General features: G+C 47.0%; 1 protein-coding gene and 2 long non-coding RNA genes across 10 annotated transcripts in view; 1 reads left to right on the top strand and 2 right to left on the bottom strand.

Annotated features, from left to right (window-relative positions):
* The window catches only part of Zbtb7c (zinc finger and BTB domain containing 7C), a 329,246-nt gene extending 319,790 nt beyond the window's left edge, over positions 1-9,456 (bottom strand). For 3 of the 6 annotated variants that reach the window (XM_063277570.1, XM_063277571.1, XM_063277572.1), the window contains exon 1: positions 9,238-9,455. The gene's annotated coding sequence lies outside the window, so the exon portion shown is untranslated. Of the gene's footprint in view, positions 1-9,237 lie in introns of all 6 variants that reach the window. The other 3 variants (XM_039097091.2, XM_039097092.2, NM_001127375.1) reach the window with 2 other exon arrangements.
* Positions 9,457-13,015: 3,559 nt separating this feature from the next.
* On the bottom strand, positions 13,016-23,759 carry LOC134483052 (uncharacterized). Its single transcript, XR_010059890.1, has 2 exons — positions 23,522-23,759; positions 13,016-13,267 (listed from the first exon to the last, which is right to left on the bottom strand). It is a non-coding gene; the product is annotated as an uncharacterized LOC134483052 (long non-coding RNA).
* LOC120098205 (uncharacterized) lies at positions 23,660-32,488 on the top strand. 3 transcript variants are annotated; one of them, XR_005496297.2, is made up of 4 exons: positions 23,660-23,814; positions 30,452-30,542; positions 31,660-31,855; positions 32,274-32,488. It is a non-coding gene; the product is annotated as an uncharacterized LOC120098205 (long non-coding RNA). The 3 variants fall into 3 exon arrangements; XR_005496296.2 differs by having other exon boundaries at positions 23,661-23,814; positions 30,452-30,534; XR_005496298.2 differs by lacking the exon at positions 30,452-30,542 and having other exon boundaries at positions 23,696-23,814.
* The last annotated feature ends 39,601 nt before the right edge of the window (positions 32,489-72,089 follow it).

Genomic DNA, 72,089 nt, shown 5'->3' with positions numbered 1-72,089 from the left:
CCTCCTCACCGGTGCCCTAGTCTTTCTATGCTATCCAGAGTGTCGGCCACGTGTCTGGGCACTACTGAGCACTGGAAACAGATCTAGTGACCCATGTTAAAATGGTAACATTTTGGCTATAATGGGCTAAATAAAATACATCAGAATTCAGCTCACCCACTTTTTCTTTTCTTTTCTTTTCTTTTTTTTTCTTTTTTTTCTTTCTTTTTTTTTTTTTACTTTAAAAAATGTAGCTACCGGGAAGTTTTAATGTATATAGAGGGTGCGTCATAAATTCCCATTAGGCTCCACTGCTTCTCGATTTGGCCCAAGGTCAACAAAACTGACCTGCTCCTGCCTGTCAATTAAAGACAAGTGGACTTCTCTGTGAAGACCAGTGGGTGCCCACGGGCATAGGAAGGTTAAGCTCCTGGCTTGAGTGAGTGTATTTCTTCTCCAAGCAGGGTGGGGAGGCAGGGAGGGGTAGTAGTACCCTTTGAGTAATGTCAACTCTGCCCATGTGTAAAGCAGTTACACCCAACAGTCTTCATTCTTTTTATTTTTAACTTTTTATTGATTCGTCATACACCCCAGCCCCATTCATCTCTCTATCTGTTCACATCTGCCCTGAGTCCTTGCAACCTCCCCTGGTCCAAATAAAACATATAACACACACACACCACTACCACCACCCACTCCATCACCACCACCACCAACAACAACAACAGAAACAACAACAACAAAATCATAAACCCGTCTCTTCATGGAAGCTGTAGTGTGTCACAGTGTGTCCCTATGATAACTGTGTTCATTGCAATGAGTCATTGGTCTGGTTCGAGATCTCTGGCTTCCATGACACCATCAATACTGCATCTTCACTGGACCTCCTCCTGGTTATCCTGTTGTTGCTCTGTGCCTGGCGGACCCTGCAGCTTCGGAACAGTAGGACTGGCCCTTTTGTGCATCTCAACCGTTTGCAGCTGATACAGATTTTGGGGTGGGCCAATTCGGAAGCCTGGACCTGGGCCTGGATCTGAGCCAGCCCATCAGTTCTTCTTTATCCACACCACCAGCTCTCCCTCAGGGCTGGCTCACCTGCACCCATGCCTTCAGAGCCAACCCCACTGTGCTGCTCAGGCAAGGTTCAGGGCCCCGCTTTCCCAACTTCTGCAACCTGTGAATGGCTGGACCAGCTCTCCCACCGGCTCTTACACCCCTGGGGGACTGGCTCACCCATGCCTTTGCCACCAGGGCCAGCTCCACTGTGCTGCCCAGGCGAGATGCAGGGCTCACTCTCCTGAGTGCTACAGCCAGTGAGGGGGCAGAGCCAGATCTCCTGCTCTCTTGACCCCAGGATCAGCTTTCCTGGCTAATGCAGGTGGCAAGGCAGGGAAGAGGAGGGCACCATGCCCACACTCCCACCACTTCACTCCAGATGAGTTGTAGGGCTGGCTCGCCTATACCCCAGCCACCAGGGTCAGCTCTACTGCCCCAGACGAGGCGTGAAGCCTTTCTCTCTCACTACATACTTGTACACTGTGGTAGCTCCTGCTGCAGCCTGGTCACATGACTGGGGGACCTGGAGATGTCCTCTATCAGAGCCATGTAGCATGGTAGCAGTCGGGTGTCTATGGCCTGCCTGTGCGATGTACTGGAGGGCAGGTTTGTGGGTGGCATGGTAGTCAACAGGTCTCTGTCTGTCTTCTTCCTCCTGTGTTGCACTGCCTGGATTTGATTTGACATGATATGATTTGATTTTTATGAGTCCTAGGCATAAAACTGCCTTGGCCACCAAGCCAGACATCAAGCTCGGATGAACAAAGGACTGGCACCTGCTCTGCCCCGACTAATGTAAGAGCAACGCCACAAGGTGTCTCTTTGCCCATTGCCAGAGGGTTGGGGGCGTAAGCAAATGTTCTTATAGACTAGATTTTCTTCCTGAAGTAGGTGGCAGCTTGGGGGATAGGAGCAGAAGACAACAATGTCTTGGGTGTTTGGAGGCATGATACTTAGTATCATCTTCCCCTCCTGCCTCCCTCAGAAACAAAGTCACAAAATGACTAATGATGGCTTCCTACACTTGTGAGGCTATTCTATGAAGTAGCTCTCTCCCTCTGACATCTTCTTCTCTCTCTCTCTCTCTCTCTCTCTCTCTCTCTCTCTCTCTCTCTCTCTCTCTGTGTGTGTGTGTGTGTGTGTGTGTGTCTCAGTATCTCTCTGCCTTTCTCTGTCTCTCCATTTCTCCTTCTCTCTCTGTCTCTCCCTCTCTTTCTCTGTGTCTCTCTCCTCCTCTCTTTCTATCTGTCTGTCTCTCTGTCTCTCTGTGTCTCTGTCTCTCTGTGTCTCTGTCTGTCTCTGTCTATTTCTGTTTCTCTGTCTTTTTCTGTGTCTCTGTCTCTCTCCCTCTCTCTATTCTCTGTCTCTCTGTGTCTCTGTGTCTCTGTCTCTCTCCCTCTCTTTGTCTCTGTTTCTGTCTGTCTCTCTCTGTGTCTCTATCTCTCCCTCTCTATTCTCTGTCTCTCTGTCTCTGTCTCTCTCCCTTTCTTTGTCTCTCTGTCTGTCTCTGTCTCTCTCCCTCTCTATTCTCTGTCTCTCACCTATGTCTCTCTCTCACCCTCTCTTTGTCTCTGTCTGTCTGTCTCTCTCTCTCTTCCTCTCTCTCTCTCTCTTCCTCTCTCTCTCTCACTCTCTCTCTCTCACTCTCTCCCCCACGCTGTCAGCTGGCACTGGCACTGCCCTTATACAATAGAGAGTTAAATAATGTAACATGCAGTCACGACTGAAGAAGGTGGCAAAGTCATGGATGGACTCTGTGATGGTCACCTCCAAGTGCTGCCTAACTCAGCAGCCCCTAACTCTCAGCCTGTCTCCTTTTCTGTCAATCTTAGAGGGCAAGCAGGACTCACAAACCCAAAGACTAACTCTCTGGAGACTGGGATCTGAGCCCTAGCAATCACCCATAAAAAAAGGTCACTGCCCGGAAGCTCTGCCCTCCGCCCTGCCAATCCTCCCACTTCTGGTCTCCACAGAGTTGAGTGCTTCCAGGCTCTGACACAAGAGTTCACTCAAACCTCTCTGAACCCCACTGCAGTAAGTCATGTTACTGTTTTAGAAGTCAGCCTTCCTGCATGGTTCCTCTCTGCTCTTCCTCCAACCTCCCAGCCAAGCACACTCTGAAGAGACCTTGACTACCATGGCCCTCATCAGGATCTCCCCTGATTCTGTATTCTTCCATTCATCCAGCAAATGTGTGCCAGCCATGTCTGCAAGCCATGAACAGAACAGTGAGGGGGGAGGCCGCAGTCCCCACCCCTGAAAGAGTAATGGACGTCCCCAGCAGTGCCTTAAAACACTAATGGAATGACACAGGTTTATAGTTCTTAAATTCTCCCTGCCTCTCTTAGCTTTAGGTCAAAGAATGATGAGCTAATGGGAGTTGAAAAATCTCTTTTATAGCAGACAAATAAGGTATGGTACAGTCCTTGAAAGGAAGTTACGCATCCGTGGCAAATATGTTTCCAAACATTCTAGACTGTGTGTGCAATACCACAGACCCCTTGTCCTTAGCATGATGGTACAGAGAAAAGCATGAGGTGCCTCTCCAGTGTGCTGGAAAATAGAACCATTTTCTTTATTTCAAGTACAGAAGCTAAAGCCTCCCAAGGTCTTTTTAAAGTGTGAGAGACCTCTTTCTCCTCCAGTATCAGTAATTGACAGTGAGAATTCGAGTGTCAGGTTTCAGGAGAAAGCAACCTTCCTGGTTAGGGGAAGCTGGGGTGTATTTTTTAAGTCTGGGGAAGCTGCACATGCCTATGTTTTGGGTGTGCACTTCTGTTTCTATATGTTTATTTCTGGCTATAGAAAAAGACTGGAGCCCAGTGCGATGAATTTAGGGGGCTTCAGCAGTTTTAATTTCTCACTCTGGCAACCATTTCCAGGTTTTCCGTAATGACTGGGGTGCTCTGACAATCAGAACACATGCAGCACTAAATGGGATGTCAGTCCTCCTCTACGTTTCCTCGTGAATCCGTTTCTCATAAGAACTGTTTCCATGGGGGTTTGGAAGCCAACAGGGTGTGAAACACTAATGAAATGCTCTACTCCCATGGGGCCGAGGGGACCCCTTGGCCCTGGAGAGGAGCCCTCCCTGTGTCCATGCTGGCGGGCAGCTGTTTACAGCTGTTCTGAAGATGCTGCCAATGAATGATGCTGGTGGAAAAACACTCCTGACTCTCCAAGGGTGGCATTATGCTTGAACTCTTGCTCACCAGAGAGGGAGGGAGAGAGAGGTGGGAAAGGAGGGAGGGAGGGAGGAAGAGAGGGAGGGAGGGAGGGAGGGAGGGAGAGAGGGAGGGAGGGAGGGAGGGAGAGAGGGAGGGAGGGAGGAGGGAGGGAGGGAGGGAGGGAGGGAGAGAGAGAGAGAGAGAGAGAGAGAGAGAGAGAGAGAGAGAGAGAGAGAGATTGGACAGTTAGTTAGTTAGTTAGTTAGTTAGTTAGTTAGTTAGTTAGTTAGTTCAGTCCTGCCACCAAGAGATTTCTCTACCCAAGCCAACCTTAACAATGGTCTGTGCTTCTTGAATTCTATGTCCCCATCCTGCTGTATAACAGGACACCTATAACAAGCTTTATTTCTGACTCTGGGCTGAAGAGACCCTGGCTGTCTCTTTTTCACACATCCCAACAGCTCCAACAGGCACTTCCCCTCGACTACTTACTTGAGTGTGCCGGCACAGCTCTGATGTGGAGGAAGCGGTGCCAAACGTTTAAACAGGGGCTTGGCCTCCTGGAGCTAAGACTCCAGTGGGGAAGACAAGCAGTGAAGAAAAAGGACCAAAGTCCCACCACGGCAGCACTGGGTACGGTAAAGAATATACTATGACAGGATCGTTCGGCTGTGACCCAAATGACAAGGCAAAGCCAGCTGGGAGATGCACAGGGAAAGGCAATCTGGACAAAAAGAATAGCGAACGAGGATGGGAAGCTCTTTCAAGAAACAAGGAGTGGGTGTATGAAGTCCGGGGAGCGTGGGAGGTCAAGAGACCATGTTCTGAGTGGCCACAGGTTATGCGAGGCCCAGCTTGCCTCCTTGCAGGGGCCTCAGTGCCTGCCTACCAGCCTGATGACAGAAAAGGAGTTTATCCCCAGCTACTGACTCAGTGGAAGTGCTTCCAGCATGCCCGATGGTGTACATGATCAGGTCTCTTGGCCTCGGAGCTCTCAGAATGCTGGTTGGACAACCCACCCCTCTTCTCATCCACACTCTGCTGTACCTCCTTGCCCTCCCAACATGCCTTTCTTCACGCCACACTGTCGATTTGATCCCTATTCACCATGCTCGCCCTGTGGTATTGGTTAAGCAAACTGTTTCTACAGCCAGCCTTGAACTGGACACTGAGTATATAGAAAAGAGCTATGCAAAATCCCTGCCCTGGAAAGCCTCAACGTATGTGCCTGACCCTGGGGCCCTACACCATCTCTTCTTTCTATCTAGGGATCCTTCCTTAAGTCTTCACGTCTAAGTGAAGTCTGCCATGAGCCCCTAAGATGGCTCTTTCAGATCCATTCAGATACAGCAGAATTGTTTTCCTACCTCCCTTCCTCCCACCACCTACCTAACCCCCACCTCCCCTATCCTCCCCACCCCCCCACCCCCACCACCAGCCCAAGCAGAAAATCTAGAGTCTCAGGAATGAAGTTGTAAGCAGCATTGTGACCGGTACCATTGATCAAGGGCAAAGAAGACTTGGGGTTAGAGGCCACCAAGGGGGTGGGGGTGGGGCAGGTGAGGAAGGAGTGTAAGCCTCAGACCTCCTCTGACATCACACAGACATGCCTCTGGAGTGAGAGAGGGTCCTGTCTAATCTGGCACCTTCAGAATCTCCTGCAGAATAGTAGTTACTGCCAGTCTTTTTTAAAAGCCAACTACGCTCTATTCAGCAGTTCAGTCTGAGGTGCCCGCCTATGCAGGTTGGGGGGACAAGAAACCAAGATACTGACTCTAGGGAGTCCTTGGAGCTTAACTCCCCAAGGCAGTCAGGCTCTAAGAAGACTTTCGGGATCTTTTTCCCAGATCAGGGATCAATCTGACATGGTTGTGTGGCAGGCTTTTTTTTTTTTTTCAATGGGACACGGTCACCCTGGGGAGAAGTCAGTATCGAAGATGGTTCCAGACCCTTGAGTCTCTTCTTTCCTGGAAAGGAATGGGGGTTTATAAATAGACCAACTCCTTCAGGCCTGCACAGACATAGATCTCAACACCCCGAGCCCAGCCTTAGCCAGCTGGTTCCAAGTTCTCATGGCCTTCTTCAGGAGGGAGGGCTATAAGCCAACATCAGCTGGGGTAGAGAACGAGGTGCCCTGGTGACTGGCCTCCAATCAACTGTGTTCGGTACTAGGAAGGACAATGGCCCAAGGCATTGCTGGAGAGTCTCTCGCAGCAGGTGACCTCTGGGAAGCCCAAGCTGAATAGTAGTAGGCTAATGCACTAGCAGACCATTTCTCCTCAGTCTGCCTCAGTTTCCCCATCTATGTAGCCATTGGGGACGCTGATGAGTTACCGTGCAATGGAAGTGAATGACGTTACAAAAATATTTTATTCTTACTTTGGTCCCGGGTCTTGTTTTTTGCTTTCATTTTGGTTTTCCTGCGGAGTCCCGAATGTGGGTATGGGGACCTTGAACCTTGTCTGTGTGAGAGAGCTGAGAAATTATACACTGTGGCACTGTCAGCCTTGAATTCCTCATACGGTATGTCCTCGAGGGCACTGGAACTCAAGAGCGTGTTCCCTCTTGGGGTAATTTCTGACTAATACAGATTGACACAAACCACACCCAGTCTTACTCTGCCTTAGTAAGGCTCTGCCTGGCAATATACAATGTTACAGACTGAAGGCTAACCCTTGCCCTAGAATATTTTGGTTCGAAGGGGGGGAAAAAAATCCTCTTAACCATTATCATCCTGCCCTCCAACACACACCACATGCACTGGTAAGGAAAAAGTGGCTAAAATCTAAGTGGCCAACTCAAATCTCTTTTTTAATTAAGACACTTGTTTACTCAATAAAATACAGAGTAAAAAAAAAAAACATTTACTGAGAACCCATTCATTGACGCTTAATAGCTATGTCAAATACCCATAACAACATTCATTCCAACACCCCCAGATAATTGCTCATCTCTCTCATTTGGTATCCACAACAGCACTGAATGTGTGTCCAAGTGTAATTGATCCAAAATTGGGCTCCCTTTCAAAAATATCTGTAAAACTTAATTACCAGGAAAACAGTTTTGGCATCCTACAGAAAGTGGGTGCTTCAGCATGACAAGCTGGAGACTCATCTTGGCTAATCAAGCCGCATTATGTTGCCCAAGGAATCTGGGAGATTTGGGGCAATGAGGGTGTAGGAAAAGTTGGGATCGTGTCACACTGGACTTTGCGGTGGCTGTCCTGATTTTGTTGGGTCAAGGACAGGGGACAGGAAACTGAAGGTCTTTGATGGAAAGCATGAATGTACAAAGTAGCAGATAATGGCTCCCGGTCTGGCTCCCCATAACGGGCTCAGGGTCTGGGAGTAGCTTTTCTGTCCACAAGCCCACAAGACCTTGTCCCCTGGGGATTCTGTCCAAGCCTGGGCTGTTGCTGTCATTTCTAGTTTCCATGCTCCTTGACCACCGTGTTAGGTCATTCACTTCCTTGGTCTCCGGATGGTTCGTTATAGGATGAGTTCTCGTAATGCCTAGAGGTGCTTTCCCCAAATCTTGTGGCCTCCTTTAAAGCAGAGAGCCTTTCCCTGCTTTGTGGGTGCAGGAGGGGAATCCCGAGTGTGCCGAGGACCAAGGAGAATGAAGGACTGAATGTTTCTAACTCTCTGCGGTTTTGTACCTACTTGCAACACCCAAGTATCAGACCCTCTCTGGGAATAATGGTTTCTTTCAGCCTAAACCTGACCTACCCTGGTGGCTCTACCTGGCTGCCCTGAGAGTTACCCGGCCAACAAGGAACCAATCAACGCACAGAACCTCAGACTTTCTCAAAGCTGGACATAGCACATCCTCTTTTAAGTGTTTTTCTTACTCCAGTTCCGTTCTCCTCTCTGTCCCAGAAGCCCTAAAATCACAGCCCTAGCTTTGCAATGATAGCACAAGCCGCGGACCTCAGCAGCTTCGACCCGGAGCCATGGACGTGAGGCTTGATTCAGTGCGTGTCTCCACAGCTATGCAAACATGAAAGGTAAGGGGGCCTGGCGATTCCTTCGCGGCTGCCCCTGGCCTTCTTCCTGGCGAAACCAAGCCAACACCGCGAATAACAAAGCCTCATCGGGATCCGAGAGGCTTCGCTGTCAACCCAGCAAGAGACGCGCACAAGGCGAGCAAAGACGCGCACACGGCTTCAGCGTCTGTCGCTAGGAAGAGATCTCCACCACGAGTGTCACTAGGAAGAGATCTCCAGCCGCCCAGCGGGGATGAGAGGTCCCCGGGCGGGCTATGCTTCTCTTTATCTAGGCCCGGAGAAATTACGTGCGTGCGTGCATTTATCTCAACTTGCCCATGTACCCGCAGCTGAGATGCTCCTCTGAGCGTCCCCTGGGTCCCTGCCGCCAGGCAACCCTCCGGCCTCATTGAGAAGTGCGGGATCCCCTCCACCTTTAACAGCCCCTTTCTCAATGTCCAAGAAAAGACAGCGCAAGGTTCGGGTGCCCAAGTAATAAAACACCGTCACTGCCCAAAATGCTCTCCAGCCTTCCTTCCCGGCAGAAGTACAGCAAAAACTTTTGGCAGGAACCACCTGTGGCTGCCGAGAGGCTCGCCCCGCCCGGGCCCGGAGGCGCCGCGGAGCCCGGGGCCGCACGCGCCCGCAGAAGTTCCCTCAGAGCCCCGCGCGCCACTTCGCTCCAGGCCGCGGTGCCAGCCAGGAGGCGCGGCGCCCGCTCGCTGGCTCCCTCTCTGCTGGCTCTCCCCTCCCTCCCCCTCTCCCTCTTTGCCTCCGCCCGCCTCCTTTGGTTGCATGGCTGCCGCACACACTGAGCCCCTGAATAGCCACCGCAACCCCCCGCCTCCTGCCCAGCGATGGAGCGCGCCCCTGCCCCCGCCGGCGCCCCGGGACGCGCGGACCTCCCGCCTCCTAGCAACGGCCCTGCCGTCGCTCCGGGGCTCCGGGGGACACACAGCCACCTTCTCCGAGCCCCGCGACCTCCCGACCCGCCTAGGCAGCCGAGGTGCAGAAGCAGACCCCTGACAGCCCGCGCGCGGAGCTGCTCACCTCTGCGCGCCGCCGACCCCGCGCGCCTCCCGCACTTGGCTCCGGCCGCAGCGCTCGCGTCCTTCTTCGCCGCCGCTGTCCGTCCGTCCCTGCGCTCCCGAGCCGCGCTGGCCGCGCTGCTGTCAGAGTCTCGTGGCCCGGCTCCTCCAGCGGCTGTTCAGCCGAGCGACGGGCGCGCGGGCAGCTCCTCCCTCCCGGGGCCGCGCCTCCGCCCTCTGCACGCCCCGCCTCCCGCGCCGCGGCTGGCAGCCCCGCGCCCCGCGCCCAGCGCCCGCGCCCGCGGCTCGGGGGCCGCACGGGGCTAAAGGGCCCGGATGTGTGCGGTCGCCTCTCTCCGGCTCGCTCGCGCCCGCCCCCTCCCCACCCTGTCACACATGCACTTGCTGCGGCCCGGCCTCCTGCCTCGGCTAATTTTTATTTTGACAGTCGCTGGCGAGGGGGCGGCGCTGCCGGGGATGCCTAGGACCCCCGCGCGGGCGGCGAGCAGGAGCCAGAACCCTGCCTAGGGGTGGCGCGGGGGGGGGGGGGACCCGATAGAGCCACCCAGCGCTGGGGGCTCCGCGTCTTTATTCTTTCTTTTCTTTTTTCTCTTTGCCTCCTCCAGGATTTAAAGGGACAGCCCCGGCCGAGGCGACGGGCCAGGCGGCCGCGGTTTCTTCGGTCTCCAGACGCCCTCTGCGGCCCGGCTGGACGCGCTCACACCGGAGCGCTAGCCCGAAACTGCAGGGTGTTTTTAGGCGCACACCCGGCCCGGGGCAGCCGGGCTGCAGAACTTGTCTTAGTCGCTCGGCGCACGATTTTAACAGAGTCCGATTAGGATGGGAAATTAAACTACTCGACAACTGCTTTCCCACCCAAAAGCAGGGAGGAGTGAGAAGTTTCTCTATTGCTCCAGGAATTTCATCGAGCGCCCGAGACTCCTCTCAGATACCAGGGAATGTAGGCTTGCAGCACCGGAGAGCGCTCAAATCCCTGAGAGCAAGCCTGTCTTACAGGACGCTTGGGTGAGGCTCCCCAAAAACCTTCTCGGGCTGAAAACCCCAATGCGGTGAACCCTGCTTCCCCGCAAAAACCGTAACTCAGAAGGCGGCTTTCCGAAAGAACCAAGGGGCGGGTCCTGAGAGGTCTTGGCTCCTCCCCCTCCTGCCAGGTCCCGCCCCCGCGGCTACCAACCTGTTGTGTAGACAGGCTTTTTCTAAATAGACTCTTAGACTGGAGAACTCACCGGGAGTTACCGCACTCACGTGCTGTCTAGGACTAAGAGACTCTGAGGCAGAGGTCCTTGACCCCAACAAACCGAAACACTCCAATCAACTTTGCTTCCAACCCTTGTGCGACCCAGAGAGGATCCCTTGGCCTCTCCATCTGAGGCTGTATTGACCAGATGTCTGCTGGTCATTTCTGAGGCTCCTTCCTCAGGCTCAAGAAAGTCTACTTATCTCAAACTCTCAACTGTGAGGGACGCCCAATGGTGGCACAAGAGAGAATCATCGCTACTTTGCCTCAAATCTGGCCACCCATATCAACAGAAGGCAGAAGCCCTCGGACGCTGTCATACTCTTCTAGTGCTATAAACACTCCATGATATTTTCTAGGACATTCCCACAGTTTTGCTTGACGATTCTTCCTAGCTATTGAGATTTTTCTTCTTCGTTTCTATAATTTACATACTAAATGTATACCGAGACATTATATTGTGAGACATTGTGTGTGTATAAACTTGTGTATGTATGTGTTTATGTATACATGTATATATGTGCGTATATAATGTATGCATATATAAACATGTGTATTATGTATATTTATGTGTATATAACATATACAGATACACATATATAAGCATGTGTAGGTATGTATGAGTATATGCATACATATATGTTTGTATATAATATAAATACACATATATAAATATGTGTATGTATGAGTATATTGTATATATGTGTGTATTATATATAAACATATATATATTTATATATATATATACATATATAAACCTGTGTGTATGTGTATACATATATGTATATATAATATATACATATATAAACATGTGTATGTATGTGTATATGTATATAATATATATACATACATTTGTGTATGAATGGCAATGGGAAACACACCTGAAAGTGGCTAGAGAAAATCAAGAACAACACTGCGAGAGGCCATCTAGAACACAGGGCTTGGGTGCAGCTCTATGGCACTAATGAGCCTCTGAGACCTGGCTCTTCCTACTCAGAAATTGCTCTGACTCAAGTTTGGACAACCATATTCAAATTATACAAAGGCCCATGGGAGTCTAGAGAAACCTACCGGAGAAATGAATAGATTTTCTAGGCTCAGGATGTTCGTTTCCAAGTTAATGGAGCTTCCAGAATGGCAATAATAATAATAATAATAATAATAATAATAATAATAATAACAACAACAACAACAACAACAACAATAATACCCGTTCTTTAAGAAACCCTAGAAACCACTGCCCTCCCTACTAGGAGGCTGGCGGTTATGTGTCGCCTTGCTGAACTCGGTTGTCTGCATGGCTTCCTTTCATTTAACAGATCTTCAGCCTTGTGGAATAATGCTGAGCCAGCTAAATGCTGTCTTCTGAGCCAGAAATCTGACTGTGCCCCTGCCGAGTGTGGGGGTGCGTTCAGGAACTACCTGGAAGTTCAGCCCTTAAATGACAAGAATGCCAGTTCTGGGAAATAGGGCGGTCAGTGGAACGCTGTCCTATTTAGAAAAGTGAATGGTTCTGAATTGCGAAGTTTCTCCCCCCATCTGTGATGCAGAGTAAATGATTCACAGCCAAACAGTTTGATATGCCAAGAGCTGGGGACCAGCCACTCACTGTGCTCTCCAGAGAAAGCCTCAAGTTGACTACACCTAAGTACTGAAGGCCACCCTCTCTAAATGTACACACGCTTTCGATGGTAAGACTCTGCCACACTGGGTGTTAGCAAGTATTCCAGAGGAAGTTCCAGAATGTCCAACTCTCATACCTAACAGGTCTTCAGGATAAGAGAAATTGAATAAGCAAGGTGGGGTTTGTTTGGCCGATTTTTTTGTTTGTTTGTTTGGTTTGTTTCTTTTCACACAAGGGATTGAACCTAGAGGCTCACATGTGCTAGGAACATGCTTTAGCATGTGACATATGTTCCCAGTCCTTTCTCCATTTATTTTGTGACAGCCCTCCCAAGTTACTCAAGCTGGCCTTGAACTTACAGTTCTCTTGCCTTGACCTCCAACTTAGGCATGGTTACAAGCTGGTACCACCAGGCCATGCTCGATTTTGCTTTTATTATTAATTTGTTGTACTCATATTGTTGCAGATGGAATCCCAAGGCCCTTGTGCATGGCTAGGCAAGAATGTCATTTTTAAAGTCATTTTAAAAATCAGAAGTGAGTGTGGCCGCATGTGACGACAGAGATCCAGTGAACTTTGTGAAATTGATTTGTAGTGCACTTGCTTGTCTATAAATGCAACAGTCAACTTCACTTTGCATAATTAATAAGACCCCCACCCACCCACCAGACCCTGTCACTTATCAGCTAACCAAGGAAAGCTTAGAGCTTCCACTAGCAAATCTGTAGAAGGGGAGTGATCATGGGGCCTTTTCTATTTTGTGGAGATGCTGAGGTGGACAGATGAGACAAGATGTGGGCAAGACTTGCCCCAAGGGTCATATTCACAGAGCGGTAACTGTGCATAATCTGTGTGGAGTTCTGTATGAGCAGTCAGCGTTAGTGTAATAGAGCGCAAAGAAGTGTCTGAGACTTGGGCTTAACAGTTACCTCTTTCTCAAAGGTATTAAGAGATTCTTTTGAAAAGGGAGAGAGTTGACATTTACAGAACTACTTCCAGAATTAGAACTGGTAAAGGTACTTCTGTCATAGGATCCTCGTGACAGCTGTTGTGACCCTTGTATTTATGAAATCTCTCTGATGTCAACAACATCTGGGCAATGACTTGAAAAGCACTTGGGCCCAGGTTTCTGCTTGCAATTCAGGAGCTTTCCACTCTACAATGCTGCCCCTAGAGGAGAGAGAGAGGAGAGAGAGGAGAGAGAGGGGAGAGAGGGGAGAGAGAGAGAGAGATAGAGAGAGAGAGATAGAGAGAGAGAGAGATAGATTATGAATTCTACAAAACCAAGACCCAGGTTCTTCCCACCACCCTCACTGTATGTTTAATGGTCAGGAAAGTTAAAAGAGCACACCTGGTAATGCAGGTGAAAAGGACCAGAGGCTCCCTGGAGCTCACCAACCACTCTAGCCTGATTGAGCATCCCCATCTCAAAGGAGGAGAATGACATTCCTAAGGATGAAACCCAAGATTGTTCTCTGTCCTCAGCTTGCAACTACAACCACAAACTCGTGCACTCACACACACGCACACACATATAAACACACACACACACAGACACACCCACACACAGACACACACACAGACACACAGACATACACACAGACACACACAGACATACACACACACAGACACACACAGACACACAGACATACACACACACACACAGAGACACATACACAGACACACCCACACACAAACACACAGACACACACACACAAATGCACCTGGCCCCAAGGGCTAACATTTGCAATGAGTGCTTTATCCTGACACCCCCTGCATATACATATTATTATCACTTCCAAAAATCATCTGAGAGTAAGACAGGACACTCCTTTACTGAAAATTCTTAAGTAATTGTTTTCTCAGAGAAAAGACATCCTCTATCAAAATAATCAAAATCAGAACAGAGCCATCAATTACAACAGTATTATCTAATCTCAACATTTCATCAACTCTCATTGATGGGGAAATAAAAAGAAATAAATTCTAGTCCAGATCTAGTCCAGGAGTCCGTGTTACATTCAGTTGTCATAGTTCACAGGAGGATATTTTCTGTTAGTAAACGTAAGTGGTATATTTTTTGTTTCTTTTTTTAAAGATTTATTTATTATATTTAAGTACACTGTAGCTGTCTTCAGACACACCAGAAGAGGGCACCAGATCTCATTACAGATGGTTGTGAGCCACCATGTGGTTGCTGGGATTTGAACTCAGGACCTCTGGAAGAGCAGTCAGTGCTCTAACCACTGAGCCACCTCTCCAGTCCATATTTTTTGTTTCTTATATTAATCATCTATGCATAACCTGTGCATGTCCACTTTAATTTAGAATTAACAAAGATTCTTCTGACAAAACTGAACATAGACTCTCATAAGCTTTCTGGCAGACCGGCTTCTCATGCTTGGGTCCTCCCTTCCTCTTGCCCGGTTCTGATTTGCAAGAATCTTACTAGGTCAGTTTAGTGAGATCCCAGCACATTTGACATTTGACCTCAATATCTGTTCAAACCCTCCTATACTTTTGATCTCTGATTGTTCGTGTCTGTCTTTAACTAGAACCCTGTCTGGTAAGTTTATCAAGAAGCTGCCTACCCTTGGTTTGCCTCTTAGTGATTTTCCATCAACTCACTAACTGATCCCCGCCCCCCAAATCTACTCCTTGGCTGTAATTCCCCAATTCTTTTTTTTTAAAGATTTGTTTATTTTATGTATACAAGTACACTGTAGCTGTCTTCAGACACACCAGATCCCATTACAGATGGTTGTGAGCCATCATGTGGTCGCTGGGATTTGAACTCAGGACCTCTGGAAGAGCAGTCAGTGCTCTTAACCGCTGAGCCATCTCTCCAGCCCTCCCCAATTCTTTTTGTCCCATCTCTCCACCAGTTGCAATACTCTCCACTACAACAATCTTGAAGAATCCTCATTACCACTGTAATAAACACCAGAATGAATTTCTCTTTAAATTAAAGACTCGAAGAGGGAGGTAGAGACAAAAGGGTCACCATGACTTTGAAGCCATTCAATCCTACGTAGAAAGTTCCAGGCAACCACAGTGATATGGGCAAATCCAGTCTCAATCTCTAACCAAAAAAAAAAAAAAGAAAGAAAGAAAAGAAAAGAAAAGAAAAGAAAAAAAAAAACAGAGCCAAATACAAATATAAAAAATATCAAAATCTGTGTATAACCCAATGATAATTATTGATGTGTTTAATAGTCGATAATTATTGATGTGTTTAATAGTCATGTGTGATGTCCTCCAGGGGCCAGCTTCCCCTACAGAATACTAAGGGTTAATTCTACTTCAAGATCTTTCAAACGTTCCACTGTGTCCGGCTTGCTCTTACTTGTCCAAACTTGGCTATAACAGTTCATCCACTGTCACTAACCCTCCTCCAATTACTGTCTCCCTAGAGAAGATGCTACTGTGGAGAAGTGGTTTATGGGTAGATTGTGCTGCTATGTCCACCTGCTCTGTTTGCCATGCCAGACCCTATAGAGGCTGGTTAACAGCTTTAATAAAGGGCTGGGGTAGCTCAAGAGAATAGGAATGGAAGCCTAAACAAGTTCCAAGAGTGGCCAGGGAGTTGCTCTTGCAACGGGACATGTCTGTGTCTAGCTTCTGGGCTTTCAGGAGCCTTCTGTATTTCACGTGTGATTTATTAGCAGTCTGCTATGACTTTGCTAGCTCCAGGAAAGTGCTTTCTCATTACCCTCTCCCTCCCCTCCTTCAGTCAGTCACACCCTCTACAGTGACAGACTAGGGTGGCTGGGTGGTAGCCACTTGTCTTAGTCACTGTTCTGTGGCCTTGAAGTGACACCATGACCAAGGCAACTCATAAAAGGAAGTGTCTAACTGGGGGCTTGCTTAGGGTTCCAGAGGGTTAGCTTATTATTAACGCAGCAGGAAGCATGGCTGCATGCAGACACTGGCCGGAGCAGTAGCTGAGAACTATGTCATGATCCAAAGGCAGAGAGACAGACTCTGGGCTTGTGGTAGGCTTTTGAAACCTCAAAGCCCACCCCCAGTGACACACTTCCCCCAACAAGGCCACACCTCCTAATCCTTCCAATCCTCTCAAAGAGTTCTACTCCCTGGTGACCAAGCATTCAAATCTGTGAGACTGTGAGGCCATTCTTATTCAAACTACCACACTATTGACATTCCAAGGTATGGGGGAAGAGCTAAATCAGCTAGGGTGAGGTCACAGTGCAGTACCACCCCAAAGTCTGAGTTGCTGCTGTGCCTCTGACTCCTTTTTGATTTGCAGTAACTAATGAGTAACAGCTGTGTGTGTGTGTGCGTGTGTGTGTGTGTGTGTGTGTGTGTGTCTGTGTGTAGATGCAAATGCTTCACCACATACCTTCCAAGACCCATTCTCAGAGATGATTAGTCTTACGTATGATGGCTATTCTTGGCTGTCAATTTGACAACATCTGGAATGGACACCCAAACAGCTGGACACACCGGTGAGGGATTTTTCTCGACCGATTCGTTTGAAGTGGAGGGGCCCACTCTAAATCCTGGTCTTTTGAGGGGAGCAGATCCACCTTAAATCTGGACTACACCTTCTGGTGACAGCCTATATGAAAGGCATGGCAGAAGGGGGCACTTGTCCTCTGGCTGGCAAGTTCGTCCTATACTGGTTATGGCCTGCTTCTTCAGGATTCCGCCACATACTAGAGACTGGCTGGGAGATCCAGCCTCACAGGCTGAACAACTGTTGGGACTCATGGATTTTCTGTAGTGAGGCAGCCACAGTTGGAATAGTTGGACCATAACCTGTAAACCACTCTAATAAATCCCATTTATGTAGAAAGACTCCTTCTATCAATTCTGCTTCACCAGAGAGCCCTGACTAATACAGCTTATAGTCAGAGAAACAATCTGATAATTGTCTAGGTTATTTTTGCGGACTGTCGTTGCATTAACTGTATTCCTTAACCCTTCTACTGAGAGACCAATTTTTTTAAGTTCAGACTCCATTTTAGAGTACTTGACCTAAGTTTGAACACAGGTAAACCAATAGGCTGGTACCTAGAACTAGTTTCCAAGTTAAACCCACCCCCACCCCCAACAGAACCTGAGCCTAGCTCCAGTTTCTAGGCTAACTCCAACATGACCTGTGTCTCCAGGTTAATCCCCAACAAGTCCCGCCCCCTGCCTAACAACCACCAATGCAGAGGGAAGCAGAAGTTAAGTTTATGGTTTGCTCCCGCACCAGCCAATTATGCTAAAGGTCAGTAGCCCCGCCCCCAGTTAGATGCTTGCCAGGCTAGAGACGCTCACCCCTCGCTTGCCGCTTTCTATAAAGCTTGTTTGAGGCTCTTTTCCGCCAAAACCGTCCTAAGTGTCAGCGTTGGGCACAGTCCAAACTCGAGTTTAAATAAAGGCCCTGGTGTGCTTGCATCGGATCGGCTCCTGATTGGTCTTTTGGGGTTCACTAACACTTCCTGGGCACCACACTACTATTTTTATTGTCTCGCTACTCTTCGCAAGAGCATGGCATGAGAATGACCACTACACCTAACAGGGTTGTGCAATTAGGAATCTGTGATGAGCCTTCAAATGAGATCCCTCACTCTTCAAGTGGATGATGGAGGAAGAGGACGGCTTTTATTCAGGAAGTGAGGACGGCTTTTATTCAGGAAGTGCTAGCACAGGCAAGTGTGTGTTGCTGAATACCTGCCTTTTTAAGTGGGACAATTTTAGTTATGTTCTGAACAAAATGCGTGAGTGTGTGCAGCACAGCGAATGAATGCTAAAGATTTAGAGTAGGGTAGAGATAGGGACGCATCTGCGTACATTGTATGCCTACTTCACTATCATCCATTTGTGGTAAGGGTTCTTCCTCCATTGTGCCAGGCACCAACTCTGTCAGTTCCACTGCAATGTTTTTTTTTTTTCACTTTATTTCCTGTTCCCAGTTGTCAAATTCATCATTCTTCATTAGTTTCATATCTCTCTTTGACAAAGGATACAACTAAGTCACTGAGTCAGTGCTGCGGGCTCTTCAGAACCAGTTTGTATCAGACCACAGCACCCCCTTGCCTGTGCAGTTCCCAAATACTACAACAGATATTATGTCATCCGTCCCAAAGTCCAGGCTCCCAAAGAGACTTTCCTGAGTTGCATTCTATGGTGTTAGTAAAGACTGGAACTCAAGTCTTCCCCAGCACGTGGAGGAAGTGTGAGTGATCATTCTGCTTCCTGTCATTTTAAATAGAACATTTGTAATTACATGCATGAATACGGCTCAGCATGCACCCACTCTTCTCTTCCTCTGGCCGTGTTTACTATATTCTAATATATAACCTCCTCCAATACTGGTCAGACTCCTGTGCTCTGGATTGAATAGGATTACCGTCATGAGGAATGATAACGTGGAATTTATAAATGTGGCCTTATGTATAAGTATTTTGTCTTCCGTCAAGTTAACGTAAATTCATTCTGTATGAGATTAGGCCTCAGATCCAAAGAGTACATCCATTACAAGTTTAATATGTCTCCTTAACCCTCGTGCATTGGTGAGTTTACTCGGCAGCCAGTGACTAGAACTGGGAAGTGAATAGACGTTGAGGGCTCTGACCTAAGGGACAAGTTAATAGTTCCTCAGTGGACTCACAGTGTGACCTCATTAGGAGATGCTGAAAGGTAAGAGGAAGTAGATCTCTTAGATGATGGAACTTTCCCTGATCCTTTGCTACATCTCCTCTCTGCTTCCTGTCCACCTTGAGGTGTCACTGTGAGCTGTCACTGTGTCACTATAAGGTGTCACTGTGTCACTATAAGGTGTCACTGTGTCACTATAAGGTGTCACTATGTGGTATCACTGTGTCACTATAAGGTGCCACTAAGAGGTGTCACTGATATGTCACTGTGTCACTATGAGGTGCCGCTGTGTCACTATAAGGTATCACTATGAGTTGTCACTGTGAGGTGTTGCTGTGTCACTATGAGGTGTTTCTGTGTCACTATGGGATGTTGCTGTGTCACTATGAGGTGTCACTATGAGGTGTCACTGTGTAACTATGAGGTATCCCTGTGTCACTATGAAATGTCACTGTATCACTGTGTCACAATGTGATGTTCTTGTGTCACTATGAGGTGTCGCTGTGTCACACTGTGTCACTGTCACTGTGTCACTATGAGGTATCACTATGAGGTGTCATTACGGGATGTCGCTCTGTCCCTATGAGGTATCCTGTATCTCTGTGTCACCATGTCACTATGAGGTGTTGCTGTGTCACTATGAGGTGCCACTGTGTCACTTTGAGGTGTCATTGTGTCACTATAAGGTGTCACTATGAGGTGTCACTGTGTAACTATAAGGTGTCACTATGAGGTATACCTGTGTCACTATGAGATGTCACTGTATCACTGTGTCACAATGTGATGTTTTTGTGTCACTACAAGGTGTCACTGTGTCACTGTTGCTGTGTCACTATGAGGTGTCACTCTATCTCTGTGTCACTGTGTTACTATGAGGTGTGGCTGTGTCAGTATTAGATGTCACTATGAGGTATCCCTGTGTCACTATGAGGTATCACTATTAGGTGTCACTATGAAGTGTTACTGTGTCACTATGAGGTGTGTCACTATAAGGTGTCACTGTATCTGTGTTACTGTGTCATATGAGGTATCACTGTGTCACTATCAAGTGTCACAGTGTCACTATCTTCTTTCCCTGCTTCTCTCAGACACTTAGACGCAGTTGAGAAAAGGTGACCAACAGAGAAATTAGCACTTCAAGGAGCTGTGGCTGCAACAACGTGAGAATGCAGTCCTTATATTTTTGGAACTGATCTTGGGGAGAATTTTAAAAAGAAACAGGTTGGTTAAAAAAGCTTATGACAGTCAACAAGATGGTTCAGTGGGTAAAGGAGCTTGCTGCCAAACTCGACAGCCTGAGTTCAGTTCCCAGAAACCACATAATAGGACAGAACCAACTCCTCCAAGTCGTCCTCTGGTTTCCACACATGTGCCACGCACACACACACACACACACACACACACACACACACACACACGAGTAAATAAAATTTTAAATATTTTATAAGATTGATGCACCTTTTAAAAACTTTTTAAAGGAAAAGCCTGAGATGCTGTAGCAGAATTTAATCGCTGATTCTGGTGGGAGCTCAGAGGTCCAGAACGCTAAGAGGCACGTGGACAGTGAATGCTATACTCAGAAAGTTTCATACGAAACTGAAGACTATATTGGATATGGGAGTAAAGGTCACTCATGTTAAATCCTAGTGGGCTTTTTTATCTGTGTTTTTACATATCCTGAGACTTTGAGTGAGAGTGAATTTTAAAGTAATGGACTAATTTATTTGGCGGCGGCAGTTCCAAGAAGGTAATACATCCGGGCTGTAGCGGGGTTATTGATGGAGGCTTTTAGCCTGGTTTATAGTGAAAATTGGTAGAAGATCTAGGAAACGTACAGGCTTCTCCAAAAGAGCCTTCAAAGCAGGAAGTTGTGGTTTCTGAAGACATCAATGCCATTCTAAAGGAACAGGTCATTTGTACTGGACAATAGGACAGACATCTTGACAGCCTCTGGCAACTGGCCAGACCCTACCCATTGCAGGTTCAAGGGTAGGATGTGAGATACTTACTGAAAGAGAGTCCCAGAGAAGGAAAATGCCTCCAAGACACTCTGCACGCAAAGGGAAGCCCAGGAAAATGTTTTCCCAGTATTCATCTTGATGTGTTCTGATGCCCACTTAAAAGGCTAATGCGGCTGTCATCCAAGAGGTGGTGGCAGGTCCAGGTGTCATCCTTGTGATGCTACTTTTGCAAACACAGTGTGTAAGAATTACAAGCTCATAGAGGCTTTCACCGGATGTCAGAGAAAAGCCTGAGAGGCCAAGCAATGGTGGTAAAGTCTTAGTCTGAAGAGATATCCTTAGATAAAATAAAGAAAACCCTGAGGGAAAGCCCTAAGCTGCAGTGGAGACCCCAGCATGTTAGAGGAGCCAGCAACCTGGAAAATCTCAAGCAGCCACTGGTGCCAGCCCAGGTAGGAAGCCAGGAGAACTATGAATGGCAAGACAACAGAGGTAAGGCTGTCAGAGCTCTTGGGGACTCATACCATGCTACAAGCCACAGACGTGGAGCTAGCTACATGATTAATTTTCATTTTCCGTGTTTTGTGATTACTTTAGTCTAATTCTTCCTTGCTTTCCTCCTGTCGTTCCTTGTTTAAAATGGAAATTAAGTCTGTACCGTAGTACCACACCAGGGCTCACAGCTAAGGGTTACCTTGACTCTCTGGAGAGACTTTTAATGTCAGCCTTTGGACAATGTTTGCAACATTAAGACTATGGGTATTCATGAAGATGGACTAAGGGCATCCTGCATGAAGAGCTGGCGGGCGGGGCAAAATGTCATGGTCTGCCTCTGATTATGGAATCTCCCCCTGTAAGCTCGTATGCTCCCTGTTTGTTTCCTAGCTGGTAGGGATATTTTGGAAGGTAGTAGAAACCTGAGGAGACCGGGCCTACTGGAAGGAGGAAGTCGGCACCTGGAGGTGTTTGAATGTTGTACCTGGTGTCCAGTCCCCTTTGTGCTGATTCCTGGCTACCCCCGAGTGAACGACCTCCTCACATGCTCTCACCACCATGATGTTTGACTCACGTCAGGTCTAGGATGATGGACTAAGGTCTTTGAAACTAAGAAATAGAACTCCCCACCCCCACCCCTTTTGTATGTTGTTTCTGTCAGCTGCTTTTGTCAAATCCAGGAGAAAAGCAGCCAAAATATCGTTGTGTGTTAGTTCCTTCTTGCTGTGGCCAAATACCCGTTGAGCGGGGAGGGCGTATTTGGCTCACAGTGTGAGGAGGGACAATCCTCAGGGAAGGCATGATATCGGGAACGAGAGCAGCTGCTCACGCATTGACTACGTGGCTGGAGGGTAGGGAGCAGGCAGGAAGTAGGGTCGGGCTATCAAATCTCAAGGCCTTCCCTCAGACTACTCACAGGAGACCACGTACTCAAGCGCGTGCGCCTAAGAGGGGGAGGGGACACTTCGCATCCTAGCTATGCTTCGAAAGAAAAGGGAAATTTGAAGACACAGAGGAGAAGTTCATGGGAAGTTGGAGGCAGAGATCCAAGTGAAGGAATCCAAACTTCTACCAGCAATCCCTGGAAGCCACTGGAGAACCATTCTTAGCCACATCCCCCAGAAGGAACCAATGTATTGATATCGTGATTTTGAGCTTCCAGTCTCAATAACGATAAAGCCATGAATGACATCAAGTTCATGGTAATTTGACACGGTAACTCAAGAAAGCCAAAATACTTTCTGGGGAGTGCCAACAAGAAGCCAGCCTAGGGAGAAAATGAGGAATGATGCTTTTTTTTTTTAACTCTAGCTCAAGAGAAAAGAAACTTTGAAGTCATGACATCAATGGAGAGAAACAGAGACAATATTAGTGAGAAAGATCTGTAGGTACCAGGGGAGCCACTGCTCTGCAAGATGGTCGATCCCATGACAGAACAACCGAGAGAACATTAGAGCAGCCAAATATTGGCGCACATCACAGCCAAGCCTCTTGTTTTGTTTTGATCTAACTAGGTAGCCCTTGTTAACCTGGAACCCTCTGTATATATAACAGGCTGCTCTCAAATTTCCAGCAATCCTCTTTCCCCAGTCTTCCAGGTGCTGGGAATGCAGGGCTCCACCACGCTGATTCTGCAGCCTACTGTAAATACGAACTCAGGGCTACTCAGAACAAGTCTGTGATGCAGACACCACTCTCTCCACATTGTGTAGATGGAGGGCTGGGGCTTGCCCAATGTCACCAAGAGCAGGGGGCAGAGCTGAGGTCTGCAGCCAGGCAGGTCTGCACTCTTCTAGGGCTGCACTTTGAGAAGCTCTAAGCTTCTGGTTTCAGTTTACGTTTTAAGAGAACCGACACCGCTGACTTTTTCCTTATTCTCTCCAACCATTGCGTTCCGTGGTAACCGCTTGTGCCCTTCGCCCGTTCTCAGGTTAGCTGTTCACCTTGCTCCTTACTGTATCTAAGACTTTTCACTGTGAGGGTGTTAACCCTTTGTCACATATGTAGCAAAGATTCCTTTCAGCATTAACTTTAAACCATGGTCTTGGAATATTGGTGCTTTTGATACTCCAAATTACACAAACAACGCTCTAAGTGTTTGGACTTCTAATGCCTAGCATACATCAGATGTTTTAAAGCCCAAGCCCAGAACCAGAGAAATGGCTCAGCTGTTAAGTGCACATGTTACTCTTGCAAATGACCCAGGTTCCATTCCCAGCACCCATGTTGGACTTCTGGCCTCTTTGGGTACCTGCACCCATGTTTCCAGACTCATAAGTAAAAATAAATCTGTAAGAAAATAAATTCCCATTCACAAAACACAAGAATTTCCCTTTGCTTTCCCGCAAATACCCACTTTTAACCACTTGTTTGACAGCTGTCTAAGCCCTTTCCTGGTTGTCTCTGCCAAGACTCCTGTGAGTGCATGCTACTTCAATCTTCCTTTGCCTCTCGATGCTGGACTGAGACGTCACCCGTTCTATGACATCATCCATTCTATGACATCATCCATTCTGTGACGTCATCCATTCTATGACTGACACCCTCCCGGCTCTGAGAGGTCTAAATGCCATATTTTTCTCCAATGCCTTTCTTGTCTTGTTTGGTTTTCCACACTTAACCCAGAATGTATGTGGAATGTGGCTTAAGGTGAGGGTATTTCTGTTTTGTTTTTCCAAGCAGAGAGAGTTGGTGGGTGTTGGAAGGAAGCACACGCCAGAAAAGAGGGAAAGATGAGACACAAGCGTGCACAAAGGCCGGCGTTATGAAGTGAGTCCAGGGACCTAGAAGGCCAAGGTGTAGAGGGCCAAAGCGAGAAGAGCAACTGATCTCAAGGAAAGTGCTGGGTAGTTCCCACCTGCTGGCAGGGGACAGATGCAGGGGAGGGGCTTGGGGAGCAGAAAAGTAGAGGGGAATCTATTATGACTACAGAACTCTCCAGCCTGAGTGGCTTTTCTGCGGACAGAGACTGTGCATCATCTGGGTACAGCTGTTCTGGTCTTTTGTCCACAGTGTTTCATCCATTTGCACAGGTGGGGGATTTCCCTTTGTTTACCGAGGTAGAGAATGGATCCTGCAGGTCAGTGACTTGTCCAAGCGCAGCAGGAAATCTGACTCCCTTCCTGTGGCACTGATGGACGGATGGACAGATGGACAGCAGGGCTCTGGAGGCGGTGAGCCCACTGTTCCTGTGTGCCCGAGGTGGTGGTAGTGATGTGAGCATCCACTGGGCTGTCTTTAGCATCCTGGGCATCAGAGCTTCTTGGGTGGCCTCCTCCCAAGTAAACAATGATATGACACAATGTCTGAAAGACCAGAATATTTCCTGTCTCTTTTGGCCTGGTGCCTTGCCTGTTGCCACCCCAGCCTTTCCCTCCTCACCCCTACTCCAGTCCCCAATGCCAGGTTCTGTGGAGCACTCTGAGTTCACTGTCCCTGCCCTGGTTGGCAACAGCTGCATCGAGAGCTGAACTTCCTTCTGCCAAAGAAAACCCAGCAGGTGGCCCAGCTCCCTGGACTCCTTCCAACAGACTGGTCCAGCAGGACCTCCACCTGGAGCCTCTGCCCGACTCCAGGGTCTGGTTTTCCTGGTGTCCCTATTTGAAGGGTGCTGGATAAGACCCACTGCCACTAAAAAGGAAGTTGTGTTGCCATAAATCACGTCCCTTCCAAGTTGCTAATAAACCAGCATAAAAGAGACATCATGAAGGGGACCTGGAAGTTCCTAGACTGTAGACATGTCCTCATCCGTTAGGGTCCAGGTCATAGGCCATCTGCTGAATGCTCACCACAACATGTGTTATGTTGTTAACAATACAGCCCCCATTGTGTATACTTTCTGAACCAAGCCTGACTGATGGGTAGCCAATGCCTGGAAGTTATATCAAGAAGGATGCAGAGGTCACAGTGGGTGTAGAGTAGACCTTTGTGTCACACCAGAGAAGAAAGACTCAGGGAGGGCTTCACCACCAGCACAGTACAGTGAATCCTCCAAGCTGGACTACCAGACAGCACTATCTTCCTGCCAGCAACCTTCTGAGTAACCTAGGGAACGCTACTTCCTTATCTTTGTGTTTCTAGGAACCTACTGAGAGCTTGGCACATAGTAGGCGCATAAAATATCTTGTTGCCTGTATGCCTAAAGACTCCATAATTTTGCCTATTGAGCAAGAAGCAGATGCACTCCACGTGGCCAAGCCTCCTCTGGCTCTTCAGAGGAAGAGAACAGCATCCTTCTCTGTTTCCCATGGTCCCCACTATGGCCTTACTCCTGTGACTTCTTTGACAATGTATTCTTCTTAGTTTTTGTTTTGTTTTTACTATGCAGCCCAGTTGTCCTTGAACTCATGATCCTCCAGCCTTGGATTGGCGCTGCGGGCGTGCGCCACCACATCTGGATGACAGCGTCTTTGCATCTGCAAATTTAATGTCTCCAGGTTAGGGATGCCCTCATCTACTTTAACTTGCACCATCCCCAGACCACCAGCCCCTGTCGTGAATTCACAGCCTCGGTGTGAATTATCTGGTTAAAGGCATCAAGGTGTCATCTGTGATTCTCTAGTTGTCATTTACTCTCCTGTTTCTTAGAGACAATGTGTTTGGATTTGTTATTTCATAGCAAGTGGATCACCATGTGTCTTACTGAGGGTTACTATTGCTGTGATGAAACTTCAGGACCAAAGCAACTTGGGGAGGAAAGGGTCTATTTGGCTTATCCTTCCACATCAGTGAAGGAAGTCAGGAACTCAAACAGGGCAGGAACCTGGAGGCAGGACCTGATGCAGAGGTCATGGAGGAATGCTGCTGACTGGCTTGCTCTCATGGCTTGTTCAGCCTGATTTTATACAGAACCTGGGACCACTAGCCCAGGAGTGGCCCTACCTACGATGAGCTGGGCCCTCCTGCATCTATCACTAGTTAAGAAAATACCGACTTACCTATAGCCTGACCTAAGGGAGGCGTTTTTCTCAAAAGGATGCTCCCTGCTCTCTGATGACTCTAGCTTGTGTCAAGTTGACATAGAACCAGCCTGGACGCCATGTTACATAATCATGTCTGATTTCCTCTCATCAGAATCCAGAATTTGAATTTCTGAATATTCAAAGACTTCTAAGTTGGACTGTATGGCGCCATCTTAAAACCTGCCAAGGGGAGGACACAGAGCCTGAGTCATGGACCGCACTGATGTCTGCTTGCTCCACTGACAGACATTTACTCAGTGACAATGCTTACCAATCACGCTCCATGATGCCCCATCTTACCATGGCCTCACAGCCAGTAGAGCCAAGGACTGAGGGCTGTGAAGGAAATAAATTTCTCCCTTAAGTTGTTTTCAGACATCGTGTCATGGTGATGAGAAAACTTTCTTACACAGTAGTTCCCTGACCTTTGTGTGCTGTCTCAGGAGGGAGTAACCATCAACTCTAGTGAAAAGGAATATCTCGATCCTTTTGTCTGGAAGGAAGCAGGGGTCCTTCCACAAAACGGCCTCATTAAGTCTGATGGGCCTGATTCAAGCCTGACCGTCCAGAATCATGTGATCCGCAGCATTCCATACCCTCCCTCTGCTTCTCCTCTCCAACCTTTAAGTAGAACTAATTAGTTCAAGAGAGTGGAAAGGTTGGGTATTTTTTTTATTTTAAAAAATATTACTTATACGCTGGACACTGGTGGCTCATGCCTTTAATCCCAGCACTTGAAAGGCAGAGGCAGGTGGGTCTCTGAATCCAAGACCAATCTTGTCTACAGAGTGAGTTCTAGGACAGCCAGGGCTACACAGAGACCCTGTCTCAAAAAAACAAAAAACAAAAAACAAAAACAAACAACAACAACAAAAAACAAAGAAACAAAAATATTACTTATCATTGTGTTGTGTATACAACACAACACACACACACGTGTGTGTGTGTGTGTGTGTGAGAGAGAGAGAGAGAGAGATACTGAAGCTTCAACTGTCTAGCTGTGTGATCTTGAGCCATTAAGTAGCTCAGCTTCTCTGTTCCCTTACCTATAAAGCAGAGATAACAAATGAACTATATATATATATATATATATATATATACATACATACATATATATATATACATACATACATATATATATGTATATATGTACACTGTAACCTTCTTCAGACACACCAGAAGAGGGCATCTGATCTCCTCATAGATGGTTGTGAGCCACCATGTGGGTGCTGGGATTTGAACTCAGGACCTCTGGAAGAGCAGAGTCAGTGCTCTTAACCGCTGAGCCGTCTCTCCAGCCCTCCAAATGAATTTCTATTGGAGAGGCATGCAGATAACACAGGAGCTCGACAAATGTTGCTAGCATCTCACAGACGTAGGACTGTAAGAAGCCAGCATGGAAGGCGGAGAAATTCAAAGATGAGCAAGGGTGTGCTGCACAGTTAGTACCCACAGCTCCTTATTTATATTTCTCTTATTGGTCTTTTACATTGATTGGTCTCAGAGATACCCAACGCCATGTGTGACATGATGGGAGACCAGGTGTGTCCCACGACGTTGGCATGGCTCACTGTGGCAGCCCTTGGGGATGGCTCTTAAGGCCCCCTCCTTCCTAAGACATTGTGGCCCTCTATCTTAGTTAGGGTTTTACTGCTGTGCACAGACACCGTGACCAAGGCAACTCTTTTTTTTTTTATTAACTTGAGTATTTCTTATATACATTTCCAGTGTTATTCCCTTTTCCGGTATCTGGGCAAACATCCCCCTCCCCCCTCCCCTTCCTTATCGGGGTTCCCCTCCCCACCCTCCCCCCATTACCGCCCTCCCCCCAACAGTCTAGTTCACTGGGGGTTCAGTCTTAGCAGGACCCAGGGCTTCCCCTTCCACTGGTGCTCTTACTAGGATATTCATTGCTACCTATGAGGTCAGAGTCCATGGTCAGTCCATGTATAGTCTTTAGGTAGTGGCTTAGTCCCTGGAAGCTCTGGTTGCTTGGCATTGTTGTACATATGGGGTCTCGAGCCCCTTCAAGCTCTTCCAGTTCTTTCTCTGATTCCTTCAACGGGGGTCCTATTCTCAGTTCAATGGTTTGCTGCTGGCATTCGCCTCTGTATTTGCTGTATTCTGGCTGTGTCTCTCAGGAGCGATCTACATCCGGCTCCTGTCGGTCTGCACTTCTTTGCTTCATCCATCTTGTCTAATTGGGTGGCTGTATATGTATGGGCCACATGTGGGGCAGGCTCTGAATGGGTGTTGACCAAGGCAACTCTTATAAGGACAACATTTCATTGGGGCTGGCTTACAGGTTCAGAGGTTCAGTCCATTATCATCGAGGCGGAAACGTGGCAGCATCCAGGCAGGCATGGTGCAGGAGGAGCTGAGAGTTCTACATCTTCATCTGAAGGCTGCTAGCAGAATCCTGACTTCCAGACAGCTAGAACTAGGACATTAAAGCCCACACCCACGGTGACACACCTACTCCAACGAGGCCACACCTCCTAATGGTGCCACTCACTGGCCCAAGCACATACAAACCATCACACCCTCCATTTTGAACTAGAGAGCTTCAGTTTCTTACCTTAACCTCCTGCCCACTTACGATCTGCATGGACATGAGAACGTCGCTTGCTTTACTCGACTATAAGAGGAAGGCTATTGTAAAATTTGAGATGGAAATAACCTGAAAACTAAGTAAATACCCTAAACACTTAGGCATTCCCTGCTCTGAGAGAAGAAGGGTCAGGGAAACAGCACACAATCAGATCTTTTGCACCTTCTGTTCATGGCCTTCCCCACTCCCTGCTCCCCAGCATCTGGCCAGTGCTTCTGCCTTATACAATGAAGTGTTTGTTGAGACCAGGGGAGCGGTTGGAACCCTTGTGGGTGTCCGTCCTTGAGAGCTCTGACATTACCTCTCAGCACTTCTAGGACAAACATGAGTCACCGGGCCACCAGAAAGGTAATCGAGGAGAATTTACAAACTTGGTAAAGTTGCACCATCAAGTGCACGCCAGCGGAGAGTGGGGAGGCAGGAGAGAGATGAGACAGAGCCAAGGTCATGCGAGTGGGACACACTTGCTGCATGGCTCTCGAGCAGGCAGGGCAGTCCCTGGGTGGTCTGTGCAGGAGAACCATAGTTTCCCAGCTACCACATACTCCCCGAATTGCCCTCACCATCCCACACATTGTGGGATGTCGAGTGCACAGGTACTTACTCCCATCTCCCCCTGGCACTCTGACCCTTGTCCACTCTTACCCCTGGAAGCCTTCCTCCAGGCTCCTGATAGTTGTGCAAGGATCTTTCCCCGTGCCCCATCCATCTCCCACCACCAACCCGATCCGGGTCTCAGATGTCAGATGCCAAGACCTTACTGATTTTCCTGTCAGCCCTTGTCACAGTAGCACTGGTCGCCTTAGTGTAAACCAAGTTTGGTTGAGTTTGAACTTTGCATTCTATTAGCACTCTCTGAGCCCCAACTTGCTTCCAAGGTGCAGGCAGAAGGATCAGACGTTCAAGGTCTTTCATGGCTACTAAGGGAGATTGAGGTGAGGTCACATAAAATCCTATCTCCAAAAACAGGGGGTGGAAGAGAGAGAGAGAGAGAGAGGGAGAGAGAGAGAGAGAGAAACAGACAGACAGACAGACAGAGACAGAGAGAGACAGAGAGAGACAGAGAGACAGAGACAGACAGAGAGAGACAGAGAGACAGAGAGAGAGTGTGTTATAAAGAGAGAGAGCTGCAGCTAAGTTGATAAAAGGACACTAGAATCCATCATATTATTAGAATAAGAAGTTGTGGGGAGATAGCTGCATTTAAGAATAACATATAAAGAACTAATATGTTTCTAAGATTCATTAACAGTTAATTATGACATGGAATGGGGAAAATATGGTTAATTTGGTTATGTGATATTTTTACTTTTTGCAAGTTTTTTTTTAAAAATAAAATTTATAAAATAAAGAACAAGAAACTATTTTCTGGAGACGTAAGATCTAGAAGAGACATGGAGCTCCACTTACCGAAAGAGGTGCATTCAAGACTCACCGGAAAGTTGCAAACCTCAGCAGTTCTCTACCCCTGTGGAGCAAACCTCTCTAAACACTTAGCAGCCAACAGAAGCCACCGTTTATCTGCCCATGTCCCTTGCCTATGCTTGCTGGGCAGTTTCCCCGCCGGTCCCACCTTGGTCGATCATGAAGCTGTCTGTCTGATCACTGGCTGATCACTGGCTGGCCACTGGCTGTCTCAATGGACTGCTTGACCTGCAGTGTCTGCACTCGGGTGTGGTTGCTGGGACTGCAGATTAGGTTCTCTTTCTTGCAGGCATGCAGCCACAGAAGAGTTCCCAAAAGCAAAAGCCAAAGCCACAGGCATCCGGAGGGACAGACTCCACAGCCATTTCTATGGTTTGAATGTTTGTATTTTCAAATTTTCATGTTGAGACTTAAGCTTCGATGTAATAATTTTAAGACCCAACGGTGCCTTCAACCGTTTATTTGCCTATGACCAGTAGGGGGTTTTGTCTTGTTTTCTTTTCCCTGAGACAGGGTCAACTATGTAGCTTTGGCTGCCCAGGGTACACCAGGCTGACCTAGAACTCACAAAGATCTGGCTGCCTTTGCCTCCCAGTGCTGGGACTAAACACTGTGTCTGGCTAAATTGATGAAGGAAAGCAAAGGAAGGGGTTGGAAAATAAAACAGATAAGGAAAATGGACGAGAGTGCTGGAGTGTGTGTGTGTGTGTGTGTGTGTGTGTGTGTGTGTGTGTCTGTCTGTCTGTCTGTCTGTCTGTCTGTCTGACTGTGTGCCCATGTGTGTCTGTGTGTGTGCTTGTGTATGTGTCTGTGTGTGCCCATATGTGTCTCTGTGTGTGTGTGTGCTTGTGTGTCTCTGTGTTTGTGTCTGTGTATCTGTGTGTGCATTATATGTGTGTGTGTCTGTCTGTCTGTGTGCCTCTGTGTGTGTCTGTGTATATCTGTGTGTGTGTCTGTGTGTTTGTGTGTATACTGTATGTGATGTGTCTGTGTGTTTGTGTGTATACTGTATGTGAGTGCCTGTATGTGTGCCTTTGTGTGTGCCTGTGTGTGTCTCTGTGTTTGTGTCCGTGTATCTGTGTGTATTGTATGTGAGAGAGAGACACAGAGAAACAGAGAGAGACACACACAGAGACACACAAACAGGCACAGAGAGAGAGAGAGAGAGAGAGAGAGAGAGTCCCCAGAAGTGACAGACTGAGGTTTATCAACTTTAAAGATACAACATAACAGATGAAATAACATAACTTTAAATTTTATATGAAGGGAAAACACAACATTGTAAGTGTGTAAAGCTGAGAAAGGCTCTGTGTATCTCGGGAGCACCACGGGAAGCCTGAAGACAAAGAAAGCCTACAAAATTCTGAGATTGGGTCATTTCCAATCTAGAGCTCTGCAACAATGCAGGCGGTCGACAACAGTTGATTAGGAGAGTGAGGAAGATGTTTGCAGAGGTGGGGAATCTCAGACCATTTACCTCTCTCGTCTCTCCTCTAGAATCTTCTGGAGGACCATACCCTAGGACCTAGAGTTACGCGCCACCACTAAGGAAGCAGAAGAGCCCACAAGAACGGGGTATCTGGTAAGGGAGGGGGCAGGGCAGCATCCGGGCACCGGCTCAGAGGCTTCCAGGAGACGGCAGAACTCTGGAGAGCCTACTCAAGAGAATGACTTTGTGAAGAGGAAGACTAAGGTATTATCTTCGGGAGGAACAAAAGGTGGTGTGGAAAGAAAGAAGCTGTTGTGGTTCACCATGTGGCTCTAAGCAGAGCTTTTAAAGATATCTTATTTATAAGTGTTCTGCCTACATATACGCCTGCATGCAGTGCCCAGAAGAGGCTAGACAACACCTACAACTGGAGTTACAGACAAATGTGAACTGAACCTGGGCCCTCTTCAAGAACAGTGCTCTTAACTAAGTATCTCTTTATCCCCTAAGCAGGGCTTCCAGATAATCACAATAATCATGTGAGCCCTATAATAGCTTTTTTTTTTATTATGGTGCAACCAGGTTAGGAAGAGGAGGGAAGGGGGGCTCACCTGGGTGGAAGGACAGAGAAACTGTGGAGAATATAGTTTTGATTTTAATGATAAATTGAAAAAATTAATAGGTGACAATGGCAGCTTGGAAACCACCCAGAGACAAGAAGTAAGCTTCAAAATAATCCAAGTTGAAAATGGCCGTCCCTGAGGAGAGAGAAGTGCAGAGGAAGGCAGATGACTGGGATAACGTAGCAAAATGTGGAAAGTGAGATTTAACTCTCCAGGTTTCATTAGAATGAACTTTTAACAAAATTTAACAAATAATTAAATGATGGCAATCTTATAGTTTCTTATTACTCCACGGGGTTTGAAAATTTGCCAGTTTCTTATACATAAGTAAAAGGTTCCTGACGGTTAATGAGGCACGAGAGCAACTGCACAGGTCAGTATTGATAACCGGCGTGGTATTTTGAAATGTCACAGTTCTGTCATGTGTGCTCAATCTTCCAAATTGTTTGTGTTTATTTAGCTTAACAGGCTTCAAAGTAGAGAAAATTGTCATGTTGTACACACATGCACGTGCACATGCACACACACACACTCACACTCACACACGCATATACACACTCTCTCTCACACACACACTCATGCCCATACATACACACACACATACACATACTCTCACATACACTCACATACACATTCACACTCACACACACATATATACACACATATACACACACTCTCATACACTCTCTCATACACACACTCTCTCTTACACACACACATACACACACATACACACTCTCACACACATACACATACACACATACACATACACTCTCACACATACATACACACACATATACACACATACACACTCTCTTATACACATACACACACATACATACTCACACACACATATACACACATACACACACTCTCTTATACACATACACACACATACACACTCTCACACACACATTCTCTCTCTCACACACACACATATACACATTCACACACACATTCTCTCTCTCTCTCTCTCACACACACACACACTCAAACACATTCTCTCTCACACACACACACACACACACTCACATCTTGTCTCTCCTCCTCTTTCCCCACCTCTTTCTATCCTGTAGTTGTACTTAAGCCTCAGTGTAAGTGAGGATGTCCGAGGATAACTCGTGGGAGCCAGCTCTCTCCTTCCATCATGTAGGTCTGAAGGATCCAACCCAGGTTGTCAGACAAGGCAGCAGATGCCTTTATCCACCCTGTGTCTCACTGCTCCTGACACCTAAGATCTTAAATCTTAGTGGTTTGTTACATATTTTTACTTTCTCCTTTTAAAAAAAAGAAGATTAAGATAGTCTACTCAATGTTAATGTTTCCATGTAGACAAGCAGTCATCCGAGCCCCTTCTCCTTGGCATGTGTGATTTTGCTGAGGGTCTGTTTGTGTCAGGATCTCTCTCATCCCCTGTGGGTTTACTGGTTGTGCTGCTTTCTTCTGTGCTTAATTAATACAGTTTTCTAAAAAGCCTGGTTATCTGACAGAGAGAGAGCCCCTGATATTTGGTTCACAATTGCACACATACTCACACAAAGTAAAAGACTAAAAATAAACATTACAATTCTCAAAGATCTTAGCCATACCTAGTGGTAGTGTGCCTTTAAACTCAGCATTTAGGAAGTGGAGGCAGGAGGATTGGGTTTTTAAAGGTAGGCTTGGCTATGTAGTAAATTTAAGGCCACATGAAACCTCATCTAAAAAATAAATCTATTTTATAAAGTGAACAGAGCTAGAACAGAATGGTTGTGAGCCACCACGTGGGTACTAGGGTCAAACCCAGGTCCTCCGTAAGAACATTCTAGACCCTCAACTAAGGTTCTAAGTAAAGCTGAAGACAGACCCTTAGGTCTACATTATACTACAATATAATGGGTGGGGAAGAAAAGGAAAGGAGAAACCAGCAGATGACAAGAGTATATCTACTGTCTATGCCTTTCTAGCTCCCAATAATGACATGGAGACCTCTTATATTTAAGGAAACTTAGGCCTTATAGCTTAGGCTTTTTCTAACTAGCTCATACAACTTGATTAACCCCGTCTATACTAGTCCACGTTTGCCACGTGGCCTGTTACCTCTCACTATGTCCTGGTACATCCAACTTCCTCAATGTGTGGTTAGTGAATCCTGGGCCTCTCAGATTCTTCCAGTGGTTTCTATCTCTGCCTGGAAGTCCCACCTATCCTCTCCTGTCCTGCTATAGGTTGTTAGCTCTATATTAAACCAATCAGAAGGTAATGGAGAAGACTTTACAAAATACTAGACCAGGTGATGATCCAATAAAAGAAATAATAGCAAAGTCTGGACAGTATTGAGCTCTCTGCTGGTACAGAATATTTGACTAATACAAAGATAACCTTTACACAGTGTACAAGAAGATTAGACGATTATCCCAACCTCTCCCCTTTTTCCGTCCAAAAAAGAGGCTCCTTCTCTAACATCAATAAGCTATATACAATGAGAACAATTTATAAGAACTATCAGGTAAGAATTACATTCACAATGCCCAGAACACATATATTTGGCAACCTTGGAGAACATATTCCACTCTATGCTATCCTGGTGAGTCCAAAGTTCTATACGTAAACAATTTTCTATCACAACTTGCATTCATCAACCTAAAAACATCGTCCTAGATCTTAAAATGTCTTCTTTAATCCTAAGCAACTTAAGTTTATGCGTAAGACTATAACTATCTAGTGTTCAACCTATCAGAAACCTGAGAAGGATAAATATTACCTGAGCAAACAGAAGTGCAGAGCAAGCAGCTTCCAAAACCTATAGAAATGACAGAGACTCCTGGCTACCTGGTCAGTCACCCAAGATTGCTCTGCAGGGTTGGGACATCCATCTTCAGCCTACATGCCCAGAACATCTGATAAACTTATCTGTGAAGCAGAAACATTGAAGGATTGTCCTATCTTGTCTCTGCCAATCGACCTCCCAGTGTCCCGCTTGTCCACAGTTTGGACAACATAACGTCAGCAGCTGAGGCGAGGGCAGATCTGCCCAGTTTCAGCTTTGCCACATTTGAAGCACACCCCATATGGAAGTTCTCCGATGCCCCGTCGTCTTCTTTGAAGGAGCATGGGAATGCTGCCAGGAGCCGACGCGTCTCACTACCATGAAAAGCTTTTTGTTATTGAAACATCCTAAATGTCATATTCTGTAGATCTTTGAAGTGTTTGAAGAGTGAACAGGCATGCTTTATTGGCTTTATTACTTACTATCCACTTAACTTTGAAAACACCCACAGGAGGCTAAACCAAGCTTATTTTTGTAACAAACTAAACTAGTACCTAGCATGGACCCAAGTTTGATTGACTACTAACTTGTATTTCTTAATTATCCTAAACTGTTTGTAACAGTAGCTTTCAAGGAAGAGAACTTTACATTTTTAAAATGAGTTGCAAAGATACAATACCTTAAAGAGTTGAAAAAATATATAATATGATGTAGCAAGAAATAACCTTGAATTTGCATAAATGTACAAAAATCTATACCAAGGTAAAATACTTGAGACTTGTAGTTGCTTTTTAGATTAAAAGTAGATTCAGTGGTCTACCCTTTTATCCTATTATTTCCATATCTCCCCCCTCCCCTTAACTATCAGTTCTCACTCCTTTCCCCAACACTAGATAGGGGAGAAAGAAGGCTAGAAGAATGAAAAAGAGAGAAAAACAACCCTGAATCTAACCTCCTTTACTTTGTTTCCTCTCTAATGGAGACCATTAACAACTGTGGCTAACTCCCCCCCCCCCCCCCCGCAAATGACAACAAACACCAATCTCCCATCCAATGAGGAAAAAGACACCCACCAAACCTCTTGGCAATGGGGCATCATTCTCTTAAAGATTGCATCCTGCTCTCTGGGGTGACAGAATCTTTTGGGAGCCCTAAAGAAAAATGGGATATTGGCCAAGTCCTGGGAGAGCTAGCTGCATTACTTGTTGTCTAGTCTCTGTGTGAGGAGAAAGTGCAGGGCTTAACTGACATCCTGCCTGGAACAGTCCGTGAGGCTGGACCAATTAAGCTGGCGCTTTGAAGTTGTCCTGGAGGCAAATTTTTGAGGAAACAGCAACTAAGGCAGTCTGGGAGGCTGGATTATTGGGGCTATCTGTCTTGTCTTCATCGGTGTCTTTTGCTCTGAAACACAAACCTTTACAGGTAATATACATATATGCATTAACACATGATAATATACATATATGCATTAACACATGAATGGAATGCGCGGTGTGCACAAGTCAGCCAAACATGATTCCCTGCTCTATGTGTGAGCAGAAAAAGACTTCAAACTTTGTAAGTTCGTTTGGACTGTATAAAACCAAACCATAATATAAATTTCCATCCCTGCCACATGAAAGAATGGCATGTAATAAGTCTTGAGGACTCTGTAGCTAACAAGATTTATTGGCTATGCAAAGACCTCCATGTCTCAGCCAGTCTCAGAGCTGCTCCCATGTAGAAGGATCAGCATTCATGCCACCTGATTTGTTATCCTCGGTTTCTTCATTCATATCTGCAGCCAAGAGTTTTCAGGAGGTCTCTGTAGGCTTAGATTTTTTCAAAACCTTTTAATAAGGGTTCTTAAATGCTTTAGCCTCCCTTCTAGCCCGCCACCCACCAGAAGTAGTGGAAAGGAAAGGTTAATGGGGCGAAGAAGGATGTGGACCTGTTTAGAATGGTTCTTTGGAGTGAATCCAATTTTCATTGTCAGGATAGCGACAGGTCAGTTCACACAAATCAGCAATAGTAGCTCAATCCGCTTGCAAACACCATTTACAAATTGGTGAATGGCGGTTCAATTCAGAAGAAACCGTGAGGCTCTGCCCATCAGCCCGATTCTGTGCAGAAATGGCAAGAAACCACCTGAATATCACGAGAAGTTCTTTGAGGCATTTCTCTCTACAGAGTCACAACAAACAATGATCATCAAAGAAGGCAAGGAGAACCAATGCCACAACGTCGTCAGCCAAGACCAGTGTCAGCAAGGTCCAACAAAGACCAGCACAGAGTGACAAGGTAATCACTATCACAGCATCGTTCACTGTCTGTTGGGTTACACTTACACACTTTCGCTTGTCCTCTCAAGTGTCTGCTCTAGCAAAACATCACATGCCCCATTTCCAGGCAGCTTCCAGAAAAACACCACATGTCTGTTTTCAGCAAAATATCCTCCCACGTATCTGCTTCAGCAAAAGCATCCTCTCAGAAGTCAGATAACAAAATACAAAAACAACAAAACATCACCCGACACAACTGAGTCTCCAAAGAAACCAGGAATTTCCACCTCGGGTCTCCTCCTAGTCAGATCAATCTTATTAATTTAGAAGGCATGCACAGCTTTTCATTTCCTGTTGAAACCAAGGCATAACCTCTCCTGTATTGCAACACATTCTCTGACTTCCATTAACACAGCTTTGGAGTCTATGGGCTGGTTTAACTCAGCAATCCTTTCTAAAACAAAAATCCAGGTTTTTCAGCAGCTATGCCGCTGGTCTCATTGACATTTAGAAAATGTAAAGTCAATAAAACGTTATTTTAATCTATCTCTTGGAGATCCCATATTCCCTTTTTGTTCTATGAGCGTCTCATTTAAAGTATAGCTAGATCTTTTCACAGTTGTCTGACCTGTAGGATTGTAATATACGTGTGTATATATAACATGTTATATATACAATATATATTATACATGTTAAAGTATGTGTATATATAACATGTTTTCTATCATAATGTCTGAAAATTGTATTCTACTGGGTCTGTGTGCTGCAGCTTCATCAGCATCGATCTGTAAAGGCATCTTTAATATAGCTATTAATTCTAATAAATGTGCAATCTCAGAATCATCCTTTTCAGAACTCAATGCAAAAACCCATTGGAATCTTGAATATATATCAGTTGTACAATGTGTCAACGCATGTACATACTTTAATTCTCCAAACTCTACAAAATGAAACACATAGGCTATTGTACGACATCACTCTAAGGGATGGTATCATTAAACAGAACATGTATTTTTAACTCAGCATATTGTCCTTCATCTAGCAACTGATCCTTGACAAAATATAATATCTGTCCGATTGTGCCGGTTCACAGCTGAAGCCTTTTTTATCTAGCATCTCTATGAGCTGCCATTCTGCAATCACATCACAAGGTGGCACCATAGGCTTCAGATTAGATTTCTCTGATGATCCTTTATTTTGATGGTTCTTAAAGAGGATATATGAAATTTCAATCATTACTGAAAATATAATTATCTTGATAATTGAAAACTAAACAAGGTCCAGGTGCCCTCTGTCATAGTATTTTTCCATTTTTTAACATAGAAAATAATATTTTTAAAAACATTTGTAACTCTCTCCTTCCTTCAGAGACTTTATTATTTTTAAACGAATTATTTTTCCTATGATTCTTTATACTGTTTGTTTGTTTGCATTTGAGCCTGTTTAAGCATATTGTGCCCGACTTCTGTTGCCTATAGTTACTAGTGACTCAACTTAGCATGTGGCACTGGTAGCTAGCTCTCCCCCCTCAGCTCTGTCTAGCAGGCTGCCCTCAGTTCTGGGCTGGAGCTGCTGTTTGCCAGCCCACGCCAAGCCTGTCCTACCAGCCATGCTTCTATGCAGATGTAGGGTTTTGCCCATGGGCATCCAGTGGTCACTGACCAGCTGTGCTGATGGCCCTGCCACGGCTCTAGGAAGTTGTTGGGCCTGGGCTGTGGCAGGTGCTCTCAGGCTATCCTGCAGTCCTGCAGCCCACAGTGCTGGTGCTCCTTCTGAGCCATGGTAGAACAGATGGCTATCCTGCAGTCCTGCAGCCCACAGTGCTGGTGCTCTTTCTGAGCCATGGTAGACCAGATGACTCTGCTACAGTCTGGGAAGTGAGCTGAAGCTCTGGTATCTGGTGCCCCATTAGCTGCTTACAGGACCCACTCGAGTGCTAGGCTTACCTCAGTCAGTAGAGCATGAGATTCTTGAACTCAGGGTCACAGGTTTATGATGGGCGCCAAATATGTCTGGGCTGTCTGTGATCAGTTAGCTCCCAACAATGACATGGAAACCTTTTATTATTTAAAGAAAACCTAAGCGTTATAGCTTAGGCTTTTTTCTAACTAGCTTATATAAGAATAAAACCCATCTATACTAGTCCATGTTTGCCATGTGACCCATTACCTCTCGCTGTGTCCCAGTGTATACGTCTTCCTCAGTGTCTGGCTGACGAATCCCTCAACTCTCAATTCTTCCCACAATTCCTATCTCTGCTGGGAAGATCCACCTATTCTCCCCTGTTCTGCTATAGATCGTTGGTTAGCTCTATATTAACCAATCAGAATATAATGGAGAAGAATGTTTACAAAATACTAAACCGAGTGATGATCCAATAAAAATAACACTCCCGGGCTGGAGAGATGGCTCAGCGGTTAAGAGCACCCGACTGCTCTTCCAGAGGTCATGAGTTCAATTCCCAGCAACCACATGGTGGCTCACAACCATATGTAAAGAGATCTGATGCCCTCTTCTGGTGTATCTGAAGACAGCTACAGTGTACTTATATATAATAAATAAATAAATCTTTAACAAAAAAAAAAAGAATCTAAAATAACACTCCTAGTGTCTGGACAGCACTCAGCACTCTGCTTGTACAGACATCAACATTTGACTAATTACAAGGACAACCTTTATACCGTGCACAGACAGACTATCCTAAACAAGAGGACTTGTGTGACATTAATAGAAAGTTAGGGGGGCTGGGGATTTAGCTCAGTGGTAGAGCACTTACCTAGGAAGCGCAAGGCCCTGGGTTCGGTCCCCAGCTCCGAAAAAAAGAACCAAAAAAAAAAAAAAAGAAAGAAAGTTAGGACCCCAGGTGAACGCCAGAAGCTCCCATTGGGTACAGAGAATGAACCCAGATCTGTCTCCACTCTTTGTGACCTTTAGTCTCCAGCCCCAGTCCCTACGAGACCTACTCTGACCTTAGATTTCTATGGGACTCTGAGCCTGTTTTCTTGAGCTAGAGTGGGGACTTCCACCTTTCCTTCCCACCCAGCCCCAACCGGAAGAGTCTGCGAGCCACACCTACTGTTTAGATAACAGCCTCAAAGATAATCAAACATCTGCGGACCGAGAAAATGTCCCTTTAAGGAGTAGTCAGCAGCATCTTGTGTGCATTAAACATGGAGCCTTCATAAACGCACATCATGTTGATGCATACGCACACTTGTGTTTATATGTGTGCACGTTTATGTTTATGGGCATATGTTCAGGTTCACATGTACAACAGCACATATGAGGTCAGAGGACATCCCCAACTGTCAGTCCTTAACGTCCATTGCATTAAAAACAGGGACCCTCGTTAATCACGCTTCATAATCCAGGCTAGCTGGTCTTGAACGCTTCTTCCAGACCTCTTGTTCCCACACCTCTCTGTCAGGCTTTTATCTAGGCTCTAGGGGTCCAAACTCAGTTCCCTTGCACTTGTGGGACAGGTGGAAAGAGACTTGGTGCTTGACCTACTTGGACATCTAAGACCTAAAAACAGAATCTTCATATCTACCTGAACATCTCATTTAGTATCCTGGAGTTAATCCCAATCCAGGGACATTGCTACAGTTTACCCTACCTCCCATCACAAGGATCAGGGAAACAAATGCCAGTCCTTCCTCAGCTCTAACCACCAGAGACATGCTCCAAACCCTCCATTTGTCTCGCTATAGTGACATCCGTCTATCAGGAAAGTACTACAGATGAATCAAAACCGGCCTGGCTGGCCAGTGGCGATAGCTCCCCTCAAAGCTTAGACCATTCAGGATCCCATCCAGTGAAATCCACTTCTTTTCTGAGTTTTAAAAACATCTGGTGCCGAGCTGAGAGCCAACACTCCTGTGCTAAATGAAAGTGTGTGGCTGTCTGTTCAGGAGGCTGGGGCTCCTCTGAAGGGCACTGTCAGCATCTCCCCCTCCCTCAGCCCCTCAAAAAAAAAAAAACTGGCACAGGATGTCCGGCCTGGGCAGCTTCTTCTACCACAGCAGAGGATGCCAGTTGAAACATGGGCCCTTGCCAAGACTCCTGGACTGCATTCAGATCCAGGCCCAGGGAGCAAATGTCAGGACCGTGCCAAGTTCTACAGCTCTTGTGGGCTCTTGTCCTGCAAGGTTTCTGGCCTCTTCTCTGGAAAGAGAGCATCAATCTTCTCGTGTCCCTCCCAGCAGCAGAGCCCTGGAAGGTGGACTAGAATTTACTGGTTTGGTTGCAGACTGCCTTTACAGCTAAGTTGGCTCCAGATGCTGAATTTCTGAGCGTCAGGGCCTTCCACCAGCTGCTGCTCTCAGGGAAAGTATCCATCCCCCTGGATTTGCATGATGCCGCCCCTCTCCATTTCTTGGAATTCAAAAATATCTGGTTTTGTGGAGATAAAGAAATAAATAAGTACCCTGCCCAGGGTCTGAAGTTCTTCCCCCTGTCTTCCTGGAGGCCGGACTTGATAAACTGAAGGCAAACACTGGATAATGAAGGAAATTTCTCTGAAATACTGTATACTGTGTTAGTCATGTGCCCAGAGGTCTGCCTTCAGATGCCATTTGCCACCACAGCCTTCTGGGAAAAACGAGGGACCCAGCCTCCTTTCTATCTTGGGGGGGGGGGGGGAGGGGGGGTGACACCAGGCTAATGGAAGCCTCTGAGACAACTGTAGGGACACCAAAGCAGGGCTGTGTGAGAAAGGCAAGTTTACAAGTCCCTGAGGCCACATGGATAGAGAGTTAAGAAGATGGAGTACCTGAGGTCAAGTCTCTTTCCACTGCCGCTCCAGCCTCCACTGCTAGGATGGTTCCCTAGCCATTGCAATATGGTTTCCCCCACTCCTACCTAAACCACTCTCCTTATTTTCCTTCCCCCAAATTCCCATTAAATCTTCTCTCCCCCAGCTAGATATTTCTCAGATTCTCAAGTGCCCTGGATTTGGAAAACTCCAAGCCTGCTGGTTTTTCCCATTGTTTGCCAAAGGATGGTATCGCAAACGGCCCCTGGGCAGGATCAAAGAAGGCAGTCTTTCACAGCTCAGAGGAAGTGGTCTTATTTTCCATAAGAACCAATTCCTCCACCCCAACCCTCCCAGGGGAAAATCAAACATAAGTCTGAGATGAATTTTGGCAAAGAAGCCCGTCTTTCTCTTCTGGCCATGGGTGGGCGCAGAGTGAATCCAGGGTCACGCTGGCAGAGAAGCATGGGGGTTTCCTAGCTGCTCCCCACCTGGAAGCATCCATCTGAAACCCAAACCCACAACACCATCACCAGAACAGTATCGGAGAAACTCCTCCCAAATTTCACAGACCAGCCTCATAGGAATGAGACTCACCAACCTGCCCCATCTGTAACCTTGAGCAAGGGTGCCACGATGTGTGTCTCAGTGTTTGTATCTGATAAAAACAAGGGAACAAGTCAAACAAACAAACAAAACAAAAACAAGGGAACTAGACCAGTGAATCTGGGAGGGTCTCTGCTATGTGGTCTAGGTGGCAGATACTCTGTGTGTGTGTGTGTGTGTGTGTGTGTGTGTGTGTGTGTGTGTGTGTGTGTGTGTGTGTGTGTGTGCTTCTCATGTGATAGTTTTCTTGTCTAGTCCATACTTGGCCATTTTTATCTTGAATAGACAGCATAATTCTCTACAGCGGTACCCATTAAATGGAGAGCAACTACATTCTTTCTTTGAAAGGTGGCTTGGGTGAGACTAGGTTTCCCAAAGGGCAAGAAAACTGTCTTTGAGCACTGAGAATTTCCCTCAGAGATGCACATAAAATTTGTACCTGTTTTGTGTGTGTTATCCCTGAATTGTTTAAAATAGAAACTTTAGATCAAAGTCACCCTCGGGAGTGTATTCCAGGCTCACAAAGCCTGAACCCCTATGGTGACCTGCTGCCCAAGCCAGGCGCTTGTATAGGAAGCAGAAATCTACGTCCCAAGGGACACCAGAGCTGAAAATTCATCTTCCCATCCAACAAGACATCCCTCATCCATTCCTCTCCTGTTAAAATTCAAGTGCCCTTGAGGAGGGGATAAGCCATTTGACAAATGGAAGACAGAAGATTCTATGAGAAGCCAATTGCTATAGCCAGTTTAAGGTGGTTTGTGTTGGTTCTGGCTGGTAGTTAGCAAGAATAGCCAAGGCTCTCCTGAACCTCAATGGAGGCAGCAGTGAGTGGCAATGCTCTCCGGGCCAAGGAGGACATAGTTTGAGCAATGAATAGGTTCCCCTAAGAGCTGCACACACAACTAGAAACAAACACAGCTATGCTTGAGCTATCTAGCCACATGGCCAGAGGCAACGGCATAGCCATAGCGGTTAAAGGAGCAACAAGAGCGTACTCAGGGCAGGGCCTCATCTGATGGTTTCAAAGGAGAACTTGGGGTCTGTGTCACTGCAGGAGGCAGAACTGGGATAGGGTTCAGCAAAAGGAATGAGCATCCTGGTCTGGAGGAAGTCAGGTAGGAGCTGGGTGTGTAGCTGGGGGGAGTGGGAGCCTGATGCTGAAAGTCTACAAAAGGCTGGACATGGAGAAGTGGCTTTAGGGTCCCTTTCCAGGACTTATTGCTCTGCTTCCGGGGGCGTGGGCAATAGATAGCCACTCTCTGCGAGTCAGTCTCCACTGCAAGGAGCCTCCTCTAATGCTCATAGCTAGTGTGACACCCAGGCATCTGGCCCTGCTGCTGGCCCACTTCCAAGCCAAGCCACCAAGGCACTGAGTCTTCTACCTTCTGTATGTATTTCGAGCTCCATCCCAGTGGCATGTAGCCTTAGATTTTTTTTTTTAGACCTACTTTATTTGGGATTCTTTCTCTTTTCTTTTTTTTTCTTTTCAGAGCTGGGGACCGAACCGAGGGCCTTGCGCTTGCTAGGCAAGCACTCTACCACTGAGCTAAATCCCCAACCCCTATTTGGGATTCTTAAATGCTTTAACCTCCTGTCTAATCCACCAAACAGAGTTGGAGGAAGAAGGTTTACAGGAAAAGGGGGTTGCGGACCTGTTCAGTAGTAGTTCTTTGGGGGGCAATTCCATTCTTCATCGTCAGGATACCAGCAGTCCAGTCCAATGGCAAACACCAAACACAAATCAATAGCAACAGTTCAGCTTGATCCAGCAGAAACTGCAAGGCTCTGGCCGAATCCACATGAGTCAGCAGAATCGGGAAGAATCAGCCAGAACACCATGAGAAGTTCTTAAGAATCAGCCGGAACACCTTGAGAAGTTCTTTGTCATATTTCCCTCTACAAAGCAAAGACCAGGAAAAAAATTGACACCAGCAAAAACGTTTCACAGCCAGTGAAGTCCAGAGAAGTGTTGCATGGCCAGTGAATCTCGGTGAAGCCCAGTGAAGCCCAGTGAAGCCCAGCAAAACATTGTATGGCGTCACAATACAAGAGCATCCCTTCACTGTCTGTGGGGTTTTACTTATACCCTTTCCAAACATCACAGCATCACGTGCCCTCTCAAGCATTTGCTTCAGCAAGACATCCTCTCACAAGACAGCTTCCAGAACAACATCACATGACACAACTGAAACCAGAAATTTCCACTCCGGTGTCTGCTTCTGAGAACCCCTGCTGGATGCTGATGGACACTGCCCAGGACCAGTGGCCTGGAGATGCCATGAGATCCAGCTTGTTTTACTAATTTTCTAGGTGGCCTTACATCTCAGTATGGATGACATCACAAGCTGATGCGTGTGTCCTTTAAGAAGTAAAGGAGTGGGAAAACTCACAAGACTGAGGAATTCCAGGCAACGGAGTGATGTGCGCCGTTGTGTTGCATGTGGATTACAATTCAACGAAACGTTATAAAATGTGGAAATGGAACTGAGTTGGCCTGTATACGTGCTAAGCGGTTGTAGAAAACCCTCAATGTAGCACAGTACACCGGCCTAGAAAGACAGATGCGAGCTCCTTGGCTCCCCCGTGGCGCTGTCGAATCGTATGGAGGGATAGTGAGGCAGCCCTGGATGGGGAAGCTCTGTGGACCCCGCTGGAGTGCAAAACTCAGTAGACAATGTTGCATGAGTGGGCACAGCTGGGTTTCAGTAGAGCTTTGCTGTCTAGAAGTAGGCATTAGGCCAGATGTGGCCACATCCTCCATATAGCTTGTTGACAGCAATCTTAGAATGGAAAGCCAAGTACTTGCAAATTTTCTACTATGTGAGAATACATCCAGGCATCATGTTTCTTCCCTCCCAGGTCTGACTGGAAGCGGGCCCAGTTGATCTCCATATGCTTTAGATGTATTTTAGTTCAACTGGGAGCAAAGACTTGGAGAATATGGTCCCTGCTCTCAAGGAACACAGGCTGTCTCTGGAACCACGAAAACAGTTTTCATCCGGTATGAAGTGGGCATGTGAGCTGGTGGGCCACGGGTATGTGTCTGAATGAAATGCACCTCTAGCCAGTGCTGGTGGGATTCAGATCATTCGCTTTGGTAGTGTAGGTCAATGGCCATCGTGGTGGGATAAGGAAGTGGTCTTTGTGGTCCCTGTCTGCCATGGCTTTTGTACATCCACGGAGGACTTGACTTTTTTACAATTCATCTTGGAAACAAAGACAAACATATGTATCCCAGCTTATCTCTGAGTTGGATAGGATTGATACTGCTCTGAGGCCAGCCACAGCGGAAAGGCTATGAGCTGGCTGTGGTTTCAGACACCACACTCCTGTTCTGGACCCTCTCTGTGTATTTCAACTAATACTTGCGCTGTGCAACCTTATCCAACCAGGCTTTCACAGCTAGAGGCTGCCCACTAGGTTTGGTGACTTCCAGGGTTCTGTCCTTGGGCGCCCTCTGGTGGCTCATTAGCTAGAAAACCCTGTTACCTGGTGAGCCGGGAGGAACCTGAGATAGTTCTCCCCAGATCCTCCCCAGGACACAAATTCAAATCCAACCAGAGACTTGGGAGTGCACTGAGAACTTACAGGAGTCATTTAATTGCTGATCTGTTACCCTGTGTCCTTTCAATGAGATTGTTGCTATGTTCACACCACATAAAGAGCCTGGTATCCTTGACTTTCTGATGATACAGTGGCTTGTGACATCTAAGATCTATAGGAAACTGGGCCATTTCCTTAGAGAGAGCCATTCTACATGGCTTTCCATACCCCTATCTGTGTTAACCTACTATCTTTTATAGCTGGGTATCTCCAGGAAAAAAAAAACTTCCCAGGCCAGAAGGCCTGTGAGTGTGTGTGTGTGTGTGTGTGTGTGTGTGTGTGTGTGTGTGTGTGTGTGTTTGAGCTGTTTGAGCTGTACTGGTGTTGCCTGAGACGTTGATCCTGCCTATCCTGGGTCAAGCTGCAATATTTGGAAACTTCACTTCTAGGCCCTTTGCCTTGAGAAGCGTCCTTTCTTTTTACCTACCTTGCACCTCATTGCTCCACACCCTTGCCTTTTCTCTGTCTACTCTCAAAATGAGCCATCACTTGGAACTTCCAGTACCTCTCCAAGAGGGAGTCTTGACTTTTGCATCTCCCTGTCTTCTGCAAAAACAAAAGTGCTGGGCTCGGAGCAAAATAGATCTGCGTTTCCATTTTTGTCCTGGGTCTGCAGGCTGCATGACATTGGATCGGCCTCTTTCTAGCTAGGTGTCAAGGGTGGTGATGGTAGCTGACTCTTCTCAGCTTGCCCACAAAATAGAATCGCCCAGCAACTCGTTTTAGGTCCCCATTGTTGCTAGGAGCTCACCAAGAGTCTTCTTCATAGGCTGTGGTGGTGAGGACCCTGTCACCAAGATTAGTTATAAACTCTGGATTGTTCTTATATACAACACAACAAGTCCTGACTCAGGACAGTGGTCCCACAGAAGGCTAGAGGCCCTGGATGAGTGGGGAACTTAGAGCCACCAGCATTGTCTACACATATAGTCTGCCTGGAAATACTTATGCAAAGAGTCCAGGAACTCAAGAAACAGCCTTGTCTCCGGAATGTCTATGTGGCCTGTCACCCGGGATGATGGTCGAGGTCAAATTCAGCATTGGGTCCACCCAGTGACTAAGGGTGAGGCAGGAAAGTGCAGGTGCCAGGCTCAGACTAGCCCCTAGCTTCTGGAAACACCCCGTACACCCTCCTGCACCCTGTTCCTCCATGTCCAAAGACACAGCTAGGCTTGGGGCTCAGTAGTGAACTGCACAGAGCACAGATCCAGACTCTGCCACTCATTAACAACGTAACCTCAGAGAAGTATTGATCGTCTCTTGTTCATTTCCTGGTCTGTAAGATGTGCTTTGGAAAATTAAGTCAGATGATACCCCCCCAAAATGCCTGTGATGTAAATATTTCTGGCTCTTCGGGGGAAGGCTCACATTGCACTAAAATGAGAGCTGGCTTTACTCTCAGCTCTGCTTTATTCAGACCTGAGACAGGTGACCTCACTTCACTGCTTTGGTAGTGTAGGTCAATGGCCATTGTGGTGGGATAAGGAAGTGGTCTTTGTGGTCCCTGTCAGCCATGGCTTTTGTACATCCATGGAGGACTTGACTTTTTTACAATTCATCTTGGAAACAAAGACAAACATATGTATCCCAGCTTATCTCTGAGTTGGATAGGATTGATACTGCTCTGAGGCCAGCCACAGCAGAAAGGCTATGAGCTGGCTGTGGTTTCAGGCACCACACTCCTGTTCTGGACCCTCTCTGTGTAGTTCACTTATCTGGTGATAAGACTAACCCTTTCTTTAACCCCCCCTCAGTTCTCCACTGACGCTGCTTGGCCTCTGATGTCCTTCATACCCTCAGCTCATGTCCTCTCTTCAGCCTCTTGTCCTCTTGCAAAACCCAAGGTGCTCACAGCCAGTGAGGTGACTTAGAAAACATCAACTGGACCCTGTCCCTCCTCTGCCAAGAGCCAGTCCCTGCCTTTCTACACCACTCAGGGTAAAACCCAAAGTCCTCTCCCCAGCCTGGTGGGCCCAATAAGCTGATCTCAGCTCCCATAGCCCCTTTGCTCACTACTACCTCTAGAATCCTGTCCCTGGGTCTGCTGTAGGCTGCTCCTCTGGGCTGGCTGTTTGGCTCATACTTACCTGCAGGTCTGTGACTCCCTTATCTGACCTTTCTGAATGGCTCTACGACCCCAGGTCCCAGGCTCAGTTGTTTGCTTTTTCCCATCCACAGGGTAGCTCCAGGTAGTAGGGATTGGGTTTTGCTCATGGCTGTGTCCCCTGCTCTCAGAACCGTTGAAGCTTGAACGACACAGGCTCTCCTAACCTGGAGGTGTGCAAGATTGCAAAACCAAACCAAACAAACAAACACATTCTCAGGAAGTGGGTATTTCAGTGTAAGAGTATTCATCTCTCTTACAGAGGTGCTGGGGAACAGTATACCCAGGACATCTGAGCTGTGCTCACCCCCTCTGAATTACTTGGAGCACGAAGCCTTCGAGACCCATTTAGCACAGCATTCGGCTCACCAAGCACTGACTCCCAGTTTGGGCACAAATGTCCTTGCTCTGTCTAACAAGCTTCCAGGCCAAGCAGGTAGCACAAATCTACAATCCCTGAGCTCTTGAGGCTGAGGCAGGAGGATGAAGAGTTAAAAGGCAGCCTGGACTGGTTATGTATAAAACCCTGCCTCACAAGGGAGAAATGTTGGTAAATCAATCAAAGGCTTCCAATGAAGGAGAGAGCAAAGTGGGCTGCCTCTCTCTGCTGCTTATTGAACCCTTGGTGGCTTCCCAAACAAAGTCACGTGGTTTGATGGCAGTTCTCTGGGGGAAGTGGCACACCCTTTCATTGCCCTTGTGACTCTTACAAAAATAGTCTTTTATTCAACACCTAATTCAGTGGCTGTTTCTGATAGAATGGGTAATAGAAAGGGGGAGTGTGTTTTTCTCAGCTGTGGCACCAGTGCTCCCAGGCTCTATTTCAAATCCCATCTGGCACAGGCTAGGCTCTGCCTTCCCCAAACCTATTGATGTCCCCACCCAAGACCCCAGAGGGGTGAGACAGGGGTCACAGGGGCATCTGTTCAGGTATCCAGTCTCCTACACCTGCACTAATCAGATGGTGAGCGCCAAGCTGATCCGAAGAGATGAGAAGTCATGTTCCTAGAGGATCTCAGAGCCCTGAAATCCGAAGGGTGGCAAGATACAAGCCCAGTGCCTACTTATGTGGTTGAAGTACAAACAACCAGGCTTACTCCATGGGGCAGGCTGAGAGTGCTTCCTTAGTTCTCAAATACAAAGATCGGGGTGGGCTTCAACTGTTCTGGAAGCCTGCTAACCAACCCAAAGCCTACTTCTACCAGAAATCCCTCTCTGATTGCCAATTGGAGCCATCTACGACTGGGTGTTTAGGTATCATGGAGTCACTCTCTCCACACACCTGCTGTGGTGTTGGAGGTAAAAGCCTTTGTGATCTCATTACTCCTTGGATGTCCCTCCATAGTGTTACAATGGTCACCGTGGGTAGGATCAGCTGGCTCAGTGTCCAGGTCTCTTACAGGGGCTTACACACAGTCTGGGCTGTTGGTACCACAGGTCTGATACCCACAGTGGGGCTACCAGGGCCTTCAGTCACGTATCAGACTTTCTTTGTCAGAATACAATATCATAAATGTGCAAGGCCACCTTTGCGCCACAGGGTACCCATCACAGAGTCAGCATCTTCTCTCTCTCTATTTACTGTCTGGGTGAACGGGTTGGGTGAACGAGTTCAAGAAAAGAAGGTGCTATTGTGGTTTGCCCTGAAGTTATCTGTATTTTGATGCTAATTCCACTGCCCCAAGGACAGCTGCCTAGTCACTGCTCAGGAATCAGGTGACTTCTCCAGAACCTTCTCCCCATTGAATTTGTAAAATACAGGTGAGGGGCAGGTACTGATGGAAGGAGGCCTGTCATTGGAGGAGAAGGAAGGATAGGCGGGAGAGAAGTTTGAAGGAAGAGGAGGAGACTAGAACGGAAAGGAGGAGACGAGAGAGAGAGAGAGAGAGAGAGAGAGAGAGAGAGAGAGAGAGAGAGAGAGAAGCCGTGGCAGGACAATATGGTGGGTGACGTTAAGATTCCACGCTGTACCTTAAATGTTCTTAAGGGATGGATGTGTACAGGGCTTTGTATGTTTAGGTGGGCAATTATATCTTATCAATTGGGTCAAAGGTTATTGTGTTGTGTGTTCTTTTTTGGGGGGGTGGGGGGGCTGGGGACTGAACTCAGGACCTTGCGGTTCCTAGGCAAGCGCTCTACCACTGAGCCAAATCTCCAACCCCGTTGTGTGTTCTTTTATGTGATGATTTGAGTGTAGCAAAGTGTGCAGCAGCTGGAGACACTGGGCCGTCGTGGAGTTGGGATGTATTTCCACCAAGATATCTAGCAGATATCTTGGGGCACCACGGTGCTGGACCTAGCGGGATAAAAGACAACAATACTTTTTTTTATTTTTTATATTTTACAACCACAAGGTGCCACAACCTTTTCGATCCTACAAGGATGCACAATCCCAAAAGCCCCAGAGGAAGCCATGATGGTTAAGATCTCATTGGAGCACACTAATTCACTGCCTTGGTAGGGTAGCCTGTAAGACCCACATACCAATGCAGAAGCTCACCAGAGGCGTAATCTGGGTCTGCCCCAGCTATGTGTATACCCTAGGTATTCTTTAGATCATCAGAGCCTGGCACGAGGCCTGGCATTTGGCGTTCTCTTAGTAAATATGCATTGGATTGTCTCAAACCCGTGGCCACGAGACTGGAACATCTAAGACTTGAGGCTTTGGGGAACCATACATGTGGCAGGACTCCCTGCCAAAATGCCCCCATCTGCAGGGCTCAGTCTAAGAAGAAACACAGAAGAGTTTTTGGTTCACTGAGCAGTTTAGGTGCTGCTGGCTGAGACCCCTTCCTGGAGACTGCTGTCAAAGTTGATCTAGCCTGGAGAGGTAGCCACAAACTACACTGGAGCAAAACCATAAACCAATTACTGCTGGCACCATGCAAGAAATGTGTGGACTGTTGAGCAAGCCAGGTCCTTCATTGCAGGACCATGTCATTGTCCCCATGCTTTCCCCCTCTTCCATGGTGGCCTTAGTGGCAGCCTGGATTTGCTGTTAAGCTCTACATGGTTAGCCCAAGAAACAGACACTCCAACTCCCACATCACACCTGCTCTAGCCGCTGCAGCCCCTCTGAGGCATGCACCTCAGGTCCTCAAGCATACAATAAGAACTATAATAATGACCTAAGGTCAGTGAGCGTAGTTCAGGGAGACATTGGTCTGGAGAGCTGGGGGCTAGCACAGGCTCTAGGCTAATTAATGTTATAACTTCTGCTTCACTGTCAAGGGAAGGGAAGGGCAGGATGTCACAGGCTCTGACAAGCTACTAGTGTAATGCCCAGCTGGAATCTGTTTGTCCTCTTCCAAGAGACCCTCAGCAGGGCAAATGGAGGCTGTCCCCACCCCAGCAAGGCTAGAGTGACAGACATACACCACCAGCATCTCAGTTCTTGGGGTCAAGAAGTATATCCAATAGACTGAGGGTTTAGTAGGAACTGGAGTGCGAGGGAACTAGACCCTTCTCCTGCCTGAGCACTTCCTGTCCTGTGTGGGCAGTGGGGAAGGATGGGAGGCCGGAAGGTGGAAAAGCAGCGGACACTTCTATGGCTGCAATCCAGGGTAGATCGAGAGAGTTGATTAGAACAGGGGAGTTCACGGAGCCAGAGACAAAGCATTCACGGCCAACTTCAGCATGGTGAGCCAAGTCCTTGGTAAAGGGATTACTGTTTACTTGAGTGACTCAGCTCTGGGCTGGCTGCGTCCATCCTGAGGTCAGGTTTTCAGTCTTGATCCTGCCATTCTCACAGCAAAGTCGTCTGGAGATTCTCAAACCTATATTCTCTCGGATGAGAAAAGGACACGTGGATATAGTCTTCCACCACACACCCACAGGGTCGACTGGATGAGATCGCTCACACAAATGCTGAGCAGGGAGTCTGCCATAGAGCAAGTGGTAACAACACCCACTGTGATTAGGGGTGGGCTGGTTGAGTGTCAGAGACAGAGGGATGAGGAAAACCAGGAGAAGTGTGGACAGAACAAACCAAAGCTGCCCATCAGTTTGAGCTTGGGCCATTTAAAGAGCGGCAAAGGAAGCATAGATTGTAAAATGAGCCTCTCTCTATTCTAAAATGTAAAGAATCTGCCTCTGCCTTCCTACTTTAAGCTGGAGCTTCAATCAGTGTCTTAGCTACTCTTCTATTGCTGCAACAAAACACCATGACCAAGGCAACTTATAAAAGAACGCACTTAACGTGGGCCTCACAGTTGCAGAGGGTTGGAGTCCATGACCATCACAGCAGTGAGTATGGCAGCAGGCAGGCATCCATGGTGTCAGTGCAGAACCCGAGAGCCCATATCTGATCCATAAGCATGAGGCAGGGTGAGGGGGAGCTCACTGGAAATGGAATGAGCTTTTGAAACCTCAAAGCCCATCCCCAGCGACGCACCTCCTCCGACGAGGCCACGCCTCCTAATCCTTCCCAAACAGTTCCAACTGCGGACCAAGCATTCAAATACATGGCCTATGCGACCTGTTCTCATTCAAACCACTACACTCAATTATTTCTGAGGTACTTAGGAGGTGCAGCGATGGCAGTTACGGCACTCCGTACATACACCAGGTGGTCTCCAGCCTTAACAAGTTAGCTACTGACGAGTCTAACTGTGTGAATCCCAGAGAGAGAATCACCCATGACCAGATGCTCCAGTGCTGGACGGCCTTCCTCCTGCTAAGATCAAGAGCAAAGGAGCCACTGCTGCTGAGGTAAGCAAGTTGCAGTTGCCAAGGGCGAGCAGTACAGGTCTGGTGAGAAATCCCAGGACCCTACCAGTCCGCTTTCACCGCATCAAAACTCAACTGTGGCTGCAGAGTATTTGTTCCCTATCCAAAGGGAACTAGCCCGGGAAGGTCTGACCTTGGCTCTCCCCCTTCTCCCTTTGCTGCAGACCAGAGCCACAGTGGCTTCCACCTTCGATCCAATCCACGGAACCGCTGCTGCTTATTGAAAAGCTTCCAGCTTGTCGTGGAATTAGCAAAGGGGTGCAGTGTGTCATACATGCCACACTGATGTGAGGCCACACCCATGGTGTGACGTAGCTTAGATACGTCTGGAGCTGGAGGCTCTTGGGAACTGTAAGTGTAAACTTAATCTTAGAGCACTTGCTTAATATGTATGAGGCCCTGGGTTCCATTTCCCAGATTAACACTCAAGGCACTAAAGTGACCCAATGAGAAATGATCATAACCTCAGTGTCTATTGCTAAGCCGTGACTTGTTAACAGACACCTCACGCTGGCTGCGCTGTGGGGTAGGAATCCTTACAGGACTCTGATGTTTTTCTCTAGGCCCTCTGAATCAGAATGGCACAGCTGTGGCATTAGGAAAGGGACTAGGAACTCACTGGGGGCTATATCTCATTAGAAATACGTTTTAGTTGCCTGAAAAGATCCCTCAAAACTAAGTGTAAATGTCATTAATATTTAAAATGTTTGCCCAACTTGTACCCTACACTTTACATCGGACCCTTCCCCTATTTAAGTATCTGCCTGGCCATAGAAAGAGTATGAACCTGTGGGCCTGGTATTACAAATTCTCTGCCTAACCTCTTACCACTATAACTTCAAAACTGGTGCCCGGGAACACATCATGTTGGAGGTACACTGTGTTCAGTCCCTCAGGAGGAACTTGAGCATCTCACCATAGAGATACGTGGAGAATCCAGACCAAGTGCACAGCGAAGCAAATCTAACTCAAAGCCTTTCCTGATTCCATCAAATTTGCCTCCCCTGCCTATCCCGAAGAGAACTCCACCATCCCAGACAAAGGATTCTGTGTTCCTGAAACCAGAGGTCTACTGACTGTGGGCAGCTCAAAAGGAAACCGGGCAGCCAGCATTAACCCACAGGCCCTTCCAGACCTATAGTACTCTACAAAGCCTAGCATTGACTGAGGCCTCTGAGCTCAAGGCTAGGTCACCACCACCAGGCCCACAGAGAAAACCCAAGGCAGCCCTACCCTAGCTCTTCCAGGCTTTGAGACAGTGCCCTCAGCAGGGCCTCAGATCTGAGAGAATGGGGTTGGGTTGGCTGGCCCCAAGTGCCCTGAGGGATGTGGGCAGCCTTTGTTTATAGATTCTATAGCCAAATCTTGGGCACTCTTGTCACAAGAAACCGGGAGACAACTTTCTGATATGAAAAACAGGGATGTTGTGGGGGGGACCGAGAAAGAGACAGAGAAAGACAGAGACACACAGAGAGACAGACAGACAGGCAGACAGATATACATACATGCCTGCGAACAGACAGAGACATGGGAAGAGAGACAGAGAGATAGAGACAGATAGAATTATGTTGGAATGGGGAACCAGGCAAGAGGAAAGAGAATAAGAGAAAAAAAAACCCAAAAGACAAAACAAACCAGCTCAAAAGATGTGGTTTTCTTCTTGTGGTTAAATGCAAGGGCTTGGTGGTTTCAGTAAAACTCTGAGCCCAGATTGTGGTATAGTTAAAGACTAGGTGTGTCTGGGAGAGTCTGTGAACACAGAGCATGGAGGGGGCCCTGCCCTAGGGAGAGACAACATCTCCACTCACCTCAATTCAGGCCCAGCCTTGTAGTCTAACTACCCCTTAGTCTGGCCTGCTGATCTACTTGCAAAGCCTTCCCCAACGTGACTCATCCAGAAGTTCGTTCATCTTTTCTAAGAAGGCAGCTGCGAGAGCTGATGTTCTCTAAGGGATGTGTCAGAGACCGCAGAAATATCAGCCTCACAGGAAAGCAACCAAATGAGGATTCGCCTTTTTTGGATCTTAATTCTGGAGCAGTCAGCAGTCCTCTACCAACCTCAGCCACCTTTGTAGGAGCTGATGCTTCCTGGGTTCCCACACCCCTTTCTATGGGTGTGACCTTCCTCCCTCCCTCTTGAGCTCAGCGACAGCAAACGGCCTGGAGTATGAAGGATGGAGGGATAGAAACCAAAAGCATGTGGTACTTACTGTTTGCCAGCCACACTGACTTGAATGCTATGAACCATTTAACTCTCACATGACCAAAGAGGAGTGAGACCGCCAGAGACAAAAATATAGATAGATAGATAGATAGATAGATAGATAGATAGATAGATAGATAAAGAGAAATTAAGAAACCTGCTGGATTGGGAATCTGGGTGATGAGATGTGTGTGTGTGTGTGTGTGTGTGTGTGTGTGTGTGTGTGTGTGTGTGTGTGTGTAATCCAGAGGACAATGTCAGGTGTTGTCCCCAGGGATCCTCTTATTCCCCTCCGTAGCACCACAAGCCAGCACCACCACACCCGTATTCTCCACGTAGGGTTTTATCTGAGAATTGAACTCTTCGGGCTCGCAAGGCCTCTCACCAGGTGTACCTTCAGTCCTTTAGCATTAGTGATGGGCTGGCTAACCACCGGAGGTGAACATGCTTAGACAAAGGCCAGTGTGAGGTTGCCAAGGCACCTGCTAGCCAAGACCCCTTCCTTCAGTCCCCAGTACACAGAAAGAGGCAGAAGAGGACGCTCATTCCCAATGGAGGCCAGCGCCCTAACTTCTCGAGTCTGAGGAAGATGCGTGGGCCACTAGGCCTCGCTGATCTCTGAGAGATAATGGGAGCGGGGCATGGGCGGGGAGTGGGAGGGAGTGGCGTGATTTTGCCGGCTGAAAATTGTGATTGTGTGGGATTCTGGGGACTCTTTCAGAGGGTAGATAAGTGCTAGGGCCCAGAGAGGTGGAGTGGATTGTTGACGGGGTGTTGTTGGCTGCTACTGGATGCTGTTGGTTGTGGCTTGTTAAGTACTTGTATGCAAAGAAGAAACAAAGCAAGAAGAAATTAGATATCCTGACTGATGATAAAGGTCAAACTTTCCCCCAAGGAACTCTACACCCCTAAAGCCTCATAGTAAAACAAAACAAAACAAAACAAAACAAAACAAAACAAAAGACAAAACTAAGAAAATCCATTGTCAAAGAAGTCACAGAACTGGAAGAGCTTGAAGGGGCTCGAGACCCCAAAAGTACAACAATGCCAAGCAACCAGAGCTTCCAGGGACTAAGCCACTACCTAAAGACTATACATGGACTGACCCTGGACTCTGACCCCATAGGTAGCAATGAATATCCTAGTAAGAGCACCAGTGGAAGGGGAAGCCCTGGGTCCTGCTAAGACTGAACCCCCAGTGAACTAGTCTATGGGGGGAGGGCGGCAATGGTGGGAGGGTTGGGAGGGGAACACCCATAAGGAAGGGGAGGGGGGAGGGGGATGTTTGCCCGGAAACCGGGAAAGGGAATAACACTCGAAATGTATATAAGAAATACTCAAGTTAATAAAAAAAATAAAATAAAATAAAAAAAAAAAAAAGAAGTCACAGAAATAAAGCCACAGTGGGGACCCTGAAAGACAGAGGGTGTCTCCCTTTCTCTGAAGAGACAAAGGAGGCTTGCCACATGGAGTGCATCTGCCTCTTGCTCAATAGGCAGAATTATGGAGTCTTTAGGCATACGAGCAACAAGACATTTTAGGCACCTCCTAAGTGCCAAGCTCTGTGTGGGTTCCTAGAAACACGAAGATAAAGAGTTGGTGTTCCCTGTCCTGGTCTCAGCATCCAGGGAGGACACTAGGACTGAGAACAGGCAGGACAAGGCTGAGTTCTGGGTGTGGAGCAGACGGCTTTGCCAAGCACACACCAACAAGCGTCTGTGCCATCCATCTAAGTGAGTGAGACAGTGGGTTTGGCCGACTGAGGTTGTAGTGAGGTTGGGGTACACGTCACAGTTGGGGTGCACTTCACAGGTTACTTCTTTCCCATCTACCTACTACACCCATCTCTCCTCAGTGCCCAGACCACAGGAACATTACCCATGAGGTCCCTGGCTTGTCTCAACCCGGACTACCAAAATTGAGATATTTTAGGCTCTTGGGCATGAGGCTCTTCTGAAACTGCCATTCAAGGGGGTACCTGGCAGTCCAGTCCAGTCCTCCTCATCAAGATAGCAGAGATAACTCAGGACATAAAGCCAACAGAGACGACTTCCATGTTCCAGGCTGAAAAGAATAAATGTAGACACTAAAGCCAGGATCCTAGGTTACAAATTATACTGATAGTGACAATAAGCAGGGAAGACCGCGTAAAAATTAAATGTTTAGCACAAGTCACCAGTGAATGCTATGGGCCTTTGTTTTCTCCTGCAAAGCTTGGTACTTCCTGCTTCGGTCTCTTTAATACATTTTCTGCCGATTCAAATTATCTGCCCCTTGTTTGTCTTCGAACATTTTATCTTTCAGGAAAGTGCTCTGTGAGGTTATAACTTGGGGGAGCAGAGGGTTGGGGTTTTTTTCATATTTTTATTATCTTTTTAATGTCCTTGGGCTCTGACATAGTGTTCCCAGTTCCATATCTAATATTAGTAGTGTGAGTCCTCTCTCCTTTTTATCTGCCTAGGTGGAGACTTAGCTTTAGAGCCAGTGTTTGAGATTGTTGGTGCTCTCTGTCGATGCCTAGTTTCCAATTTCCTTGATTTTTTTACGTTAAATCTTACTAATTGTTTTCTTCTGCTTATTTAGATGAAAATTTCTTTTCTTTTCCTTTTGGTTTCTTGTGGTGCACACTTAGATTATTGATTTTAGCCTCTTATAGCATATGAACATAATGCTATGAATCTCTCTCTAAATGCAGCTTTCACTGTGTCCCACAGATGCGGGTAGCTGAGGAGATCCAAGACTGCCAGCTCGGAATGACAAGAGAGATGAACAGCCACATTCCAACCTATAAGCCATGGTTCCCTTTGACCTCTGCAAGCCCCCACTGTCGACAAAGATCAAACTATTGGCGCTGGGTAGTCTCATGTCAATTTGACACACAAATTGGGGTCATCTGAAAGGAAGGAACCTCAATTGAGAAAGGGCAGCCATAAGATCCAGCTATTGGGCATTTCCTTAATTAGTGATCAAAGTGGGAGGGCCCAGCCCATTGTGGGTGGTACCATCCCTGGGGGTTCCAGGCTCTGTAAGAGAGCAGGCTGAGGCGGCCATGAGGAGCAAGCCAGTACTCAGTACCCTCCATGGCCTCTGCATCAGCTCCTGCCTCCAGGTTCCTGCCCTGTGTGAGCTCCTGGCCTGACTTCCTTCTGTCATGAACAGCAATATGGAAGTGTACGCCAAATAACCCTTTCATCCCCTACTTGTTTTTTGGTGACTGGTGTTTTGTTGCAGCAATAGAAATCCTAGCTAAGACGAGGTGCTTAGAAACCCTAAAAAAATAAAATAAAATAGGTGCTCCTGATGGAGTTATGTCCAGAACACAGCAATATCCTGGTCCTGTCCCAACCCAGGACTCAAGGCTGTGCCCACTGGATTTCTCAGCAAAGCTGCTGAGATCAAAGTCTAAAGTGGACTTACCCATCAAGGTGATTCCTCACATACTAGCAAATGCAGTTTCCTACAGGCTTGCCATAGAACTAGCCAATTCCAGAGGTAGCCTAGTTAGCCAAGGAGAGACCTTTATCTTCAAAGGAATTTATAAACTCCATGGTCCTCTGCACCAGATAATTGCTCAGTTCCTGGATTCCAGTTCGTCTCCATTTGTACAATCTGCCCTTTGTCCTCCATCTTCAAGTGCAAGGTCAGACCAAACCCATACAGCGAAGGAAGACAGGGTGGACACTGCCCATCCTGGCAAGATTCTGTGGCATTGAGATAGAACGCATCTGCAAGCAGCAGCAGCAACAGCAGCAGCAGGAGGAGGAAGAGGAGGAGGAGGAAGAGGAAGAGGAGGAGGAGGAAGAGGAGGAAGAAGAAGTGGAAGAGGAGGAGGAGGAGGAGGAGGAAGAAGTGGAAGTGGAGGAGGGGGAGGAGGAGGAGGAGGAAGAAGTGGAAGAGGAGGAGGGGGAGGAGGAGGAAGAAGAGGAGGAGGAGAGGAAAGGAGAGGGAAGAAGAGGAAAGAAGAGGAGAAGGAGGAGAAGACGAAGAAGAAACACACTCTAATTGCATGTCTTTTAACTCCAGTCATTTAGTCTGTCCACAGCTCCCACTGCAGTACCTCTCACAGACTTCTTATTAACCACTCTGACTTCCGGACACCAAAGAGAGATTGATGCTTCTTAAAGGGCCACACTCCAAAACAATGGGCTTCGGCAAGCCTTCCAGCATTTCTGTCTCAAGCTCATGATGGAACAGATAAGGCACAGGATTTTCAGTCCATTTAAATAGAAAGAATGACACTAAGCAGTTGCTAAAGGCACAACTGTGTAAAGAGATACAGTCTTACTGCTGAGGAAATCCCACAACAGCACAATTCATCAACTTACAGAACCCAGCACAACTACGGCTCAAGTAATTCTACTCCAGCCACTTTCTCTAGAAGACATTAAAATATTCTCCAGCCGGAAAGAGAAATGGAAGGCTGACAGATACACACACACATACATACATTCATACATTTATACATACATATATTCATACATTCGTACATATATTTGTACATACATACATATATTGATAATACATTCATACATACATTCATATATACATTCATAGATACATAACTCATACATTCATGCATACATACATTCATATACACATTCATACATTCATACACACATTCATACATACATTCACATATACATTCATACACACATACATACATTTGTACATACATTCATACATACACACATTCATACATACATACATTCATACATATATACATTCATTCATGCATACATACATACATTCATTCATGCATACATATATACATTTGTATATACATTCGTACATACATACATAAATACATTCATAATACACACATACATTCATACATACATTCACATATATATACATATATACATTCATACATACATACATACATACATACATACATACATACAGTATCGGATCAGAATCCTACACTTACCAAGGAGACATTAAGTTTGAATCCAGACAGTAGTTTCAAAAGATTACCAAAGCTGAAAGGCGATATTGGAAAACAGTGTCTCATGAGGAGGCTCCAGCAGAATTATGCTGGGGGATGTCAAAATTAAAGATGATTTTCATCCCTACAGACTCTGATTCAGGGAGGGTAGTACAAGTCTTGGGTGCCTGTGATCTTTAAAGCTTCTGGGCTTATTCTGATGCACCACCACTGAGTTTGAGGGCTGTGTTCCTCAGGGTTCCCTGTGAGAACAAAATCAACTGTAATATAAAACATGTGTGTACAGGCTTACTTACTAGATTGGCTTGCATGGCCCTCTGATGGTCTCCTGGTGGCCGTCTGAATGCTTGAGTGCTGGAGAGCCGGAGAAGCCTGTAGCTGCTGGCTTAATGATTTGGATGCCTCGGAACAAAAGGGACCAATCATTCAGACCAAGGCCAAGGCCTGGGAGCTCCGTGCAGAGCCACTGTTGTGAGTCTGCATTAAAAGCTGAAGCTCCTGGAGCCTGGAGTCCATCAAAGATGGCAGCAGCATGAGACACACTCACTAAGGAGGAATCCCACTGGTGCACCTAGAAGGCCCCCTTCCTCCTCCATGTTTGTCCCATCAGGGCCTCCGTCTCTTAGATTCACAGTGAAGGTAAGTCTTCCTCGCTTTGCTGTCTCGTATGCTATTTGTCTCTGGAACATCTTCACGGACACCACTGGATGCTTGACTAATTTCCCAGCCCATTAAGGCTGACCATGGAGATCTAACTGTAATAAAAGTCTTCGGAACATACACGCTGATGCCAGGGTTCTTCCAGCAGGTAAAAGTCAGAGATGCACACATCCAGCACTCGGAAGACAGTGAACTTAACCAGCAACCTGTCCAAGGCAGAAAACAGGGCTCCTTGCCTCAAACGTCAACTGTTTTTCCTCTACTGTTAACTCCTAGCCTGAAGAGCTCCACAAACCCCGGCCCTGAAGTGCAAGCTAAGACCCATCCCAGAGGCAAAGGCATGCTCCTCAGTAGTATATGAGGTTAGAAAGGATCAGGAAGTCATGGCTTTATTCCCAGCCAGTAGAAATTCCATCAGGCCTGGGGAAACAAGGAATTTGATTTTTGAGGCCAGGCTGCATCACTGGGTAGCATGGACCTTTAAGAAAGTCTATTATGTTGAAACTAAATCCTTGTTAACTGGTAATTAGAGTATTATTGACCACAGAGATCCACACTCCACAGAAGGCCCCTCAGGGCACACATCTCTTCCATGTTCTCAGCACCAGAGCAACTGTGTGGAATTAGGCACACCTGGCTGCTCTCGTGGACAGTCCGTTCTTACGTTTTGATTTATAGCCCGGGACGAAAGTTGCATCTAACTAAAGTGTCTCGAAGGTAACGCTTATTGAGTAACATGACCTTAATTTGTTCATATTATCATCGATCATAGCTTTTACACACAGACGAACCTCCTTAGAGTACTGTCCCTGACTTTCTGAGTTCCAGTCTTAGGAATGCTGCCGCCACTCCTGGCAGTAACCTCCCCGTGATGGTAAGACTCCAGGCTAAACCCAGACTCCCCACGGCAAATGTACTCTGCGTACCACACTGAAGCATTCTCCATTTCCAGACCTAGCTAGAACTCTCCACTCAGTTCACGGCATGCGGCTTTCTGAGCAGTAACCATGACTCACACCTTTAATTCCAGCACTCGGGAGTCAGAGACAGGTGGATCTCTGAGTTTAAGGCCAGCCAGGTCTACAGAGCAAATTCCAGGATAGCCAAGGTTACACAGGGAAACCCTGTTTCAAAAAGAAAAGAAAGGAAACAAAGAAGAACAGAAGACTTAAGGCTCTAAAAGACAGATTCTCTCTACAGAAATACTAAAACAGATTTATTTTTCTGCCGCTTTAGGGAAGATTACATGGAGGATTGGATCTAAGATCAAATTCCGAGGTCCTCAGGTCAGCCATGAAGATGTCACATAATGCTGAAAATAATCTTCACAAAGTCAGAATTGTAACAGGAAACTCTGCGACTTGAGATGGAGACATTGAGGGAAATAGACTTGAGAACTTAAAACCCTCAAATCCCTATAAATCTCCTTTTTCAAAGATGTCTATCACCTTTGCCAGAAGAGACTAGACTCTCCTTCCCTGGGACGTTCACCACGATCTTATAGCAAACTTCACAAAAATGATGTTTGTACTTAACACTATCTAACCTTCTGAGCCCTTTAGTCTTTCATGCTGTTCTAATTAGCCTTAGTGGTCAATTTAACAGATCCTAAAGTCTTCTGAGAAGGGAGTATCAGCTGAGGCATTGCCCAGATCAGATCAGCCTGTGGGCATGTCTGTGGAAGATTGTCTTAGCTGTTAGAAGGGCCTAACCCGCTGTTGGCAGCACCACTCCCATGGCAGGTAGTCCTAGGCTGTATCAGAAAGCTAGCTGTGTATGAGTTGCCCACAAACAATATTACTCCATTGTTTCTGTTTCTAGTCCCTACCCCAACTTCCTTCGATTATAAGACTGCAATATGGAAGTGTAAGCCAAATAAAACCTTTTCTCTCCTAAATTGTTTTTGATCCCAGTGTTTTATCATAGCAATGGATGATATTAGAACACAGACTGATGGCCACAGTAAACATGGAGGCATAAAATCTCTGTTCCAGGAACAAATTAACCCAAGACAGCATTTGGATTTTGAAGGCAACCTAGTAGGAGTCTCTTCTCTAGTTCTGAATTGCCCCAGAAAACCACCAGTTTGAGAAGCAAATCTAAACTGTGGTTCTAGTACATACTGTGTTACTTTGGCCATGTGACCTACGGTTCCAATAGTGCTAGTGGCATGTGTGATGCATAAGGATGTGGCACTCCTCAGAGGAAGAGTCTAGGCAACTCTTAGATTCTAGACCAGGACCGTGCACTGTGGCACTGACTTCCTGTCTGAAAATAACTCTTAGCATCTTCTCGGTCCCAAGGGAGATTGAAGAGATGGATGTGGTCACATTGTTGTGCAATCTTATTCTCTAGACAGACAGATGTTATGTCATCTACAAGGAATGCAAGTCTATCAGGGTATACAAGTAGTCTAAAATACTGACGATATTTCATCTACTTCAACCACACATCCATTCCCCCACATCCATAGTCTGTCTTAAACCTACAATTCTTTCTTCCCTTGCCTCCTCATTGCCATGCCTAGGACCCTTGTGTATTTGAAGTGTCCATGGGGTAACACAAGACACAAGACATAAGGCAAACTGAAGAGTTGGTGCAGGGGTTTCTCATTGAGTTCCTCGTGATCTTGCCCCATAACAAACAATGACTGATTCTTTCTGAATTTTAACTTCAAAGGGTCAACTTGTGGAAAGGCCATTCATTTTCCCAAGACACTGCTGCCAGCAGCCTTTCTGTTTGTGTGTATTGTGTCTACCCTCCATCACTCATGTAAACTACCCTGTCAATGGTTAACAACACCCAAAATAGGTCCTTCTAGGTCAGTTCCGGGTTGAGCTGGGAATTCTAGTGTCAGGACCAGATCAAGAAGACCCTATAACCTAAGAAAAAGCAAAGTGAAGGAGAGACTCATCACATAATTTCTGAAAGATTGCCCTTAGTCTCTATGGTGGGAAGTCAGTGGCTCCCCCCACATACAGGGCAATGCGCATAGCATTTCATAAGAGGACAGTCTTAGGTCCTTTCCAAAGGGTCATATGGATTCCAAGGAAAGCTATTGGTGTACTCTTGGCCCACGGCAATTTAACCTCTAGGATTAATTTGACATTTAAAGCTCTTTCAACTGAGGAAGAAGGGTGTCAAGGAGCGTGATAGCCTGACCTTAGTATTTAAACTCTTTGTAATTCCCCACAATGGCTATCATCCTGTGAATCTATATTTTTTAATAAGCTCAAATTGTGATGCAACTCACTCTAAGGTCATCTCAGTCACAATTTCAGCAAGGCAGTGGGGATGGGGAAGGTCTCCGCCCTCAGAGAGGTAGACTGCTAAGGCCAGTAAACATTTCCACTTCTTTGCCTGGGTGCTTTAGAAAGGTCTCAGCCCAGAAGACCTCCCCCCATCTGAGCTTTGTCTTCTCATCCATTTGTTTATCCTTGAGCAGGTCACCCATTTCCCGTAGACCTGCTGGGAAATAGTAGAGACCCCCAGGCACCGGGAACTTTTAAATATGACATCACATGTCCCCAGTGACACCCCTTCCTGCAGGATGTACACTGGTTAGGACCCAACCTCTAGAGGTTCTGTGGCCTCTCCAAATCAAGAGGCCAGGTAGCTAATCAGAGGGATCCCATTGTTCTCCTGGAGGCCCACTGACTAGGTTTTATTTGTTGAACACCAAAGCCATAATTTTTCCTATGTAAAATTTAGATAAAGCATAAACAAAACAAGACACTTGAATAAATAAGTAAATAATAAATCAGACTGGGGGGGCAGGGATGGCTCAGTGGTTAAGAGCACTGACTGCTCTTCTAGAGGCCCTGAGTTCAATTCCCAGCAACCACGTGGTGGCTCACAACCATCTGTAACAGGATCCGATGCCCTCTTCTGGTGTGTCTGAAGACAGGGACAATGTACTCATGTACATAAAAGAAATAAATCTTTAAAAATAGTAAATAAATCTTCGTTATTGTTGTGACTCAGTTCCCCCAAATGGTTAAAGCCACCAACAAAAATTAGCAAAACTACCAGTAGTTATCCTGACATGCGCTCCTGGCCCCTGGACACAGCCACTGCTGCTGTGAGTAGATCAGCAGAGCACTGGGAATTCCCACGATCTTTCCTCATCACGCAGCCTTACCCTGAAGTCTCAGCCTCCAGAAACCCTAGTCACTGGCTCAGCTAAAACCTTGTAAGAGCAACCTGCTGGTACTTGGATGTCGGGTCTCGCGGCTTTGTCATTTTTGTGTTGTTGTTTTTCATTCTTAGGACAAAATCTTATTTTACCATACAAAATCCATCCTTATCCAAAATATTCTTTCATTTTAACCCTTTTCACCAAAAACGTAGCGTCATTCTTACATCCTTCTCAGGGACGTCTTCTATAACGCCTCACTGTTTCTTTCCTATTCCCACACACAGAGGTACTTTTGACTCCTCTTTTCCTAGGTGTGGCCTGTTACTTTCTTTCTCTCCTCCATCCATCTAGTGCTTCGAGCGTGGTGTTGGATAGGAGGACAACCTTGTCTCAATCTTGATTTTAATAGGATTGCCCTGTGATTTTCTCCATTTAGCGGGATGGGTTTGCCCTTTTCCTTTACTGCTGCGAGGCTTGGCCCCTCCCGTCCTGGTCTGTCTTGGCCTTCTGTCATGAAGGCACAGCGGATTTTGTCAAAGGCCTCTTCTGCATCTATCGAGATGCCCTAAACAAGTGCTGAATCCCAAGTACATACATGACACAAATTAAGATTACTACGCACATACTTTTACCTGTGAAGAAGTTTTTCCTGTTTGAAGCTTCAAGCAAACCTCCACTCCACTTGGTCTTTCATACTATGGCTGTCACCCCAGCTGCCATTACCACCACCACCACCACCACCACCATCACCACCACCACCATCACTACCATCATCACCACTATCACCACCACCAGCACCACCACCACTATCACCACCATTATCACCACATCACCACCACCAGCACCACCATCACCACCACCATCACCACCACCACTATCACTATCACCAGTACCTCCACCACCACCACCACCACCACCATTACTATCACCACCACCATCACCACCATCACCACTATCACCACCATCACCACCACCACCACCACCATCACCACTACCACTACCACCACCACCACCACCACCATCACCACCACCACCACCACTTTTCCCCCCCTTTCCTAGGGTTCTCATAGAACCTGAGAGTTAGTTATATTTAGGAAGCTTCTTGGCACATCATTGATGACTTTGAGTGGAGGAATTTTTTTGTAAACAAGAAAGGGCAGAAAGAAAAGAACTCAGGAACCCAAAGTCTCCACACATTGGCCCTGGAATTGTGGTTTTAGATGACAAAAGGCATCCATTGTCCTTGTTCCAAGCAGGATGGAGAGAGCATGCAGAATTGTTCAGAAAAGTGATTTCCCACCATATCTACCCCAGTGGACTTTCTGACTCTGTCTGGCCAGCTGTCAGTCACAAAGTGCAGTGTTGGTCACCCTTGTCCAAAGGCTCTTCTGTGTCTGACCCCAGTATTTTCTCATCAAACACTTCAGCCTTTCCAGGGCTTCTGCAGGTCCTTCTTCTCAGCCCTGCTGAATGTCGAACTCCCAGGCCTGTGTCCTGACTCTCTTAAGCTACTTTTGAAGACCCTCTGTGGGGTCTCACTGTTACTATGCAGTGCAGGGCTGTCTGGAAATCTTTTTCACTGGTTCAGATCCTTTATCAGTCTCCTTGTGTCAGAAGTTCTCTTTCCAGAACCTCAAAACTCACGCTAATGGATTCTTGAGGGAATGTTAGAGAGATCAATTCATCTCTCCCTTTCTCTGTCCTCCCTACAGTTACTCACTGCCCCACAACAGACACACACACACACACACACACACACACACACACACACACACACACACATGCACTCACACACTCTCTCACACATACTCATTCTCTCTCATGCACACATACACACCCACATACACACACACACTCTCTCACACATACTCATTCTCTCTCACGCACACATACACACACACATACACTGCTGCCACCCCTGCTGCTGCCACTGTAGCAGGACCTCAGCTACCTGCCCTGTGCAGGCCGCTCAAACCTACGCTGTAACACTTCTGGCTTTCCCCGCTGGACCAAGACCCATGGAACCTAATTGTCCAGGTTCAGCTTCACCCTTCTGGCGATAGAAGACAACACCCTGGACTTCGTTTCCTTCTTTTAGAATAATCTTGTAATTCTTTGACATCTCTGTCACATTCTCATCCTTCAGATATGTCGGACCACCAAGACAGAATAGAATGAACTAGTCCAGTTTTCTCCTCTTCCTCTCCCTCTTCCTCCTCTTTCTTTTCCTCTTCCTCTTTTTCCTCTCCCTCTTCTTCCTCTTCCTCTTCTTCAAATTTTATTTGTGTGTTTGGCCCTGTCTTAGTTAAAGTTTCTGTTGCTATAATGAAACACCATGACAAAAAAGCAAGTGGGTGAAAAAAGAGAGTTTATTCAGCTTACACTTCCACACCACTGTTCATCATTTCTAAGGAAGTCAGGACAGGATCTCACATAGGACAGAAACCAGAAGGCAAGAGCTAATGCCGAGGCCATGGAGGGTGCTGCTTATTGCCTTGCTCCTCATGACTTGTTCAGCCTGCTTTCTTATAGAACCAGGACCACCAGCCGAGGGATGGCACCATCCACAATGGGCTGGGCCTTCCCCATCAATCATTAATTAAGAAAATGCCTTACAGCTGGATCTAATGGAGGCATTCTCTCCATTAAGGTTCCCTCCTTTCAGATGACTCTAGTTTGTGTGTCAGGTTGACATAAGACTAGCCAGCACAGGCCTATATGTATATCTGAGCGCCATGTGCTTGCCTGATGCCTGTGGAGACCAAAAGAGGCTGAAAGATGCCCTGAAGTTGGAGTTTCAGGCAGTTGTAAGCCACCGTGTGGGCACTGGGAACCAAACCTGGATCCTCTGTAAGAGCAGAAAGGGCTCTTTACTACTGAGCCAGCTCTCCAGCCCTGGGATTCCTGGAGTCCCAAGGACACTGCTGTCCATAAGAGTTGGTATATGGAGCGTAGGGGATGGAGGGCGCACTTCCATATTTACTTGCACACTACTGCCTACTGTTTACAGCGTGTCTTACAAGATGTGGCCCAAGATCCACTTAAGGAACACGTGTTTAACTGGAGTTTTAATTGCCCTGGCTGTAACAAAATACCTGAGGCAATCAACTTGGAACATGGAAAACCATTTATTCCGACAGTTTTGGAATTTCTAATCCAGGATTAATATGTCCTGGCATTTCAAGTCTGTGACAGCATCATGACATCATTTGTGACAGAACAAAACTGCTCACCTCATGACTGGAAAGTGACAAAGACTGAATATTCTTAGACCCCCCCCCCGCTCCCTTCAAGAACACACCCCCAGTAACTCATGAGGTCCGCCACTAAGTCTCCCCTCCCGAAAGTTCTACCATCATGGTGTCATCCTAGGAGCCAACCCTTTAAGTGTGTTTGGGCCCTGTCTTAGTTTGGGTTCTATTGAAACTCACAATAGAAAATGTTTAATTGGGGCTGGCTTACAGTTCAGTGGTTTAGTCCATTATCATCATGGTGGGAAGCACGACATCTTGCAGGCAGACGTGGTGCTGGAGGCGCTTGGAGTTCTGCATCTTCATCCTTCAGGAGACCGTCTTCAGTGGGCATCTAGGAAGAGGCTTTCTAGAACTGGGGGGAGCTTGAGAGCTTGAACGTAGGAGACCTCAAAGCCCACCTACACGGTGACACACTTCCTCCAACAAGGACCCACCTCCTAATAGTGCCACTTCCCATGGGCCAAGCGTATTCAAACCACCACAGTCCCTTAGGAGATTTTCAGACTTCAGCCACCTGTTTCCGCAGCGTCTCGCCAGCAAAGGGGTTCTTGTGGTAGAAGGAGCACTAGGCTAAGAGTCAAAGGAGTCCTGCCTGGGCTCCCATTAGTGTGATTCTGCCCTTTGGGTTCTGTTTCTTCTCTGTAAACTGAAAACACTCCACACTGCCTCAGGGGTGCTTGGGCGCCCCTACATTCACCAGCCATGGTGTCCATAATGAAGAAATGTGCCCTCCTGGCCAATTTCTCCTGTTTATCTTTTCTGTGCTGATGGTTTATTAATGCCTCTGTTTTGAATGACAGTTTGCCAAAATGGCTTCCAGACCTGTGGAGTAGTTGATCTCCAAGGACAGTTTCAGACATATGCGGTTGTCTATGTTTATCAGCCAGATAGAATACCCTGGAGTTTACATTTTCACCAGTATGGGTATTTGTAGTACACACATGTCTCAAGATCCTGGGACAACTATTGGCCCCATGCCGCTAAGCTATTGGGCATAATAAAAGAGAGACTATTGGGGCTGTGTTAGAAGCTTCAAGGGTACAGAAATTGAGTAACAGTCACCTGTGGGAGGGAAAAAAGGTCATTAATCCCCAGAGCCCAGATCAGGGCACCTGGTGGTGGTGGGATGACACAGCTGCTCCATGTTTTAAAATTCATGGGCAACACCAAGCAACAGGAGACTTTATGCTAGCTCTTCAGCCAAACTACGTTTTGCAATGCTCGCCTCCCGCCACCCCTAATTCATATGTGGAACTCCAAACCCCCATTTACCTCAGAGCATGACTTTGTTTAGACAGGTCTTCCCAGAGGCAGTTCAGTCAAAATGGGTCTATTTCAGTGGGCCGTCATCCAGTCTGACTGGCCTCTCTAGCAAAAAGGGTTAGCAGGACTTAGAGATGTGTGGAAGGAAGATGGAGTAAAGGGGCCGGAGAGAAGATGGCTGTCTAGGAGGAAGCCCTGCAGAAGAGCTTCCTTCAGCTCAAAGACTGACTCTGTGTGGCAGGATATTTGACCCCACTGTGACCCTCAAGACTGTGTTGTTTACAGGAAATACCTGTTTCCAGTTGTGGTGTGGTGTAGGGGTTGGTTTGATGGCTGCTTGTATTCAAATGCTAATTTCCGTATCCTGAGATCTGTACCCCAAGACCAGCAGATGCCTTGTTGTATAAACCTCGCCCCCCCCCAAGTTGTCCATGATTAGTTAGTAAAGATGCTTACAGCCTGTAGTTGGGCAGAAGAGAGTAGGCAAGGCTTTGGATCCTGGGCTTGGGGTCTGAGGCAGGGGATGACAAGGGAAGAGAGGACACAGAAAGAGAAGGAAGAAGTCACTACCGGGTGTGACAGTACCTGGCCTACTGGAATATGAGAGGCCCAGGCGGATCACAGCAAGTGATATCTCAGGGTTATTGGAAGTAGACGAAATAGCACAGAAGATTGCCCAGCTCTATTGCTTTTAAGGCTTACTATAAATATAAAGGTTTTGTGTGATCTAAGGCGGGGTATAAACCCCCAAATAATATTTACCCAACAGTGTGGCTCAGCGTTAGCGTACAATTTTAATCCTTCTGGCTGGCATACAAACACACTCTTAGAACACACCTTTAATCCCAAACAATGAAGGTAAAATTTGTAGAAGGAAGCACCCAAGTTTGAAAGCGATGTCTATTCGAGTGTCAAAGAAAGATTTGACAGAATAAGATACGTCCAACTCTCATGAGGACAGTTGTACAGAGGCAGGTTGCAGAGAGAGAGAGAGCAAGCTAGGCGCGGGTGAAGACGGAACGAGACAGAGAATGGGAAGGAGCCTGAAGGTTAGAACAGATTGTCGACGTTAGTATGAGGCCAAGCAGAGCAATTCAGTCAGAAGCTGAAAGAAGCCAGTTTGAATCAGTCAGCATGGAGAGGACTTTTGATCAGCCAGTGAAGCTCAGAAAGAGCTGGGGAGGGCGAGCTCATTCATGAGCAAGTCTCAGAGGCTGAAAACACTCTAAGCCTAGACGAGATTTTATGGAGGCTAGATGCTTCCAGGGCTGGGCCTAGTTTAGCAGATGAAGGCAGGAAGCCTCTGAAATGACAATTACATCAGGTAAATAAAAGATATTATTACACCTCTACTCTTTCAGGCTTCCAGCTTTGCTTTCAGGAGTGTGAGGCAGGGTGGTTATAAGCCTGTGTTCTTCCTCCCCTCCCCTCCCCTCCCTTCCCTTCCCTTCCCCTTCCCTCCCCTCCCCTCCTCTATTCTCCCTTCCTCTTCCCTCTCTCCCTCTCCTCGTTCTCCTCCCATAGGGATAATCTCTTGTGTACTGTGTAAGAGCATCACCCTGTCAATAAAGAGCTGAACAGCCTATAGGAAGGCTGGGAGAAAATAGGCGGGACATCGGCAGAGTTAAGAACTCTGGGAAAGTCAGGTGCAGGGTATTTTCCATGGAAGAAATCAGATGGATGAAACTGAGGAGAGGTAACCAACCACATGGCAGACACAGAATAATGTAAATGGATTACAAACTAGCTGGAGAACAAGCCTAGCTTAGGCATTATATATAAGCCTCCATATCACTATTGGGGAACTGGGGCAGATGTAGAAAAGCCACAAACAGTTACATCCACCCCTGTTTCCATTCTCCTTCCCATCTCTTCCTTTGGGAAGGGGAGTTGAGAATTTGCAGAGTTGCCTTGATTTGTGTGGATCAATCTGTAAGCCCTTAGCTACTGTTCCCTGGCTGTCTGCTGCTCCCTGGCTGTCTGCTTCTCCCTGGCTGTCTGCTGCTCCACGCCTGTCTGCTTCTCCCTGGCTGTCTGCTGCTCCCTGGCTGTCTGCTGCTCCCTGGCTGTCTGCTCCTCCCTGGCTGTCTGCTGCTCCCTGGCTGTCTGCTCCTCCCTGCCTGTCTGCTCCTCCCTGCCTGTCTGCTGCTCCCTGGCTGTCTGCTGCTCCCTGGCTGTCTGCTCCTCCCTGGCTGTCTTCTGCTCCCTGGCTGTCTGCTGCTCCCTGGCTGTCTTCTGCTCCCTGGCTGTCTGCTGCTCCCTGGCTGTCTGCTGCTCCCTGGCTGTCTGCTGCTCCCTGGCTGTCTGCTGCTCCCTGGCTGTCTGCTCCTCCCTGCCTGTCTGCTCCTCCCTGCCTGTCTGCTGCTCCCTGCCTGTCTGCTGCTCCCTGCCTGTCTGCTGCTCCACGGCTGTCTGCTGCTCCCTGGCTGTCTGCTGCTCCCTGGCTGTCTGCTTCTCCCTGGCTGTCTGTCTGCTGCTCCATGCTTCTCCTTGCTCTCTGAAACAGTATAAGCAAACCCCAAGTCAGATTTTGTTTTACAAATTGCCTTGGCCATGGTGTCTCTTCACGGAAATAGGAAAGGCACTAAGACAATGATCTTTACGT

This window comes from Rattus norvegicus, chromosome 18 (genome assembly GCF_036323735.1).
Source record: "Rattus norvegicus strain BN/NHsdMcwi chromosome 18, GRCr8, whole genome shotgun sequence".
NCBI classification, from domain to species: domain Eukaryota; kingdom Metazoa; phylum Chordata; class Mammalia; order Rodentia; family Muridae; genus Rattus; species Rattus norvegicus.
This window is presented reverse-complemented; position numbering and strand designations above follow the sequence as displayed.